Source organism: Nicotiana tomentosiformis, chromosome 7, assembly GCF_000390325.3.
Source record: "Nicotiana tomentosiformis chromosome 7, ASM39032v3, whole genome shotgun sequence".
NCBI lineage: Eukaryota > Viridiplantae > Streptophyta > Magnoliopsida > Solanales > Solanaceae > Nicotiana > Nicotiana tomentosiformis.
The window spans coordinates 109,476,805-109,537,752 of record NC_090818.1 but is presented as its reverse complement, the minus strand read 5'-3'; the positions used below and the strand labels follow the sequence as shown (position 1 = coordinate 109,537,752).

At 40.5% G+C, this 60,948-nt stretch overlaps 3 protein-coding genes across 3 annotated transcripts; 1 reads left to right on the top strand and 2 right to left on the bottom strand.

Annotated features, from left to right (window-relative positions):
* Positions 1 to 5,895: 5,895 nt before the first annotated feature.
* Positions 5,896 to 6,984, bottom strand: LOC138896187 (uncharacterized). Its single transcript, XM_070180975.1, has 2 exons — positions 6,654 to 6,984; positions 5,896 to 6,527 (listed from the first exon to the last, which is right to left on the bottom strand). The coding sequence occupies exons 1-2, from the start codon at positions 6,982 to 6,984 to the stop codon at positions 5,896 to 5,898; spliced, it is 963 nt and encodes a 320-aa protein (XP_070037076.1).
* A 10,647-nt stretch (positions 6,985 to 17,631) lies between these two features.
* Positions 17,632 to 23,751, bottom strand: LOC138896186 (uncharacterized). Its single transcript, XM_070180974.1, has 7 exons — positions 23,734 to 23,751; positions 22,129 to 23,457; positions 20,691 to 21,152; positions 20,528 to 20,594; positions 18,749 to 18,890; positions 18,230 to 18,524; positions 17,632 to 17,757 (listed from the first exon to the last, which is right to left on the bottom strand). The coding sequence occupies exons 1-7, from the start codon at positions 23,749 to 23,751 to the stop codon at positions 17,632 to 17,634; spliced, it is 2,439 nt and encodes an 812-aa protein (XP_070037075.1).
* Positions 23,752 to 38,009: 14,258 nt separating this feature from the next.
* LOC138896185 (uncharacterized) lies at positions 38,010 to 40,462 on the top strand. The gene is made up of 5 exons (XM_070180972.1): positions 38,010 to 38,555; positions 38,957 to 39,222; positions 39,383 to 39,511; positions 39,606 to 40,129; positions 40,233 to 40,462. The coding sequence occupies exons 1-5, from the start codon at positions 38,010 to 38,012 to the stop codon at positions 40,460 to 40,462; spliced, it is 1,695 nt and encodes a 564-aa protein (XP_070037073.1).
* Positions 40,463 to 60,948: the final 20,486 nt, after the last annotated feature.

Genomic DNA, 60,948 nt, shown 5'->3' with positions numbered 1-60,948 from the left:
CTATACAGCTTCCACATCCTCAAAACTGGCATATTTGTTCAAGGTGTTACCATCAAACCGTATCTTCAAGTTCCGTACCTTTGTCACAGTGGTGCCCTTTTTTATGTGGGCAACATTTGCGTAGAACTCCTTGACAAGGTACTCATTGGCATCCGGGATCTTACTGGTGAAGTACTTTCACCCTTTTCTCTCCTCAAACTGTCTTTTGACATTTGGATTGTGAGGAAGGAGATCTCTATCTATAAACTGTCGCTCAAGGATGAGCAACCTTTGGGGCCACCATTACCGGAATTTGAGGTATGCTTTCTCGCTCACGAATCTATCCGCCCACACCTAGGGTTTCATTGATCTATCAAGACCACCCACATTGGTATTACCCCCTCTCCTGTCATCCGGGACCTCATCATTCTCATCTACATTGATAGGAGCAGCTGTTGAGGCGGGAGTTACAGCAGGTGGGGGAGATGGCTCCGATGACTTACTACCTCCCTCTGAGCCATCAGACGATCCAGAAGAGGAGGTAGCTTCATCGATTAGGCGAAAGGGTTGTGATTGGGCCTCTTGTCGAGGTTGTGTATATTCCCCCTAAAACATCTCCTGGGATGAGAGATATTCACTTGTGTCTGATGAATCGGCAGGAGATATAGTGAGGGTTTTCTTTTTTGCTTATGATTCTTTGAGCTGGGTACTGCAGGCGTATCGAGGTTGAGGAGGTCGCGGGAGCTATGCGTAAGATGAGTAGGGTCAAAGCGACCGGGCCAAATGAGATTCCGGTGGAATTTTGGAAGTGTATGGGGGAGAGCAGGTTTGGAGTGGTTGACTAGGTTGTTTAATATTATTTTTAAGGGGAAAAGGATGCCAGATGAGTGGAGGTGGAGTACGGTGGTTCCATTTATAAGAACAAAGGTGATATCCAGAGTTTAACAATTATAGGGGTACCAAATTACTGAGTCATACCATGAAAGTGTGGGAGAGGGTGGTTGAAGCGAGGGTGAGGATGATAGTGTCTGTATCCGACAACCAGTTCGGGTTCATGCCGGGTCGTTCGACTACAGAAGCTATACTCCTTGTTAGAAGGTTGGTGGAACTATACAGAGTGAGGAAGAAGGATCTGCACATGGTGGTTTTTGACCTAGAGCAAGCATATGACAAGGTTCCTAGAGAAATTCTCTGGAGATGCCTGGAGGCAAAAGGTGTGTCGGTTCCCTACATTATGGCGATTAAGGACATGTATGATGGGGCTAAGACTCGGGTTAGGAAAGTAGGAGGCGACTCTGAGTATTTTCCGGTTGTAATGGGGTTACACCAAGGTTCTGCGCTCAGTCTGTTCTTATTCGCCTTGGTGATGGACGCATTAACACACTATATTTAAGGGGATGTGCCATGGTGCATGCTATTTGCCGATGACATAGTTCTGATTGATGAGTCATGAGCCTGTGTTAACGAGAGGCTGGAGGTTTGGAGACAGGCTCTTGAGTCTAAAGGTTTCAAGCTGAGCAGCACCAAGACAGAATACCTGGAGTGTAAGTTCAGCGTTGAGCCAGGGGAAGAGGGCGTGGATGTGAGGCTTGATTCGCAGGTCATCCTGAGTAGAGGCAGCTTCAAGTACCTTGGTTCGGTTATCCAGGGGGGAGGGGAGATCGACGAGGATGTCACACACCATATTGGAGTAGGATGGATGAAGTGGAGGTTAGCATCTGGAGTCCTGTGTGACAAGAGAGTGCCACCGATACTCAAAGTTAAGTTTTATAAAGCGGTGGTTAGACCGGCCATGATGTATGGGGCTGAGTGTTGGCCCGTTAAGAACTCACATATCCAGAAGATGAAAGTAGCAGAAATGAAGATGTTGCGGTAGATGTGCGGGCATACTAGGATAGATAAGATTAGGAATGATGATATTCGGGAGAAGGTGCATGTGGCTCCCATTGATGACAAGATGTGGGAAGCGAGGCTTAGATGGTTCGGACATGTTCAGAGGAGAAGCCCAGATGCTCCGGTACAGAGGTGTGAGCAGCTGGTTGTGGAGGGCACGAGAAGAGGTAGAGGGCGGCCTAATATTGGTACTAAGAACACTGATAACTAGGGTTTTCACTAAGTGTGCAAAAATTAGTTTAATTAATCATGCAAAGGTACTAACCCCATCCCCATTAGGCATATAAACACTACTCACATGTATTTAAGTATCAATTAAGCATTAATTTGAGATCATGGCATGCATCTAACCCTAACTAACAAAGAAAAATTATAACAAAGAGAAAAGAAAAGAAAAAAATAAAATCACATCATGGAATGAACATACCAGTTGTAAAATTGTAGTGGGAAATGAACTCTTAATGTGAATGAGATGAAAATTGAGAGCAGGATGAGATGAACATTTTGTACGGTGAAATGTTAGGGTTTGAAAAGTGTAAACTGTTTAAGGAACTCTTATTTATACTAATCAACTGTGGAACTCACCGCCTTACCTGAGCGCGGTCATGAAATTCTATCGCGGTTCGCGCTATGTTACCTTATGTAGACCAGCTTCAAGCACATAGGCCCGGTCCACGGAATATTGGCTGCGGTCATGAAATTTAACGCGGTCCGCGAAAATTGGAGCGCGGCCGCGATATCTGAAGGATTTTTGACAGTCCAACTTCAAAGAGTTGGCATTTTGCTCTTTTCAATTACACGTGCGCGGACAAAAATGTGCTGCCGCAAAATGCTCACGCGGACCGCGAAATTTTGGGCGTGGTCTGCGAACTTCCAACACTTAGCCAAATATTTCCCTGTCAAAACCCTGCACTGCACAACCAGTTCCTACATACACTTCACAACCAATTAATCCAAAACAATGCCTAATCTAAGAAGAAAATCAAAAGAAAGAAAAACACATGGGTTGCCTCCCAAGAAGCGCCTGATTTAACGCCGCGGCACGACGCATGTTACCATCATCATTTGAAATAGATCAAGTCCACTACGTGGCTATCATCAATCTTGCCAAGGTAATGCTTCACTCGGTGCCCATTAACTCTAAATATTTCACCATTTTTGTTTTTCAAATCGAGAGCACCAAACGGAGTTACATGCACCACTTCAAAAGGGCCACTCCACTTTGACTTGAGCTTTCCCAGAAACATCTGTAACCGATAGTTGAATAGAAGAATCAAGTCACCCTTCTTGAATTCTTTATTCTCAGATATATTTGTCAAGTAAGTACTTCATCTTGTCCTTATATAAGGACGAGCTGGAATAAGCATGGAACCATAACTCATCAAGTTCATTTAGTTGCTCTACCCGGAGATTGGCAACTACATCCCATTCAAGGTTCAACTTCTTCAGCGCCCACATGGACTTGTGCTCTAATTCAACCGAAAGATGGCATTATTTCCCAAATACCAACCGGTACGGAGACATACCAATTGGAGTCTTGTAAGTTGTACGATAGGCCCATAAAGCATCGTCAAATTTCCTTGACCAATCAGTCTAGTTTGCATTGACATTCTTGAATAATATGCTCTTGATCTCCCTGTTGGAGACCTCAACTTGTCCACTAGACTGTGGGTGATAAGGGGTTGACACCTTATGATTAACACCATACTTAGAAAGTAAAGTGTCGAAGGATTTATTGCAAAAATGAGAACCCCCATCATTAATGATAGCCCTTGGGGTGCCGAGCCTTGTGAAGATATTTTTCTTTAAGAAAGCCACCACACTTCGTGCCTCATTGTTGGGCAAATCCACAGCTTTAACCCATTTGGAGACATAATCAATAGCAACCAGAATGTAAGTGTTCCCATATGAACTCACAAATGGCCCCATAAAGTCGATGCCCCACACATCGAAAATATCAATCTCGAGAATAGTGGTGAGGGGCATTTCATTCTTCTTGAAAATTCCACCAGCTCTTTGGCACTCATCACAACACCTAACAAGCTCGCTAGCGTATTTGTACAAGGTGGGCCAATAGAATCCACAGCTTAGGACCTTTGTAGAATTTCTCGCCTCACCATGGTGACCACCATAGGGAGAGGAATGGCAAGCTTCAAGAATACTCAATTCCTCTTCTTCCGGAACACATCTCCAGATAACACCATCATTGCAAATTTTGAAAAGATATGGCTCGCCCCAATAATAATCCAAGAAGTCCTATTTGAGCTTCTTCCTTTTGTTTGAAGAGAGCTCATTCGGGACAATTTCGGTCACAAGAAAGTTAGCCACATCGGCGAACCAAGGTATCCCAGTCACAGACATGGAGATGATTTGTTTATCCGAAAATGAATCATTAATCTCGAGGCCATCATGGGGCCTCCCCTCCTCTTCCAAGCGGGACAAATAGTCCGCCACTTGATTTTCACTCCCTTTTTGGTCTATGATTTCAAGGTCAAATTCTTGTAGAATAAGAACCCATATCATCAACCTAGCCTTAGAGTCCTTTTTACTCATCAAATAACGAAGTGCCGCATGATCGGTGTGCACAATTACTTTGGTACCCATGAGGTACGGGCGAAACTTTTCCATGGCGAAGACAACGACTAATAGCTCTTTCCCGGTCACTGTATAGTTGACTTGGGCATCGTTCATTGTTATTCTTGCATAATAGACCGGATGAAATATCTTGTTGATTCTTTGCCCCAATATTGTTCCTACCGCAACGTCGCTAGCATCGCACATGAGCTCAAATGGTAAGCTCCAATTGGGTACGGTAATGATGGGAGTGGTAGTCAACCTATACTTGAGTAGCTCAAAAGCTTTCATCAATCATCAATGAACACAAACTTGGCATCTTTTTCCAACAGCTTGCACAAGGGGTTCACCACTTTTGAGAAATCCTTGATGAACCTACGGTAAAACCCTGCGTGACCAAGAAAGCTCCTCACTCCCTTGACGGAAGTCAGAGAAGGGAGTTTTGATATCACTTCAATTTTTGCCTTGTCCACTTCAATACCGTTCTTGGAGATCTTATGGCCGAGGACAATTCCCTCCTCGACCATAAAGTGGCACTTTTCCCAATTAAACACTAAGTTGGTCTCTTCACATCGGGCCAACACTTTGTCAAAATTATCCAAATATTCTTCAAAGGAATCCCCCACAACACTGAAATCATCCATGAACACCTCGAGGGAGGCCTCCACCATATCCGTAAATATTGCCATCATACACCGCTGCAAGGTAGCCGGTGCATTACATAAACCAAATGGCATCCGTGAGAATGCAAATATGCCATACAGACAGGTGAAAGTGGTTTTCTCTTGGTCTTCAGGTGCAATAAGAATCTGGTTGTACCCGGAGTACCTATCCAAAAAGCAATAATAAGTACGCCCAGCAAGTCTATCTAACATTTGGTCGAGAAATGGCAATGGAAAATGGTCTTTGCAGGTCACTTTGTTCTACTTTCTATAATCCATGCATACCCTCCAACCGCTGACAGTGCTTGTGGGGATCAATTCATTTCTATGATTTGTGATCACAGTCATGCCCCCCTTCTTTGGGACACATTGTACCGGCGAAGTCCATGAACTATCAGAAATGGGGTACACAACCCCTGCATCTAGCCACTTGATGATCTCTTTCTTGACTACCTCTTGCATAGCCTCGTTTAACCTCCTTTGATGTTCCACAGAGGGTTTGGCATCTTCCTCCAATATGATTCTATGCATGCAGAAGGCGGGGCTTAAACCCCTAATATCCGCCAATGTCCAACCTATTGCCTTCTTCCTTCTTTGAAGCACCGCAAGGGTGGAATCTACCTGCACGTTAGTTAAGCACGAAGAAATAATAACAGGTAATTCTGAATAAGGGCCTAAGAACTCATATATGAGGTGTGAAGGCAAGGGCTTTAACTCCAATGTTGGTGGCTCCTCGATTGAGGGATTTGTTGGCGGAGTCATCCGGTTCTCAAGGTCCAAGGAAAGTTTACGGGGGTCCATATGTGTAGGATCCCATTCCTTGCAAAGCATTTGCACATTCTATCAAGTCTGCATTCTCATCATCCTCATGATTCAACAACACAGCTTCCAGAGGGTCTTCCACATTGATCATAGCACTCGTGTCATAAACAATCACCTCCGTCACAAGATCCACAAAAGAGCATACTTCGTTGCTATTAGGTTGCCTCATTGACTTGCACACGTGGAACACACCGTTTTCATCTCCCACACGGAAGGTGAGCTCCCTAGCTTCCACATCAACCAATGCCTTTCCTGTTGCTAGGAAAGGTCTCCCCAATATTATTGGCACCTCATAGTGAACCTCACAGTCGAGTATCACAAAATCTGCGGGAAGTATGAACTTGTCGACCCGAACTAGCACATCATCAATTATCCCCAATGGCATCTTCATTGTTCGGTCTGCCATTTGCAACCTCACGGAAGTAGGTCTTGGTTGCCTAATCGTTAATGTATTAAACACAGAATATGGCATCAAATTAATGCTTGCTCCCAAATCGCACAAGGCTTTGGCAAAATTGGCACTACTGATAGTGCATGGAATTGTAAAGGCACCGGGATCTTCTAGCTTTGGAGCCATGGAATGCACAATGGCACTCACTTGATGTGTCATTTTGATCGTCTCACAGTTCATTGACCTCTTCTTTGTTACCAAGTCCTTCATGAACTTGGCATATCCCGACATCTGTTCTAGAGCTTCAACCAAAGGTACATTTATGGACAAACTTTTCATCATATCAATGAATTTCTTGAATTGGTTCTCATTTTTTTGCTTTGCAAGCCTTTGAGGATACGGTGGAGGAGGTCTTTGCAAAGGGGCATTGGCTTTGGGCAATACCGTTTCTAGTATGTCTATCACGTGTTCCCTAGACGGGTTCACGTCATTTTGTGTATCCTCTACGTTGTCATCAATGTCTATCCTCACTTCATCATTCACATTCACATCATTGGCTTGGATCTCATCATCTTCTTGCACAACCAAATCATCATTCACAATCTTTCTTGGATTGGAGATACTGGCATCTCTACCTCTACCACTTCTTGTGGTCACCGCCATAGCATGGCCTGTATTGTTCCCACCGTATCACTTGGTAGTGCCCCCTTAGGGCGGGTCTTCAATGCTTGTGAAATTTGACCCATTTGTACTACCAAGTTGCAGATAGAAGTATTGCGGGAGGCTATTTGGTCATCAGAGTCGGCGTTTCTTTCCATCATTTACTTGAACATACCTTCTATCCGTCCCATCTTATTGTTGGAAGAACTTTGCCCTTGTGACAGATATGGAGGCGGGTTGTTGGGTTATTGATACATCGGGGGCCTTTGAGGGCCCGACCCCCGATTCCCTTGATTATTGTTGTTCCAACCGCCTTGGTTTCCATTGCCTCCCCAATTACTATTATTGGTGCCACCCCGATTGCCTTGGTTATTTCCTTGATTCCCCCAATTTTGATTGTTGTTCCCCCAATTGTTCGGATTGTTGTTGTAGCCACTATTCCAATTCCCTTGGCCTTGGTTGCCCCAATTTTGATTGTTTCTCTATGATCTCCATTGTTGTTGATTTGGAGCATTGCTCTTTTGACCTTGGTAATTGTTCACATATTGAACCTCTTCACATAAGAGTCATCTTGGTTGTACCCACTACCATTTTGCTCAAATTGATCCTGATCGTGTTTAACTTGTTGACCTCTTTGTCTCCTATTGTTAACCATTACATTCACCCCTTCCATGGCATTTACTTGCTTTTGCCCCTGAACCTGCTGAAATTGTGCCTTGGCTAACTGATTCATGGTAGTTGTCAACTCTGCTATGGCTTGTCCGTGATTATGGAGTTCCTTGTGAAAATGGATAACATTAGGGTCACCCTGAGGAACGTTGGCCCGACTTTTCCAAGCTGAAGAGGTGTCTGCCATCTCATCTAATATTTCACATGCTTCTAAATATGGAGTGTTCATGAAGTTACCCCCCTGCGAGCTGATTCACCATACATTGGTTAGTTGTGTTGATACCCCTATAAAAGGTTTGCTGGATCATTGCTTCAGTCATATCATTGTTGGGGCACTCTTTGACCGTTGTTCGGTACCGTTCCCAAATCTCATGTAACAGTTCATTTGGCTCTTGTTTAAAAGCAAGGATTTCATCTCTCAATGTTACCATATGTCCCGGAGAAAAGAACTTCGTTATGAACTTCTCGGCCAACTCATCCCATGTGGAGATGGAATAGTTGGGTAGCCTCTCAAGCCAATCTAAAGCCTTCCCTCTAAGTGAGAAAGGGAAAAGCCTTAACCTAAAAGCGTCCTCAGATACATTCGTCTGATTTCTCCCCCAGCATGTGTCTACAAAACCTTTGAGATGCTTATATGCGTTCTGATGTGGAGCTCCGGTGAAGAAACCCCTTTGTTCTAATAGAGTAAGCATGGCATTGGTTATTTGAAAATTGCCCTCCCGAATCCAGGGTGGGACAATTGCACTTGCGTAGCTTTCATTGGGCAACATCCGGTGTGCTGCCCTTGGAGGAGGTGGGGGAGGGTTTGGAACGTTGTCATGAGACGGGCGGCCTCTTCTTTGTACTTGAGGTTCAAGGTGAACCTCATCCACTTCATTCTTATCTACCTCTTCCCCCTGAGGAATATATCTGAGGACCTCGTTAAGAGACATTTGGTACCTAAAAGCAATTGACACACAAAAATTAGAAAAACGGAAGGAAAGAAAAACAAAACACACAAATAGTTAGATATATAGCTAATACTGTCTAAATCACCGGCAACGGCACCAAAAATTGATCGGGTCCAAACCTACACCACTATTGAGTAGCGAGGATGGTCGATGCAGTTTTACCCAACAAGGTCGAGATCGATTTCCACAGAGAGTTAATTGATTTGGAATTAGGTTTATATCTAAGTCTAGATGTGTGTGTTGTTCCTAATTGCATTTCCAAACATGATGGTGTTGATTCTACTTCTAATTCTATTCTATTATATGCAATGATTAAAGCTAAGTACAATATTTTTGATGTTGGTTTTCAAGTGTTTAAAAGGACTAGGGTAGTGACTTTCGACTAGATGGACATCTAACGGGTAGTAAGAATCTAGGGCAAGCTTGATTAATTTGGGATCGTAATATAGCCATCACACCCAAGAACTCACTCTATATCTCTCGATAGTTTGAGTGATTTTGCCCAATTTGGCTTTCTCAAGTCCAACTGGGTATTCATGCAAGTCATGTGATATTAGCTCAAGTCGGGTATTACTATCTCTAGATTTGACCCTTTAATTGAGGCTATCAATTTCTTGAGTTCACTCCAATTCCTTGTTAGCCTAGTTTTCCTAGACTTAATCCCTCTTTCTCAAGAAGAGACCAAATCATAAAGGCATGAATCAGTATTTGTAACCACTAATTCTATAATTCTAGATAGAACTGGGCTAAATATCACTAACCCATAAATATTCAAGCCCTAAAATTCAAGACCCATTAAATACCCACACTAGGGTTGAGTCACAACCCTAGCTACGGGTCTAGCTACTCATAATAATAGTAGAAATCAAAGATAAAGAGAAGATATAATCCATAATACTAAATTAAAAGATGAAAATCTAATGTTACAAAGTAATCTTGTACAAAATTCCCCAAAAAGGAAAACCTAGTCGTCTCACGTACTCAGCAAAAACATAACATAACCTAAGATTGACAAAAAGATCTATTTATACTAAGCTGAAATTTTCGGACAAAAATGCCCATGCGAAAGTTTCGCGGCCGTGTAATTCTGACCGCGGCCGCACACTTGCTTTCGCGACTGCGTAATTCTGATCGCGGTCCGCGTTTCTTCACATCTGGACCTGGGTTGAACTTTATTTTACGGACCGCGTAAATTCCACCGCGTCTGCGTGAGAGACTTCCGCGGCTGCATAACTTTGACTTGGGTTGCCCTTCTCATTTTTGCTTGAATTATGCACTTTCTGAAACTTAGCAACCGCGGTCCGCGAAATTTGCATCACGGCCGTGCTGGTACTTTCACGGCCGCATGTTCTTGTCGCGGTCCACGTTTATATTTGTGCACAAAAAAACATCTCTCTGATTCTTCATATCGAGGACCGCGAAATAATGGCCGCGTCCGCATTGATACTTTCACGGCCGCATATTTTTGTCGCGGTCCACGTTCCACACCTCTTGGCCCAGTCTTGGTTTTTGTTCAAGTTTTAACTCCTTATGAGTTGATTATGGCTCCTTTGGCTCATTTTGAAATATCTCTGCAAGCAAGCATATTAAGTTAGTTTTCGGGAATACCTTCATGCATTTTTGGGCCACAACACAAGTAAAAGAGAGCAATTAATAGGCTAAAATTCCTACTTATCAGTCCTCAAGTGAAAGAAATAGGTTTCTTGCTTCTTGTCATATGCTTTGAGCACCCACTATCCATGTACCATATTTGGCTGCTCTCCTTCACTTGGACCTGCAAAAGGAAATCAGGGGTTAGTCTTAGGAATCCAAATGAGTTTGGGTCCCTTTCTATAAGCAAAAGGATGGATCAAATTCTTTTTAGCCCAACTTGGTAGCCTATTCTTCCCTTGAACGAATTCTTTGTTCTTTTGACTTGCCTTTTCTTCTGCAGTTCATTCACTTATATAGTGACCTGTTTTACCACAGTGTGTGCAAATCTTGTTCTCAGGAAGTGTGAGGTATTTGCTTTTGGGATCCCACTTAGGTGCCAGGTTCCCAAAGCCAAGTCCTCTTTTGGTTCTACTGCGGTGTTCTTGTAGCTATGAAAGTGCATCGGAGGATCTGTTCCATTTACAAGTTTTGTCTAGCTCTTGCTTGACCTTTCTTAGATCTTCCTTTAGGATTCTTACCTGCTCATCCCTTTTATACAACTCATCTTTCATTTTTCCTACGTTTTCTTCTAGAGTGAGTTGTGTGTCATCAACTATCTTTTTACTTGTTCCTAATTTCAGTATTAGATTTTCAGTTCTAAGCTCTAGAACAGTTGAGTCAAGTGCATGAACCTAGTCCTTAAACATAGTGTTTTCACTTATAGTTTTACTAACCCTAAGTTCCAGGTTTTTTGCACTTAGCCTTCAAAATCACATATTCTTTAGACAACTGTTCATTTTCATTATTTATATCCTCAGATTCATCAATTAGTTCTAGAAGTAACCCAGACAACCTTTCTTTAGACAACAATTTAATTTTTTCTTTGAGATGAATTACACTTATCTCAGTTTCTTCATCAGATTCTCCAATTGCCAAAAGTGCATGTTCATCCTCATCATCGTCTGAGTTTTAATCTAAGCTTTCTCCCCAAGCAGTGACCATAGCCTTGGTTGATCCTTTGTTGTTTCTTTCCTTGGGTTGAACCTGTTCCTTCTTCCTGTTCATTCGTTTAGCTTTTCCTTCTTCCATTCAATTTCACATAAAGGACAATTCTTGATGTGGTGATCATACTTTCCACACTTGTAGAAGCCATCATTGGTTTGCTTCTCGGGAGCTTTTGACTTGCTATAGCTTCCACTTATTGAAGAACCCTTTCCTCTCCTCAGGTACTTCTTGAAGTCCTTGGTGATCATAGCCATTTCGTCATCTTCCAAATCAGAACCTTCAGTGATTTTGAGTGCCACGCTTCTTTCATTCTTAGGTACATCCATTTTCATGATTTGTCTCCTAAATTCATAGGCAGTAAGATTTTCAATTAATTCATCAAGTGGGAGAGTGGCAATGTTCTTTGATTCCTGAATGGCAGTGATATTGCTTTCCCAAGTGATAGGCAAAACCCTTGTCAATATCTTCTCGACTCTATTTTCTTCAAGAATAATCCTTCCAAGAGACTATAGCTCATTTGTCAAAGTAGTAAACCTTGTGTACATCTCTTGGATGGTTTCTCCTTCCTTCATAATAAAGTTCTCATATTGAGAATATAGTAGAGTTGCTCTGGATCTCTTCACCTGAGGTGTTCCTTCATGAGCCACTTGCAGAGTATCCCAAATTTGCTTAGCAGTGGTACAACTTTGGATTCTTTTGTACTCATCTGGACCCAGTTCACAAACAAGTCATTTCTTGGCTTTAGTATTCTTTTTCCATTTCTTCAAGTCCTTAGCAGTGCAATCTGCTCTTGTCTTTGGCACCTCTACTCCTTTAGCATTTATCTTCAGGGTAGCTAGTGGACCATCGGTGACAATGTCCCATAGCTCACAGTCCTCTCCTATAATGTGATCTCTCATCCTGTTTTTCCACCAAGAATATTACTGGCTAGTAAAGAGTGGCGGCCTAGCAGTGGATTGCCCTTCCCAATTTCCAGGTGGTGCACTTATCTCGATCTTCTCCTAAGGCGTTAGCCTATTCAAGGATAACCTGCTCTGATACCAATTATTGTTTTGTACTTCAATGCCACACAAGAAGGGGGAGGGGGAAGGGGGGAGGGTGATTTGTGTGGTATCCAATTTTTGCGTGCACTGATTATAGAAGGATCTGGTTGTTTTAAGTGTTCCTTATACTACTGTTGCAGAAATAGTAAATGCGAAAAGTAAAGAACACACGTATTTTTACGCGTAAAACACCAGGCTCAAAAGGTAAAAAAACCATGACCTACTACTCAGTAGGATTTTCCCTAATACTTCACTAAATCACTGAGTCAAAACAACATTTACAAAACTCTTTTTAAACCTAAGGATTAACTCTAATCCCGTTGTGGCAACCATCCTCTAACTGTTGCGACAACTTCAACTTAACTCTAACTTAAATACTCAGAGTACCTAATACAATTGCTTCTAGATAAAGCTGAAAGGTACAACTTGAAAATACCTACTACAATTGAACTAGAATAAAAGACAGACGCTTGGAACTGGTTCTTCTATCTGGTTCATGTAGCTTTAGGCTCAAACTTGAATCACACAAGAATTGTTTGCAAAATGCCTTGCTATTTTTCTCTCAACTCACGCTTAACTTCAGCGTTTGTGCGTACCTGTAGAATGAGAACATCATGCAATTTATAGAGTTAGTAGAATAAGAAATAACTAGAGTTCTAATGCTACTCTTCCTTGGTGGAAGAGTTCTAGTTATCTTCAACTTTTAACTCCTCCCTTATCTTGGATGAAGTTCTCTTCGAGGAAGGAGTCATTTTCCTTATCATTTATGCAACATTTTCGATCAGGAGATATCAGATATAGCAACTTAAGCTTATCTCCTTCACGGGTATCTCTTATGCTCGAATATGTCCGTATCTGTGTACATTGTGTATGAACCTGGTTCATACTGGAGTTCCTTTGTCAATCATCAAAACAAACTTCACTTGGGCCAACAGTAATCTTTCAGGCTAATTACTACGTTAATGAAAGCACGTTTTCAGATCATACTTAGACGTGCCGATTATTTCATCATCATTTTGTACATTTATCAATCACGCTAAGTTAAACGCTATCTTTGTTCCGAAGGAGATTGTAAGAGTTTACAGAATGACTGAAACATATAAGGGAAAATAGCATTTTAGTCCCTCAAGTATTAACAAATTTTGATTTTGGTTCTTGTTATTTTCAATTAAAAGTCAAACTTAATCGACCTGTATTTTACATTCTATCATTTAGTGTGAGTAAACATAGTCAAAATAAAGGAAGAATTTGATTTATTTTTCTTTTAGATTTTTATTACACATATAGGAGAGGAATGAGATTACAAAGTGAGGAATCAAATATCTTTCAACAAGGTGATAGTTCATGCAAGTAACCAGAAAGACTATCATGATTCTCCAAGAATTTGAGTTTATTGTGTACATCCGTACAATTCTTTCCTTTCCATAAGTTTTATATTATACTATTTTTAGCATAAAATTTTGTAAAATTTACTACGTAAAGTTTTTTTTAAAAAAAGTGCATGATGTATTTTATAGAGAGTTCAGAACCTTAAAAATCACACAAATTTACATTGTCAAATATATAGTTTGACATTGGTAAATTCGACATGGACTAAAAGTTTATGGGTGAAAAAGATTAGATACGCGTTCTCTAGGGTGCAAAATATTTGAGGTAATAAAAGGAAATCGTCAGAGTATTATTGTGCTATTAAGGGGAATACTAGCAAAACCCCGGTTCGCACCGCTCGGGTCCTTTAGAGTTTAGAAGTTGAAAAACAAAAACCGGTGGTTCAGCACAAGTTCCAACTTCCAACTTCCAACTTCCAAGCGGTCCCAGATAAAAATTAGGCAAAGATCATTTCCAACCCATTACAGAAACTATTTATATTCGATAGTCGTAACAGTATATAAAATTATATATATTATATATATAATATAAAAATATATATATTTTTCGGTTATTATTTTAAAAGCGAGTATACAACGTTATTTTCTCATAAATATTACCATAATTCTACCGGTTCTTCTTCTCTGTTTCATCGTGTACCTATGTACTTACTTCCTCCTCTCTCTCACTTGATCATGGGTTGTCATAAATTCTCAAAACTTTCCTAAAATTTTAGGATCAGTATTGATGAAATATTAGATTTTTGAAGATCAATGTGCATTTCGCTGAACGATACGTAACAATATCTAATCGTTTTTCTATTTTACGTGCATTATGCGATTTAGTGCTCATATAATACGCTTAAGGTGAAATTTGATTAGTTATTTGATCACGTCCAACTATGTCTCATAAAAAGGATTAAGCGGTCGTTGCAAATATATTCCGGTTAACAAGTCCGGAGTCGAATCCCACGGGGAATTAACCTATTAAGCACAACTACTAGACTCGCACAAATTCACGCAATCAATATTCAGAAATATTAAAATGACAAGTTGGATGTTTACTAACTAAACATCACATAATGAAAATGCAGTAATTAATAACTAACTACGAACATGTTGTAGGCAAGAATTGGAATGGTCTAAGGTTCTGATTTCCCCTATTATCGGAATCCTTTCCGCTACGTTTCCTATAAATTTTCCTAAGTTTTCTCTACCGATTATAGGCTCTCTGAGTGTCGTAATTCTCTCCCGAGTAACTATCATAATTTACTAGACATATTCTTCCAAATTACGCTAGCTGGCACTAAGTTACGGCTCACTCGGATCGCACCAAGGTTTCGTTATTCCTAATCCCACCTTCAAACCCTCCGTATTGATCCCTCATATACGTTAGGAGTGATGTTATTCAACAACTACCTAAATATGTACTCTATTCAGAGTAATACACACTAAATAGGCACGGTCGATAGAGAGTTCTTCAACCAACCACAATATAAACGTAGTTGAATAAATAGAAAACAACTACAGCAAATCTATATTAATGTAACAGGAAAATCATCCTCCAATAGGTTCCATCAAAATCCTAGATTAGGAGTTTAGCTACTCATACTCATAGTAATAATATCCCAAATATTTTGCATAACTAAATTACAAAGTAAAGATGAAAGAATGTAGAAATCGATGATTCTATCTCCCAACTAGTGTTCCACGAGCTATTCTTGCCTCTAGTCGCAAAACCTGCTTCAAAAGTGGTGTTATATATCTATTTATATGTGTAGGAAACGACCTAAACGACATAGGTCAAGTCCTAGTCAAATCAGGAGACGAAATAAGCCTTCAAAAACTGGAGTAAGCGTGCCTCAGACCATACCTCGCGAGGCTCCACGCAAGATGAACCTCGCCTAACACTGTGCGGCGCCAGCTCCCACGCGAGCTGGAGCTCGCCTCACCCTTCGCGACGCCTGCTCCTACGCAAGCTCAGAGGCTCACGTTGCCAGCTTCCACGCCAAATCAAAGGGTCGCCTCGCGAGCTTCTTCATCTTTTCACTGCTTAATGCATTCTTTCTTCTTTCCATAGTTTTCAAGCACACCTTATTCTTTAAATTTTTCTTTTACTCTAATTTCATGTCCAATTCATCTACACATAAAATAGACTCTATTACGCCCAAATAAAGTGTAATTTAATATTAAAGTACATAAAATGCAAGGTAATTAATGTACTAAAATATGGAATTATAGCCACACATCAATACCCTACACTTAAACATTGCTCGTCCTCGAGCAATCAAACTACACTTATAGACACGACCTTTTTAAGCAATTTCCTTAACTCATCACACCATGAATCTTTCAAATAGACTAAGTACAAAGGTGTAACATCTTCACCTCAAGATTTGACTCACAAATCCTACATCTTATTCACAATTCATTTACTTACTCTAACATGGAGGTCAATAACATTACCTTTAAATTATGAATTACGTGCCCTCACCAAACAAAGAGCTTAGTTCCACACACAATGAGTTTTAAGAACGTAGGAACTCAAGATAGGAAAAATTCACTTTCTCTCAGAAATAACATTCATATACCACAAATAATGCACCATAGGCTTGCCCGTAGTGTAATACTCTACTAATCGAGCTCATTCAGTCTAGGATCAAGTAGGACTTTAATAGGTTGTACTGTAGGTTGTGGGTCGGGTAGGATACCTTTGGATATAAGAGTGACTACACCTCCCTATGCACTTTAATACATATACTTTAACATTCAAGCCCATACTTATGTCAAACCATAACTCCACCTTCACATCAATGTATATTACCCCATACTTCTTTAAGCATAATTGCATCAAATGCCACCACTATCAAGGAATATTTTTAACAACAATACAACTATTTTTTTTCTTTCTTTATCAATTCAAGTGGCTTTTATTTTTTCAAAACAGTGCACCTTTCTCCTTATTTTATTAGTTCCACTCAAAAGCCAAGTCACCACCCCACACTTTAACTTTTACACAATTCATAACAATTCAAGTATTTATGAGAGGCGAAAAGGTCCCAATAGATGGTTAATTCAAACAAAGGGGTAAGGCTTATAATGTGGTTACCAAAGAAGCAGGATTATAGGCTCAAAGGGGTTGAATACGTTACATAACATTTAGGCGGGTAAACTATATATATTTGGCTCAACAAAGAAATGCCTATATCACTTCCTAGACTGAATAAGACTACTATTTCACTTTGCACACACACGGGGCAAGTTCTAGACATCAAATGCAATGCATAGAATACATACAAATCTCACACGCACATGTCACATAACTCACTCATGATTGGTTTTATCACGACACTCCAGTCAAAGCAGTTAAGCAAATTTAAGAATCTACTATTTAAAGTACTTATACTAGAGTCAAAAACTTAGCCTAAGCGTCACAACCACAATACTCACTATTCTCAAGGCATAACACAGTCAAGAGATATCACTGCAATTCAATTCATAGCCCAGTGGTTTCTACTCCTAAAAATTAAAACTAACTACACCTGGTTCAACTAAAAACCATTGGAAAAGAACTGCGGCCCAAAGAAAAACCAAGGGGGAATTACTACACTACCTATAAGAAAATCTTTTTTTTTCTTTAGACTTAATTCCCTCAAGAAAACTATCTAAGAGATCCATCGTCGGGAAGAGTCCAATTTTTTTCTACATAGCAAGACGACACTACACATTTTTATCATTTTTTTTAAAAAAAAAGGCTAAGGTGACACTAACTAAAACATAATTAGTACATTATAACAACAAAAATAAAATTTAACTAAAACAAGACTAATATTTACAAGTTACCACCCCACACTTATTTTTCATGTAATGTCCTCAGTGCATACACAAACTGACAAAATAAGAAAAAAATGAGTAGGGTGTAGGAAAACTCCCTGATCAAGCCGCGTCATCGCCTTCCTCCTCTGAGGCTACCCACTCCTCATCTTATGCTTCCTCCTCCTCATCATCATTATCCTTATCATCTGACTGCTCCTGCTCGGCCTCGGACTGCTCAGGTGTGTTGACATCCTCATCGTCTGGGAGTCTGTATCCATCACCAAGCCCAACCAGCTGCTGAGCATGAGCTTTGAGCGGGAATCCTTGCTCTAATATGGCCTTCTCCTCTATAGTGACCCGGCCGTCCCCCGATCCGAAGTTGCAAGTCCATCATCCCATATAAATGGGCCATAAAGCTGTCATCGCGAGCATTGTGCTTGGCACCTGTCAGTGCTGGCATCACAGTCTCCTCTTTAACCCGGATACTTGTAATGTCCATTAGTCATAGGGGCTGATCAATGATATGATCGAAAGCTTTCTCCTCCTCAACCTCTTCGTGTCACAAGAACTGAGTTAACATATTTGCAAATGGCATTCGATCGATCCTCTTACTAGTTCTTACTAGAGACATCTGGTAGCGGATCAAATGACCCATATTCTCCCTCTGACCCGTCATGAGGAAATATTACACACACGTCCTCTCACGGCTAATACGCGTGTCATGATTGCAAAGTAGGAGCCGTGTGTTAATCAGTTTTAGCCATACTTGAGCCTCTGCCCTCATCTTCTTCTTGGAGAATATCCTGTGCCGATTTGTTTTATTATCCCGAACCCAAGCTGCCACAGAATTGACACCACAAAGAGTGTGTCTCAGCTCTCGATATGTAGGACGAGCAATGAAGTAGTCCAATGGCTCCTGAGGAACATCCGGAGCACCTAAGAAATTACATATTGCCGTGGCTGAAAAATCTATCAACCATCCGCGAATCGGCACCAGCTGTTCAGGATCCTTTGGATCAAACCGACATAGAATTCCCGAACCAGATTGAGATTTATATCCCCTGTATTTTTGAACACATAACTCAACCCCAACTCATAGATGCCCCTCCAAATTGCTTGGTACTTGGCTTGCAGGCGACGCTCATGAATAGCAGCTTCTGGATGTACATGTTTTGGCCTACAATGCCTGTACCAATCCTTAGTGTGTGGGGGTATTCTTTTGAGTCCAAACTCTCGCTGTCCTTGAGGTTGTGGACGAGTGGCTGCTATAGCTGCCATGACTTACAGTCCTTCACCTTGACTGGAAGTAGCTTCCCCCCTACCCCTTCTCTTCTTCGGGGGAGGTACGGAGGTAGCCTTAGCTTTAGACGGAGCAGTGGATGTGGCTTTGACTTTACCAGTGTCTTTTCTTGGAGGCATATTCATACCTACACAAGTGAGCATGAATCAGTTTAAGCTGCATTGCAACATGTCAAAACATGGTCTTGCAACCCCACACTTAAGAGTTTAACACATGATTTTCAACAATTTATGAGGTTACTCAGACTTCACCTCATATTTTCTTAGCGTGAGAATCAAGCAATGACACATGGGTGCTTCCTCCAGTTTTGAAGCATCGAGCTACCGGTGAGCCACCCCACACTTAAGATTTTAAAGTGGTGCACAACTACATAACACTAGTCTGATAATCCCGGAGACTCATGCTCCAATAGGGACAAAGAATGCCTTTGAGGCATTATAACAAATACTTAGCATGCACTAGTGCAATGGGAGTGCTTGTAGGGGTGAGGGATTTCCTCACCCTCCTAAATTGGCTTGGGAGTTCCGCACTACCACTTGTTCACACAATAGCAACTCAATTCCTATGGGGTTCATGGGGTGGGACACACAAACACGTTGTTACAATAAAGAACAACCCCAAATTTTGTGTCTATTGCCATGCGTTCACCCAACTCGAAATTGCCCAAAGAAAGGAGATAGAAATCATACCTTAGATGTTTAAGAGGAGGGATTTGCCTTTGAATTGTTGTTCCAAGTGAAGGAAATAGCAGAAGATTGCTTGTCTTCAATGGGGTTGTTAGGGAAGGGGTTTGGCAGAGTTCTTGAGTATGTTTTGTGAGCAATGAGGTTTGGGAGTTTAGGTTTGATTTTTAAGGGAGGGGGTTAAAAGAAATAAGGGAAAAAATTAATTAAAATAACCAAAAAATGCACTTACCTGACGACGCGAGGTTGATGCATTGCCTTACCCCTCGCGAGGTGAGCTCCTTCGCGAGCTCTTGGGCGTGTGGCGCGAGTCCTAGCGCGAGAAGAACCTCTAATTTTCCCTTGCGAGGCGATCTCCCACGCAAGCTTGCCATCAGGCGACACGAGGCTTAACGCCTGGCCCAGCTCGTTGGGGACCAGGCGATGTGCAGTGGACTGTACGTGTTGCCAAAATTACTTGCAAGCATGTTAGTACCTAAAAAATAAAAAGAAAAATTCTAACTACACTAAAAATCAACTACGAATACAACATTACAATGGGTTGCCTCCCATGAAGCGCATGATTTAACATCGCGGCACGATGCATGCAATCGACCTAAGGCTTGCTCAACTTTGGTGGCTCTAGAAAATGAGTCACCTACACTACTTTCGTGTCATCCATGCCCAAATAATGTTTCAACTTGTGCCCATGGACTCTGAACTTGCGAGAGCCATCTTCTGAAGCAATCTCTACGGCTCCGGTGGGATGAATCTCTAGCACACGAAATGGTCCTGACCATCTTGACTTCAATTTGCCTGGAAACAACCTCAATCTCGAATTGAATAATAATACCCTATCTCTCGGCTTAAAATTTCATTCAAGAATGTTTATTTCGTGCACCAGTTTCATTCTTTCCTTGTATAACCTCATACTCTCAAAAGTATGGTACCGAAACTAGTCAAGTTCATGTAGCTCTGACTCTACTAGTTCAAGCGGCCTCCACGTCCAGATTTAATTATCGCAATGCCCAAAAGGCTTTATGCTCTAACTCCACTGGCAAGTGACATGCCTTTCCAAACACCAATTTATACGGCGACATACCAATTGGAGTTTTGAAGACAGTGCGGTAAGCCCATAGCGCATCATCCAATTTTCTCGCCCAATCAGTCTGAGTAGCATTTACAGTTTTGGTCAAAACACTCTTGATTTCTCTGTTTCACACCTCGACTTGCCCACTTCTTTGTAAGTGATACGAAGTAGCAACTTTTTGGCGAATACCATATTTCTCCAACAACTTTGCAAAGGCTCGGTTGCAGAAGTGGGTGCCCCCATCACTGATGATAGCTCTTGGAGTGCCAAATCGGGTGAAGATGTTCTTTCTCAGAAAACCAATAACTGCCTTCGCGTCATTTGTTAGAAGTGCCACAGCTTCTACCCATTTTGAGACATAGTCCACTGCTACAAGTATGTAATTGTTATTATATGAGTTGAAAAATGGTCCCATAAAGTCGATTCCCCATACATCGAATACTTCCACCTCTTGAATTGGGTTCATGGGCATCTCATGTCGACGGGAAATATTCCCCGTCCGTTGGCACTCATCACAACTTTTCACCAAGAAGTGTGCATCTTTAAACAGTGTCGGCCAATAAAAACCTGACTCCAACACTTTAGCCGATGTCCTTACACCTCCAAAATGTCCTCCAAACGGTGAAGCATGACATGCCTACAAAACAGAAGATTGATCTATCTCGAGAATGCATCTCCAGATCATGTTATCAAGACAAATCCTGAACAAATATGGTTCATCCCAGAAATACATGCGACAATCATGAAAAAATGTTTTCTTTTGCACGGAAGACAAGTCATAGGGAACAATACCGCTTGCCAGGTAATTTGCAATATCTGCATACCATGGTGTAGCCTAGAGGCTCGTTGCTAAGAGTTGTTCATCTGGGAAAGTCTCCATGATCTCCTCCACCTCAACCTTCTTTTCCGCTCCTTCAAGCCTGGACAAATGATCAACAACTTGATTTTCTGTTACCTTTCGGTCCCGGATTTCCAAGTCGAACTATTGTAGCAGTAGCACCCATCGAATTAGATGTGACTTTGACTCCCTTTTCTCAATTAGGCACCTGAGGGCAGCATGGTCAGTGTAAATAATTACCTTTGAGCCTATCAGGTATGACCTGAATTTATCAAATGCGAACACCACAGCTAGCATTTCTTTCTCTGTCACTGTGTAGTTCAGTTGGGCGCCACTCAAGGTTCTACTTGCATAGTAGATCAGATACATGACTTTATTTTTTCGCTTCCCAAGAACTGCTCCTACAACATAGTCGCTTGCATCGCACATCAGCTCAAAAGGTTGCCCCAGTCGGGGGCCACTATGATTAGTGTATTCACCAGTTTCTTCTTCAACTCCTCAAATGCTACCTTGCAGTCATCAGAAAACACAAAAGGGTGATATTTTTCAAGCAGTTTACACAAGGGGTCAGCAATTTTGGAGAAATATTTTATAAACCGTCTGTAGAAACCGGCGTGGCCAAGGAAACTTCTTATTGCCTTAACGGAAGTGGGGGTGGTAGATTTTCAATCACATCAACCTTTGCACGATCCATCTCAATGCCTTTGCTTGACACTAGGTGCCCCAAGACTATACCTTCCTGTACCATGAAGTGGCACTTTTCTCAATTGAGCACCAGATTAGTCTCCACACATCTTTTCAGCACTCTTTTCAAATTCTTTAGGCAATCATCGAATGAATCTCCCACCACTGAGAAATCATCCATGAAGACCCCCATTATGTCTTCTACCATATCTGTGAATATGGCCATCATGCACCTTTGAAATGTGGCGGGTGCGTTGCATAGGCCGAACAACATTCTCTGGAAAGCATAGACACCATATGGACAAGTGAATGGCATTTTCTCTCTATCTTCCGGGGCAATGGAGATCTGATTATACCCCGAGTATCCATCCAGAAAGCAGAAGTGGGACCTTCCAGCCAATCTATCTAGCATCTGATCAATGAACGGTAAGGGAAAGTGGTCTTTTTGGGTGGCCGTGTTCAATCTTCTATAGTCCATGCAAATTTGACATCGCGTGACTATTCTTTTTGAGATCAGCTCGTTGTTCTCATTTTGCACAACAATCATTCCACCTTTCTTTGGCACACATTGAAATGGACTAATCCAGTTGCTGTCGGAGATGGGAAAAATGATTCCCGCATCTAACCACTTTATCACTTCCTTTTTCACGACTTCTTTCATGTTTCTTCTTTCCAGTAAAATCTTATGCATGCAGAAGGCCAGGCTGATACCCTTAATGTCTGCAATGGTCCAACCAATTGCAGTTTTGCACTCTATCAATACCTGCAAAAGCTGTTCTTCATGCACATCTAACAAACCAGATGAGATAATAGCAGGTAAAGTAGAGTTGGGTCCCAAGAAATCATACCTGAGATGAGGTGGTAGCGGTTTCAGTTCCAACTGTGGTGGCTCTTCGATCGATGGCTTAGCTGGAGGAGTCTTTCTTTCTTCTAAGTGGAAAGACTCAATTTCAAGCTCTCTTTTCCAGAACCATTGGCCTTCAAGAGCCAGCACCCAATTCGCCAAGTCCTCTCCATTTACTTCTTCTAAGTTCGTGAGACAGTCTGCTAGAGGGTCTTTAGCGTTCAGAATCTCATCTTCCTCCTCCAAAATTACATCCACAGCTTCTATTAGAGAGCAGTTAGTAAATACACTTGGTCGCCGCATAGACTTCTGCACATTGATTGTTATCTCTTCATCATTCAGTCTCATTTTTAGCTCTCCAGTTTCACAATCAATCAATGCTCTCCCAGTGGCCAAGAATGGTCTTCCCAAAATTATGAGAATCTCCTCGTCAACCCGGCAGTCCAGAATGACAAAATCTGCTGGAAACACAAACTTTCCAACTTGCACTAGTACATCATCAAGATACCTAATGGCCTCTTCACTGTCCGGTCGGCTAGCTGTAGTAACATGGATGTAGGTCTTGCTTTCCAATGCCTAACCTTTTGTAGATAGCCAAGGGCATCAAGTTTATGCTTGGCCCCAAATCACACAATGCTTTAGGAAAAGCATAGCTGCCTATTGTGCATGGGATTGTGAAACTCCCTGGGTCTGACAACTACTCAGCTATGGGTCTCGTCATGACAACACTACAGGTTTGGGTTAGGGTAACAGTGGCTAAGTCTTGGAAGTCGAACTTGCAAGACATTAATCCTTCATCATTTTGGCATACCCAGGCATCTCCCTCAAGGCGTCAATCAGTGGAATGTTTACCTGGATTTGTTTCAACATCTCTATGAATTTCTTATACTATTCATCCTTCTGATATTTGGCCAATCTCTGTGGGAATGGTGCTGGAGGTCGCTTCCTTCCTGTGATTTGAGTCTTATCCTGCTCAGGCACTGCTTCTACTGTCGTTTCTTGTACTATCTCAGTCTCCTTCGCAACCTCTTTTTCTTTACTTGTGCTCTCTTGTGCATGTTGTATTGTCACCTCAGTTAACCTTGTTGAATCATCTACCTCAATGAGTACTGGAACAAGTATTTCAGTTGGTCGGCTTTCACGAGCAATTTCTTGCTCTAGATCTAGGTCTCTACCATTTCTTAGACTCATTGTAATCAGCTGTTTTGGGCCCTATTCTTTTAGATTGACGTGTGTATCTGCCGGTAACGTCCCTTGGGGGCGATTATTCAGAGCCATTGATATCTGTCCTAATTGAATCTCAATGCCTTTTATCGCTGATTCATGTGCATCCACTCTCTCTTGCATTTTACCATTAGATCCAATCAGTTGTTGCAGCATTCCTTTAATTTCAGACAACCCATCTTCTTGTCTCACTATTTGTTGTTGTTGAGGCTGTTGATAGGCTAGCTGCTGATTTTGCTGGTTGTATCCCTGTTGCCTTTGGCACGGCACAACTTGACCCTGTGGTCGCATAGCTCCAGGATTGCTGCTATTATTGTACTGCTGATGTGCTGGTCTATATTGCTAATTCTATTGCCCCTAATTCTGACCTTGCCTCTATCCTCCATAATTGGCCACATAGTTCATATCTTCCTGATAGTGCTGGTTGTCACTTTCCGCACTTCAGGAGCATGCATATCGTTGGTTAATGCATGGTGTACATAAGCCCCTATTAGTCGTATCAACTATGTGTACCTGCTGCTTCTAGCCTGATTCATCGATCTTTTTGGTGAGGATACTCATTTGTGTCATCAGAGTGGCCATATTTTCGGCTATGGAGTTTTTTGGGTCCAAAGCCACAGAGTGAACTACAAGAGTGATCGTAGAGTCTCTTGTCATCCATCCTGAGTTTTAAGTCATTTTATCAAGTAGGATCTTGCATTCTCTGAATGATTTGCTCAAAAATGCTCCACCCGCTGAAGCATCAACATTGGCCTTTAAGCCGTCTTCCAATCCCATGTAGAACCTCTGCCCCAACATCTGATCTGGAATGTCATGATGTTGAAACTTAACCATCATACCCTTGAACCTCTCCCACGTTTCTTGTAGTATTTCTGGTGGTCTCTGTTTGTAGCTTAATATCTTATCAATTTGTTTGCAGTCTTATTGGGTGGGTAGAACTTGTTCACAAATTACTTAACTAATTCCTCCCAAGTAGTGATGGATTTTATGGGGAGTTAATTAAGCCAAGTCTGAGCCTCTCCCATCACCAAGAATGGGAACAGTAACAATTTTATTGCTTCCGGTGTCACATTAGGTTGCCTTTGTGTGACACATATCGACATGAAATTTTTCAGATGCTGCTGAGGATCTTTAACGTAAGACCCTGAGAATAGTCCCTTGTTCTGCAAAAAATATAGCATGTTATTTGTGATTTGAAAAGATTCTGCTTGTATCTGAGGGACTGCAATTGCGGTTGCCAGATTTTCAGTGGTGGGTTTTGCCCAATCATACAATGCTGCTTCTGGCACAAAAGGCACCACACCCTGATTGTTCGGGTCATTCGCATTGTTTTTGTTGTTTAGATTTTCTATTCCGTCATTCATGTCTGGTTCGATTTGTTCTGTTGAGTTATGTTGCTGTTTTCCCTTCTTGTTTACACGATTCAGTGCCTTGAAAACTTTCTCAAGATCTGATAATGCTTCGAACAATTCACCAGTTCTTGAGGAGTTTTTAGGCATGCACCTGTAACACCCAAGATTACAAACGTTATAACTTCAATGTATTTAGTTTTAAAATGAAGAAAATTTACTACACTAAGAATTCTAGAACTTATTTTAGCTGCAATTAATAACACCGTTAATTCTCCGGCAACGGCACCAAAATTTGATCATGCCCAACTACGCCTTGTAAAAAGGACTAAGTGGTCGTTGCAAATATATTTCGGTTAACAAGTCAGGAGTCGAATCCCATATGGAATTAACCTATTAAGCACAGCTACTAGACTCGCACAAATTCACGCAATCAATATTCAGAAATATTAAAATAAGAAGTTGGATGTTTACTAACTAAATATCATGTAATAAAAATGCAGTAATTAATAACTAACTACGAACAAGTTGTAGACAAGAATTGAAATGGTCTAAGGTTCTGATTTCCCCGATTGCCGGAATCTTTTCTGCTACGTTTACTATAAATTTGCCAAAGTTTTCTCTACTAATCATGAGCTCTCTGAGTGTCGTAATTCTTTCCCGAGTAACTACCATAATTTACTAGATATATTCTTCCGAATTACGCTAGTTGGCACTAAGTTACGGCTCACTCGGATCGCACCAAGGTTTCGTTATTCCTAATCCCACCTTTAAGCCCTCCGTATCGATCCCTCATATACGTTAGGAGTGATATTGTTCAACAACTACCTAAATATGCACTCTCTTCCAAGTAATACACACTAAATAGGCACAGTCGATTGAGAGCTCTTCAACCAACCACAATATAAACATAGTTGAACAAATAAAGAAAAACTACGGCAAAACTATATTAACGTAACAGGAAAGTCATCCTCCAATAGGTTCCATCAAAATCCTAGATTAGGAGTTTAGCCACTCATACTCATAGTAATAATATTCCAAATATTTTGCATAACTAAATTACAAAGTAAAGATGAAAGAATGTAGAAATCGATGATTTTATCTTCCAACTGGCGTTCCACGAGCTATTCTTGCCTCTGGTCGCAAAATCTGCTTCAAAAGTGGTGTTATATGTCTATTTATATGTGTAGGACAATACCTAAACGACATAGGTCAAGTACTAGTCAAATCAGGAGACGAAATAAGCCTTCAAAAACCGGAGTAAGCGCGCTTCAGACCATGCCTCGCGAGGCTCCACGCGAGATGAACCTCGCCTAACACTGTGCGGCGCCAGCTCCCACATGAGCTCGAGCTCGCCTCACCCTTCGCGATGCCTGCTCCTACGCGAGCTCAGAGGCTCATGTCGCCAGCTTCCACGCGAGATCAAAGGGTCGCCTCGCGAGCTTCTTCATCTTTTCATTGCTTAATGCATTCTTTCTTCTTTCCATAGTTTTCGAGCACACTTTATTATTTAAATCTTCCTGTTGCTCTAATTTCATCTCCAATTCACCTACACATAAAATAGACTCCATTACGCGCAAATAAAGTGTAGTTTAACATTAAAGCACATAAAATGTAAGGTAATTAATGTACTAAAATTTGAAATTATAGCCACACATCATTATTCATGTGTATATACATTTATCAGCATAAATTCGTTAAATTATTTGAAAGTCACTTGTTTTTGCGGGGCAGTATTTTGTTTTTCCTCTTTTCGACATAGAGAATTCATATAGTCGATTCTAACTATTGTTACAGCCAACTCCATAATTCGGGATTGAAGAATATTTGATAGATCGGCGGTTTCTATTCCTACAGTGATTTAAACTTTAAAAGGAAAATTACTTTTATTTTTAGTCACAGCTTATCACTCCTTCAGATTCCAAGCGATTCAGAATTCAGAATTGGGACTAGAAATGAATGTGATTCTAGAGTTATTGTTATTATCTGTCACAGTCTCCTGCGTCTTTTGCAACACTTCTATTTCATTTTTCTGAAATGGCGCATTAGTCCATGGTGTTGGTACCTTAATGCTGCAAGTAGAATAAATAAGAGGAGAGAACATCGGTTCAATTGCTTTATCATTTATCCAGAAGATTATAGTCAATTGAATTTGTTAAAAGCAATTATACAACTGTAATTATAATTTTATTTTAAAGTGCATGAAGATTTATCAATAAAGATTTGATTTTGGATGTTGTTTATTAATTGACTTATAGCGTAAAAAGTGATTGATCCTGGTTATTCCAAGAAAACAGGGACAAAATATTTTCGCAGCTCCCGTTCGTAGCAATATAACTATATAAGTAAGATTTTCTATTCCAAACTCACAATTTTCAATTTTACCTCATCTTAGTTTCTTAGGAGAAGACAGGTTAAGATGGTTCTATCACTTGGATCGTGTTAGTATGCTGTCTATAGATGCATACAAGGGCGGAGGGAGAGTAGAACCTACGGGTTCGGCGAACCCAATAGCTTTAATCCAAACTATGTATTTGTCTTAAAATTTATTGAATATGTAGAAATTATTAATTTAGAACCCAATAACTTACGAGAATTAAAATTCCGAACCCATAAGTTTTAAATTTTATCTCCGCCTATGCATATATATGTCCTAGGTGCTTCTTGATTTCTGCTCAAATTGATAAGTAATCATGACATGCCTTGGCTTGTGCACTGATTGTTAGGTACAGTTATTATGCGTTGAACTCTCTAGTTCAGGCATAATTTATTAAAATTCGATAAGTTATGCTATTATGGGTTTTGATGATTTGACAAACTTCGTTATGGAATCAGATAGGAAGCTGATGTGATCAGTTCCTTTGTGCTTGATGTGATATATTTTGATGACTGGTCAAATGCTCTTGAGAAACCAGATAAGGGAACATATATGATAAGTTCTTCAACTGTCGTACATTCAACCTTACAGTTGTAAAAGTTATTTCACTGTACCGACTGAAAACAGTACAGCGGCACAGTCTCTGCTACTAGAGGCCAAACCAAAAGTTGTATTGGCTCTATCTATTCTTACATGCACTTTCATATATATAGAACATGATACAAGGTTTGACCTAATACTTGACAATCTGAAAAACCTATTATCTCAAGTGCCAGTCGACATTGTTTCCTCCAGGTGCACTCAAGAACAAAGCTGCTACAAACCAAGGACCAGATCCCAACACTGAAGATATCTTGAGTCCTTAAGTTTATTGAGTCTTTGTCTTTTATTCTTTAGTAGTATACCTACACGGCCTTTTAGAAGTATTCTGTAAGATATTATTCGGCCATTATTGTTTTGGTTATTTGACTAGAGTTAGTCAAGAGTGTTGCTTTGTAATATAGTTATTGCAAAGGGCTTGCAATAGAGTAATTGTAAGGGGTGAGAGATTAATAGTTTAATTTCTAGATTACAATAGGTTATAATATGAAGTTTGCTAAGTTTAGTGGAGTTGAAATCCTACTGTGGTAGGTCGTGTTTCTAATCCCTTGAACAAGGATTTTTTCATGTAAATATCGCGTGTCCATTACCTACTGCTTGTTTACTATGGGAACTGATAGAGAACCAGATTCTCTATACTATTTGGTAGACCCCTAGTTTCTATCAATTGGTATTAGAGCAAGTTCTTTCTAAAAGATTAACACCTAGAAAGGATCTTAATCATGGCTGCTCCACCAACCCTCGAGGAAGGACAATCAATCACATGACCCTAAGATTCAACGGCAAGTACTATGGATGGTCGAAAACAAGAATGCATGACTTCATCAAAGCTGAGGACTCAGAGCTGTGGGATGTAATTTATGATGGTCCTTTTGTTCCTATGAAAGTTGTTGGAGAGGGAACAAGGACTGTCCCAAAGATGAGAAAAGAATACAATGATGCTGATAGAAAGGTTGTTGAAAAGAACTTCAAGGCAAAGAAAATTCTTATTTGTGGTATTGGACCAGATGAATACAATCACGTCTCAGCATGTGAGTCTGCAAAGGAGATATGAGAAGCTCTCAAACTGCCCATGAAGGAACTACTCAGGTTAAGAAGTCCAAAATAGATATGCTTACCACTGAGTATGAGCTTTTCAAAATGAAGGAAGATGAGTCCATTCAGGATATGCACACACACTTCACCTTCATTATCAATGAGCTACACTCTCTTGGAGAAGTCATCCCAACAAACAAGCTGGTGTCATGACCCAAATCCTAACCTGTCGTGATGGCGCTTATTGATGGTACTAGGCAAGCCGTTATTTCCAAATACTCCAAATATTTAACAAAAAAATAATTCAAGACATTTGAAATAGGCAAAGTATTCATAAACAAGGGGTAAAACCCATAACACAAGTGCGGAAATAGCTCCCAATATCGGGATGTCACTAAGCCATGAGCATCTATACATAATCAGTCTAAAATGAAACGACTATAATAATTTGGATCCAAATATGACGAAAGAAAGGATAAGGAAGGAGAAAAAAGGACTGCGAATGCCAGGCAGCTACCTCGATATCTCCAACGGTCAGCTACACAAAATATCAACACTCTCCGCGTCCAAAAACTCCTGGATCTGCACACGAAGTGCAGGGTGTAGCGTGAGTACACCCAACTCAGTAAGTAACAATAATAAATAAGGAACTGAAAGATAGTGACGAGTTACACAGTTATAATTCATTTTCAGTAGTCTCAACAAGAAAAGTAGACATGCTTTCAAATCCGGCAAATTAAGTCAAATCAGTTTATTCGTGCCAAATTCAAGTAAAAACCAGATAAACGTATCCTTCAGAAGTTTGCCAAAATCAGTTATATATGGCAACTATGTGCAACAACAATGAAATCAAATACAGCCTCTCAGGGCATCAATCACTCAGTCCTCCCATTCACTCCAACCGCACAATCACTCATTCCTCACAGTCACTCATTCCTCATAGTCTCTCAGCACTCGGCACTCGCACTCAGTAGGTACCTGCGCTCATTGGGGGTGTGTACAGACTCCGAAGGGGCTCCTTTAGCCCAAGCGGTATATCAAGCCAAATCATGGCATAAATCAATGAAAACATGCTACGGCGTACAACCCGATCCCATAAATATCCTCACAATCAGGCGCTCGGCCTCACTTAGTCAGCAATCTCTTCAGTCTCTCGGGCTCTCAGAAATCAGGAAAACCAGCCCAAATAACAATAATATGATGTATCAACAAGAATAATAGAGGCTGAGATATGATATGCTAATAACACTGAGACTGAGTACAAATAGCGTTTAGCAGATAATCTAACATGTAACACGGCCTCTGTGGGTCCCAACAGTACCAACACATAGCCTAATTATGGTCTTTAACATGATTCACAATCCAATTTCTATAACACATGAAGAGCAAATAGTTAACAACAAGTTTATTCAACTTCTCAGTTTTACAGAATGGACCAAGTCACAATTCCCACAGTGCACACCCACACGCCCGTCACCTAGCAGGTGCGTCACCTCCAAAACAATCATATAATACCAAAATCCAGGATTTCATACCCTCAGGACCAGATTTAAAACTGCTACTTACCTCAATTCGAGCAAAACTCTACTCTAATATGCCTTTGCCTCGTGAATCGGCCTTCAAACGCCTCGAATATAGCCACAAGCAGTACAATACAATCAATACGGACTAAAGGAATCAATTCCACAAGAAAAATACGAAATTATAAGCCAAAATCCGAAATTGGTCAAAAGTCGACCCCGGGCCCACGTGTCAAAATCCGACAAAAGTCACAAAATCCGAAAGATCATTCACTCACGAGTCTAACCATATCAAATTTATAAAAATCCGACATCAAATGGCAATTCAATTCCCCAAAATTAACTCTCCAAATCCCTAGTCTCAAACTCCCAAATTTCACCTCAACATCACACAATCTAAGTGGGAACAACAATGGGGAACCAGATTATTGATCAAAAATGAGTACAAGAAGCTTACCTCAAAAATCCCCTCGAAAATCCTCTCCAAAATCGCTCAAGTTCGAGTTCAAAATGTTGAAATGAGACTAAAATCGCGAACCCTTATTTTTAGACATTCTGCCCAGGCTTTTCGCACCTGCGGCCACTTATCCGCACCTGCGGGACCGCTTCTGTGGTTATTACTCCACTTCTGCGGGAACCACTTAAGTCACTGGGCTCGCACCTGCGCTCCAAGTTTCGCACATGCGGAGGCGCTTCTGCGGCCCTTTGTCCGCTTCTGCGGAAACAACCAAACCTTCAAACTTCGTACCTAAGCCCCTTCTCACTGCATCTGCGTCCTCGCAGGTGCGGAAGGAACATCGCACCTGCGACTACTGCCTTCGCTACCTAGCTCGCTTCTGCGTCTCTCTCTTCCCACTTCTGCGGGCTCGCACCTGCGGTGCCCACTCCGCAGGTGCGGTTACACCAGTAGCAGCAATACTACAACTGCTTCACCAACTCGAAACCAAGTCTGTTGACCACCCGAAATCAACCCAAGACCCTCGGGACATCACCCAAACATACCAACAAGTCCTATATCACGATACGAACTTAGTCGAATCCTCAATTCACCTCAAACAACATCAAAAACATGGATTATACACGGATTCAAGCTTAATGAACTTCAAAATTTCCAAAATTTAAAAACGACGTCGAAACCTATCAAATCACGTCCGATTGATCATAAATTTTGCACACAAGTCACAAATGACCCCACAAACCTACTACGACTTCCAGAACCGAAATCCAAGCCCGATATTAAAAAGTCAACTCCCCGGTCAAACTTCTCAAAAATTCGAATTTCGACATTTTAAGACTAATTCTACTCCCGACCTCCAAATCACAATCCGAACATGCCCTAAGTCCATAATCACCCAACGGAGCTAACAAAACCATCAAAATTCCAATCCGAGGTTATTTACATATAAGTCGATATCCGGTCGTCTTTTCCAGCTTAAGATTTCAATTAAGAGACTAAGTGTCTCAATTCACTCTAAACTCTCCCCGGCCCGAACCAGCCAACCCGATAAGTCATAAAACAACAGTGAGGCACAAGAATGAGCAGAAAAGGGGAACGGGGCTACAACTCTCGAAACGATCGGCCAGGTCGTTACATCCTCCCCCTCTTAAACAAATGTTTGTCCTCAAACGAGTATAGAGACATACCTGAAGTGGTGAAAAGATGAGGATAACTGCTGCGCATATATTGCTCGGTCTCCCAAGTCGCCTCCTCGACCGGCTGACCCCTCCACTGAACCTTTATAGAAGCAATATTCTTCGACCTCAGCTTTTGAACCTGCCTATCCAAGATCGCCACCGGCTCCTCAACATAAGATAAATTCTTGTCCAACTGGACTGAGCTGAAATCCAACACGTGAGACGGATCGCCGTGATACTTCTGGAGCATAGAAACATGGAATACTGGATGAACTTCTGCTAGACTGGGAGGCAATGCAAGCTCATAGGCAACCTCCCCAACACGTCGCAACACCTCAAATGGGCCGATAGACCTCAGACTCAGCTTGCCATTCTTTTCGAACCTCATAACACCCTTCATAGGTGACACCCGGAGCAGGACCCGCTCTCCAATCATGAATGCAACATCGCGAACTTTCCGATCCGCATAGCTCTTATGTCTGGAGTGGCTGTGCGCAGTCTATCCTGAATCACCTTAACCTTATCCAGAGTATCCTGAACCAAGTCTGTACCCAATAATCTAGCCTCGCCCGGCTAGAACCAACTCACTGGAGACCTACACTGCCTACCATACAGAGCCTCATACGATGCCATCTGGATGCTCGACTGGTAACTGTTGTTGTAGGCAAACTCCGCTAGTGGTAAGAACTGATCCCACGAACCCCCAAACTCCATTATGCACACACGGAGCATATCCTCTAATATCTGAATAGTGCGCTCGGACTGTCCGTCCGTCTGAGGGTGAAATATTGTGCTCAACTCCACTCGAGTACCCAACTCATGTTGTACGGCCCTCCAGAACCGTGCTGTAAACTGCGTGCCACGGTCAGAGATGATAGATACCGGTACGCCATGAAGCTTGACGATCTCGCGGATATACACTCGAGCCAACTGCTCGGAAGAATAGGTAGTCATCACAGGAATGAAATGAGCTGACTTGGTCAGCCTATCCACAATCACCCAAACTGCATCAAACTTTTGCTGAGTCCGTGGAAGCCCAACAACGAAATCCATAGTGATCCGCTCTCATTTCCACTCTGGAATCTCTAACTTCTGAAGCAACCCGCCTGGCCGCTGATGCTTATACTTCACCTGCTGAAAATTTTTACATACTCCACTATGTCCTTCTTCATCCTCCTCCACCAATAATGCTTCCTCAAGTCCTGATACATCTTTGCGGCACCCGGATAAATGGAATACCGCGAGCTATGAGCCTCCTGAAGAATCAACTCTCGCAACCCATCTACATTGGGTACACATAACCTGCCCTGCATCCTCAATGCACCATCATCCCCAATAGTGACCTCCTTAGCATCACTGTGCTGGATCGTGTCCGTAAGGACAAGCAGATGTGGGTCATCATACTGACGCTCCCTGATACGATCATAAAGAGAAGACCGAGAGACCACACAAGCCAATACTCGACTCGACTCAGAAATATCCAGCCTAACAAACTGGCTGGCTAAGGCCTGAACATCCAACGCCAATGGCCTCTCTGCTGCTGGAAGATATGCTAAGTTCCCAAACTCTCCGCCCGATGACTCAAGGCATCGGCCACCATATTAGCCTTCCCGGGATGGTACAAAATGGTGATATCATAGTCTTTAAGAAGCTCCAACCATATCTGCTGACGCAAGTTAAGATCCTTCTGTTTGAACATATGCTGCAAACTCCAGTGATCAGTGTAAATCTCATAATCGACACCGTACAAATAATGCCGCCAGTTCTTCAAGGCATGAACAATGGATGCTAACTCAAGGTCGTAGACAGGATAGTTCTTTTCATGGGGCTTCAACTGGCGCGAAGCATAAGCAATCACTCTGCCCTCTTGCATCATAGCACACCCAATACCGATCCGAGAAGTATCACAATACACTGTGTAAGAACCAGAAGCTAATGGTAGAACTAGAACTTGAGCCGTGGTCAAAGCAGTCTGGAGCATCTGAAAGCTCTCCTCGCACTCATCCGTCCACCTGAAAGGAGCACCCTTTTGGTTCAATTTGGTTAAGGGTGATACGATAGATGAGAAACCCTCTACAAAATGACGGTAATAACCAGCCAAAACAAGAAAACTTCGAATCTCTATGACTGAGGACGGTCTGGGCCAACTTTGAACCGCCTCTATCTTCTTCGGATCTACCTGAATACCCTTACTGGACACCACGTACCCCAAGAACGCCACTGAACTGAGCCAAAACTCACACTTGGAGAACTTTGCATAAAGCTTCTCCTCCAACCGCTGCAACACGATCCGCAAATACTGGGCATGCTCTTCCTGGCTACGAGAGTGCACCAGGATATCATCAATAAATACAATAACGAACGAGTCAAGATAAGGCTGAAACACACTGTTCATCAGATGTATGAACGATGTTGGGGCGTTGGTCAGCCCAAAAGATATCACAAGGAACTCATAATGACCATAACGGGTCCTGAAAGCTGTCTTAAGAATATCCTAGTCCTGAATCTTCAACTGGTAATATCCTGACCTCAAATCAATCTTGGAGAACACCCTCGCTCCCTGAAGCTGGTCAAGTAAATCATCAATACGCGGCAAAGGATACTTGTTCTTGATTGTGACCTTGTACAACTGCCTATAATCAATGCACATTCTCATAGTACCATCTTTTTTCTTCAAAAATAGAACTGGTGCACCCCAAGGTGACACGCTAGGCTGAATAAACCCCTTAGCAAGGAGTTCCTGTAGCTGCTCCTTCAATTCCTTCAACTCTACCGGTGCCTTACGATACGGTGGAATAAAAATGGGCTGAGTGCCCAGGACCAAATAAATACCGAAGTCAATATCCCTGTCAGGCGGCATGCCCGGCAGGTCTACAGGAAACACATCTGAAAACTCTCGCACCAGCGGAACAGAATCGATAGCAGGGGTCTCTGCAATAACATCCCTCACAAAGGCCAGATAAGATAGAAAACCCTTCTCAACCATCCGCCGAGCCTTCAAGTATGAAATTACTCTACTGGGAACATAGTCTATAGAGCCACTCCACTCAACCCTCGGCCCCGGCATCGCCAATGTCACGGTCTTGGCGTGAGAATCCAGAATAGCATGACATGAAGACAACCAGTCCATACCCAAGATCATATCAAAATCAACCATACTAAGTAACAAGAGGTCAACTTTGGTCTCCAAACCCCCAATAGTCACTACACACGACCGGTATACCTGGTCCACAATAATAGTATCGTCCATCGGCGTAGATACATAAAAAGATGAAACTAGAGACTCAAGGGGCATATCCAGATAATGAGCAAAAGTAATGTCATCTGGTCTGGCAGGAAGAGCATAGAATCGGGCTTGACCGCCACCTGATCGGCCTCCCCCTCTAGGGCGACCTCTAGCTGACTGGGCCCTACCCCGAGTTGGCTGAGCAGGTGGTGACGTGAATCCACTGTATGAGGTAATTATATTGTATTCTTTCATGTGCTTATGGTTATCTTGATGTTGATTAAGTTAAATGGATGGGCTAGACATGAACTAGTGAATAAAGTTGCTAATTGAGGATAGTTTGAGTTGTGGATTATTTTCTTTATTATAAATATATGGTATAAGGCTGGAATAATTGATGAATAACTTCATTATCATGTTGAGGATACTGTTAAGTTAAATTAAGAAGTCTATAAGGGGTGATATGGGGTATACAGGTTTCAATCGGAGCTTGCCGCTCGTCTTGAAGTAGTTATGACTTGTTGTTGTTATATGGTGTCTTGTTATTGATAATTATGTATTGCTAGATTGCTTTGGTCATTGTTGTTTTTATATGGTATTGGAGGAGTCTCTTTTTACAGGGGAGATACTGCCCAAATTTACATAAGCGAGCTACTAGTTTAAGTTGCGAACTTAGCGTTTACTCAACACTAATTTTGAATCTCTTTATGATATGGTAGATTGAGTTGAGTTGTTTGAAGAATTGCTTGGAAGGTATTAAGGACTCAATGGAGTTAAGGTATGTTAAGGCTATCCCTTCTTTCCTTTTGGCATGATCCATATGATGGAAAGAAACGAGCAAGCACGCAACTTTCATAAATGATTCTATTCCTAGAAGTACTAGAGTTGCCTATGTTCTTGATTCCCCACATGTCCTACTATCATATCGTCTGTTCATGGGTCTTATGATATTCTGAGAGATCTTATTGACTTACTTCATTATGCATTGTATTCATTTCCACCCATGACCAGATGGCTTTATATACGCGTATAGTATATGCATATGGGGTATGGGGAAAGGTTATGGCGTTATATACGCACCACCACCTGATCAGCTGGTCTACGATGATGATTTCGCCCACAAAGGTCAAGATGATATGATGGGATGTCCTCATAGGCTTAATAATGTTATCTACGCACATACCTATGCATGATGTAACATTTATACGCATATGCATGACATTATAAATGTTTCATGATTCACAGAGCTATTCAGACTTACAGATTGAGTTATTTACTCTATGTTTCTTTCATGTCTTTTATATACTGCTTTCATGCCTTACATACTCGGTACATTATTTGTACTGATGTCCCTTTTGCCTGGGGACTCTGCGTTTCATGTCTGCAGGTCCCGATATATAGGTTGAGAGTCCTCCTAGTAGGCTATCAGCTCAGCGGAAGGTGTTGGTGCACTCCACTAGCTTCGAAGTTGCCTATTTGATCAGTATGATTTGGACATGTATTGATGGACATATATTGATTGGTATGGCGGGGCCCTGTCCCAACCTTTATGATGTTTATGCACTCTTAGAGGCTTGTAGACATATCTCATGTATATGGATACTTGTATGGCCTTGTCGGCCTATATTTTGAGTGTATAAATGATCATGTCGGCCTTATAGGCCCGTATGTCACATGTATAAGTTTGTATTCCATGTTAGGTCGTCCTATGTCGAGTATTCCCTTATGTTTTATTCTGGTTATATCATGACGGTCCTTCTGGTCCATTTACCTATGATGGTATGATAAGAAAGATACGTATCATTGGTGCTTGGTTAGGTAAGGCACCGGGTGCCCGTCGCGACCCATCGGTTTGGGTCGTGACAAAAAACATGGTCCTCAAGGCCGCCAATAGTTACTCAAGCATTGATGAGTCCGACATGGCTTATCTCACTCGAAGATTCCAAAAGATGATTCGAAGAAATGGTGGAATTCCCAAGAGAAGAAGTTCAAGCAAGAATTTCAAGGAAATTTATTGTTGTCATAAGTGTGGAAAGCCTGGACACTTTTTTAAGTAATGTCCACTTCATAAGAAGGATCGCTATAAAAACAACACTGACAAAGTGGTTAAGAGGCACTCGGTCCCTAACAAGAGATTTAAAAGAAGAGATATTGCTGAAAACATGGTAAAGCAAGCACTGGCTGCTTGGAGAGATTCCTATAGTGAATCTGAAAGTGAAGATGACCAAGGAGATACATCCGTGATGGCTATTGAAAATGAATCCTCAGAATATGATTCTATCTTTGCACTCATGGCAAAATCTGATAATGATGAAGACAAGGAGGAAGATGAGGTAAATTTTTTTAATATTCAAAGAAATTTGAAAATTTACTCTCAAAAGAAATTGATGTCATTAGCAAATGTATTGATTGATGCCTATCATAGCCTTATTAATGAGAAAAAATCCTTAACTGAAGAAATTAGTGATGTAAAACAAGAGAGGGATGATATGGTGGTCACAATTTTAAATTTGAAGGAACAAGTAGAAGAAGTAACTAGAGAAAATATCTTGTTGAAAAATCAAATGGAAAAATGGATGAACAATCCTAAGGGAAAAGAAGCGGCTAGTGAGGCTCAACTTGATCTTGACAATGAGCTTAAGAAAGTTAAAACAAGTCTTGCTACTGAGCTTGAAAAGAATAGAGAACTTCAGGAAGATCTAAAAAAGGTTTAAAATAATCTTGATAAGACACTTAAATGGACCTGTTCCTCTGATGTAATAACGTCTGTGTACAAGAGTAATGGTGGAAACATGCAAGGAATTGGGTTCCAAAATGCTAAAACCCCCTATAATCCCCATAGTAAGTATGTAATTGTGATTGATAATTGAATGTGTACTCATTGTGGTCAAACTGGCCATTACAAGGATTCTTGTAAAGCTAAAATTCAGTCTCTGCAGAAAAATAAAGTTTTGCTGAAAATAAGCCTACTATTAAGGCACCTGGTTCTCTGAAAATAAAATATGTGTTGCCTACATGGGCAAAAAGAAATTTGATTCACCCTTTCTATCATTACAAGAGACCCGAGCTGGCTTGGGTTCTTAAGTCTAATTAGTGATCTTGTATGAAGGCTGGAGTGAGAGGAAACAATCATAGATGGTACATGGATAATGGCTGCTCGAAATATATGACTAGAAGAATGGATGATTTCCTCTCACTTACGGCCTTCCAAGGTGGGAGTGTGTCCTTTAAAAATGGCAAGAAGGGTTATATTCTTGGTGTTGAGAAAATTGACAAAATACTCTTCCATACAATTAAAAATGTGTACTATGTGAATGGTTTAAAATATAGCGTGTTCAGTGTGTCCCAAATCTATGAAAAGGGAAATGAAGCAAAGTTCTTGTCCAAATATTGCACTCACCAATCTCAAAAGTGGTGAACTGGTATTGATAGACAAACGGTTCAAGAACATCTATGTTATAGACTTTGACTCACTGAATGGTGGTGATTTAACATGCCTGAGTGCTATTGATGATGATGCTGAGCTATGACACAGACGACTGGGGCATGCAAACTTTACCTTGCTGAATAAGTTGATCAAGAAGGACCTGGTTCATGGGCTGCCCAAGTCAAAGTTCAAGGATCACAAGGTGTGTGATACCTGTGCAAAAGGGAAGCAGGTCAGGTCCTCGTTTAAGCCAAAGAAGGAAGTGAGCACCTCAAGGCCACTTGATCTTTTTCATATGGATCTTTGTGGACCTATGAGGATTCCAAAATAGAGGAGAAAAGAAGTACATCTTTGTGATTGTGGATGACTATTCAAGATTCACGTGGACATTATTTCTAAGGACCAAGGATGAGATATTTCCAGTATTTGTTGCATTTGTGAGGCAGATTCAAGTAAATCTGGGAAATCATGTTGTGAGTATTAGATCTAATCATGGTACTGAATTTGACAATGCCAAGTTTGATAAATTTTATGCTGAAAACGGTATAAGTCACATTTTTTCTGCTCCTAGAACGCCTCAGCAAAATGGTGTTGTGGAGATGAAAAATAAGACTCTTGAATATATGGCTAGAACAATGTTGATCGATAGTGATGTACCTAAGTATTTTTGGGCTGAAGTAGTAAACACTGCCTATTACTTGATTAACAGGTGCATGATCAGGTCCCTGCTTGAGAAGACTCCCTATGAACTGATTAATGGAAGAAAACCCAAGCTAACTTACCTAAGAGCTTTTGGATACAAATTCTTTGTTCTCAACCATGGTAAGAAAGTTTTGGGAAAAATGTATGCAAAAGGTGATAAGGGAATCTTTGTTTGTTACTCCTCTCAAAGTAAGGCATACAAAGTCTCCAAAAAAGAACTCAATGTATAGAAGAAAGTGTGCATGTGATCTTTGAGAATCCCACGAATCAAGTGGGAAAGGGTTGCATAAAAAGAAAGATAAAGATGGAGATTTTTCAAAAGTTCCTGGAGAAGCCATAGATATTTCCAATGAAAAGATTGATTTGATGAGTCAAGTCAAGAAAACCGATGAAGAAGATGCAGCAGAATCTCCAGCAGAGATAGAGGAACCTAGTCCCTCTATCACCTCAACTGAAGCTGAGCATAGGGTTACTGATGGTGTATGAGGTACTCCTGATGCAGGACAAATGAATGGAAGTCATACTTCTTTTGATGCCAATGATGGTTCAAATATGGAGGTACCTGGTCCTTCAAATTCTGAAGTTCAAGTATCCAACTAGAAGTACAAGAGTTCACATCCGCTTCAAAATGTGATCATACCTTTAGGTTTTGGTATTCAAACTAGATCTAAGGCAAGAAACATGTTTGCCTTCTAAGACTTCCTGTCACAAATCGAACCTAAAAACATCAAGGAAGCATTGAAAGATGTTGAATGGATAGCTGCTATACAAGAAGAACTCCATCAGTTTGAAAGAAACAAAGTATGACACCTGGTTCCTCGACCTTCAGACAGAACAGTGATTGGATTCAGGTGGGTATTCAGAAACAAGCTTCATGAATTTGGTAATACAACAAGAAATAAAGCAAGACTGTGGTGCATGGATATAATCAAGAAAAAGAGATTGATTATGATGAGACCTTTGCTCATGTTGCTCGGATGGAATCCATTAGAATTCTTATAGCATTTGCATCTCAAATGGAATTCAAATTGTTCCAAATGGATGTTAAAAGTTCCTTTTTGAATGGATATTTGAAGTAGGAAGTATTTGTCAAGCAACCTCCACGCGTTGAATGTTATGAGCATCATGAACATGTCTTCAAGCTTGACAAGGCTCTATATGATTTGAAGCAGGCCCCTCGATCATGGTATGAGAGATTGTCAAAATTCCTTCTTGAAAATGGCTTCACTAGAGGGAGAAATCTATTGATAGTTCAAGTTTATGTGGATGATATCATTTTTGATGCAACAAATGGTTCCCTTTGTTAGGAGTTTGAAAAGCTCATGGGAAGTGAATTCGAGATGAGTATGATGGATCAGCTAAATTTCTTCCTTGGGTTGCAACTGAAGCAAACTTCAAAAGGGACCATGATCAGTCAACAGAAGTACATCAAGGAGCTGCTGAAAAGATTTGAGATGGAAAATTCTAAGACCATTGATACTCCCATTGTCACTGTTACTCGATTAGACGTGGACGAACATGGTTTCCTTGTCCGTAAAACTATGTATAGGGGTATTATTGGATCTCTTTTGTACTTAACTACTAGCAGACCTGATATTGTCTTCAGCGTTGGGTTGTGTTCTAGGTTTCAATCAAGCCCAAGAGAAGCTCATTTGAAGGCTGCCAAAAGAATTTTTAGGTATCTCAAGGAAACGCAGGACCTGGTCCTCTTCTATCCCTCAGGAGATAATTTTGACTTGATTGAATATGCTGAAGCTAATTTTGCTAGATATTTGGTAGATATGGAGTGTATATCTAGAATGAAATATTTTTTGGGGTCATGCTTGATCTCACGGGGTACAAAGAAATAAAACTATGTGGCTCTTTCTACCGTTGAAGCTGAGTATGCAGTTGCTACCTATTATTCTGCACAACTGCTTTGGATCACATAACAAATTGAAGATTTTGGTGTGTATACAGATTGTGTGCCCTTATTGTGTGATAACACAAGTGCTCTCAACATGGAAAAGAACTCGGTGCAGCACACGACAAAGCACATTGGTGTGAGACATTACTTCTTGAGGGACTGTTAAAAATAGTCTTATCTGTATAAAGTTTTGCAAGACGGAGGACCAGGTAGCAGATATCTTTACCAAGGCACTAAGTGAAGAACACTTTGAAAGAAATCGTCTGGAGTTGGGGTTGATCAAGCTCAACTAAGGACCTGATCCCTCGATGATTGGCTATGTGAAGAAGGAAAAATACAATGCTAAAAAGTATTTTCTGGCGACATCTAACTCAAATCTATACTGTTACAAGTAAAAACGCATGGCAGACTCAGGACAAAATAAGTGGCAAATGGTATTGCACATCTAGAAGTTTTTGCTCACATTTTCAAAAACCTGTCTAGGAACCTGGTTCCTATGACTCTGATTAGTAGTTCCTTCAACATTTTTATGCATTTTAAACTGCGAAGATGCCATTTCACTATTTGTTTCCCGCATGTTCTAACTTCTTTTAAGCCCAAACGTCACATTCTTTCTAAACCGACCCGTTGACCCATTTTTCTCTCACACCCATTTGTAACTGATTCCTTTTCCTTTTTATAAACCTAAATTTTGTCTCTTTCTTTACCTCAAACTCAAAACACTCCTTTCTCTTTCTCTTCGAACCCTCTTCTTTTTGTCTCTTCCTAAAACAATCTAACAGTGTCTCTATAAGAAACTCATTCTCCCAAAATGTTTAAAAATAACACATCCTTGTTTTCTTCTAACGTATTATCCCAATTTAGATTTGAGCCAAATGCTTTACCCACAAAAGCCCCAATTTCCATCGAAACCAACCCCACTGTCACCCCTCCTAAACCTTCTGGTCCTGGTGCCAAACTCTCAATAAGTTTATTTCATCCCCTTCTCCTTTTATCCCTACTGAAAATCCAGACTTAGAGCAAATAGTGTCCACCCCTCGATTGTTTCAAAACACAGAGCAAATGGAAGAAGACGATGATGGTATTGAAATAAACAGTGATACAACCACAATAGATGAAGTAAGGTTGGAGGAATATGAAGGTTTTGGTACTGCTGTGGAACTGCATGTGTCTGAGGAAGATGAAAATCAAACTGCTGAAGGAAATGTTCAGAATACTCCTACTAAAACAGGCAATTTATCCTCTCTTCCTACTGATAAAGGGATAGAGATTGTGGGAGGTTTTGTTGAGTCCTTAAGGGCGAGTAGTAGTGGTGAAAGGACTTAGGGGGAATTGATTCAAGGTGATCTACAGCGTCAGGGAGAACATATTATTCATGAGGAATAGGTGACTATGTGTACTACAGGGGAACCAACAGAGGGACCTCATTACTCTATTCTAGGGGAGTCTATTGCTCATACTTGGGATGAGACACCAGGTCCTACAAGGCCTAACCTGGGCAGTACGAACACACCCCTGTTCGATTCCTCCATTCCTATTCCTTTAGACATTGTGTATCTTGAAATGAGACCTGATTCTGTTTGTCATTCTCATGGAAGTGAAGGAGTTGGTTTTGATAACTAAGCTGTATTAAGCTTTTTAGCTGCAAGGGGTAGGGCCAAGAAAAAGAAGAGCATTGCATACAAACCCACCACCACAAGGCAGCAGAGGACAACTGAGCTTGATAATGCTCTGAAAGCAAGTAAGGAAAAGAATAAGAAAACGAGTAGTAAAAAACAAGTTAGTTGATTAGAAGGAGGTGCCACTGACAGATGTGGTGGAAGCTGATGTTAAGGAGGCGGTAAAGGAAGTACCTTCTCTTGTTTAGGAAGAGTTCAAAGAAAAGTGATATCAGTAAGTGAAAGGGATAAATGTCTGAAAAAGAAATTTTGACTGAAGATGCAGATGAAGTGGAGAAAAAGAAGAAGTGGAGAAACAAAAAGAGGAAAAGAAGCCTTTCAGAAAGAGGAAGATTACAAGCCAAAAGGTGTTGTGGGGTCGAGTGTTTGACCCTGAGATTGTTGAACAGGCAGGGATAAGAGAACTAATGGAAATTATGGAGTTTCAAAAGTGAAGCCATCTTTTTACACTCCAAAGTCCAAAGGTTTATGAAGATGAAGTCACAAGTTTTTATGCTGGTTTGTTTGTGGTGGATGAGGCCACATTATGTCTGACTGTTAATGGGAAAGATTTTTTCTTGGATGAGGATACGCTTGGGGACATTCTTGAAGTGCCCACATATGGGATAAGAACATTGGAGGGAGCTTCTTGCTCTGCTTTTAAAATGTTGATCGTAAAGAGGGAGGACACTGTATTAGGGGAGAGTGTGTACAAGAAAGAATTTAAGCCAGAATTCCAGTTATTGTTCGAGAAGTTGAACAAAGTGTTGTTGCCTCGGGCTGAAAGAAGATCTATAGCCTCCATTGCGGACCTGGTTTCTTATCGAGGCATTGGCTTCTTTCACTTCTATCAATCTTCTTGGGCTCATGATTGAGAACATGCTGAAGGTGGCATGCTTTAAGGATGGAAAACATGGTCTTCCATAGGGTTCCTCCTTACAAAGGACTTAGAGCATTTTGATGTTCCATTGGGAAGAGCCACTATGGGAACCAGGAAGAAAATGTTCACCATGAGCATACTGGAAGAACGTGAGTGCGTGCTGAAGAAGGGAGGCGTAGGCAGCAACTCAACCATCTCCCAACTAATTGATGCTCAAGAGTCAGCCACTGCAGAGATCAAATGACTTCAGGCTGAGAATACTATCTTGCAATCCAAACTCAATAAGAATAGCATGGAACCTGGTTCCAATGGTTCCCTAGTAGAAGAGAATAGCCAGTTGAGGGCTGAGAATACACAGTTGAGGAAACATAACGAGGACCTGAAGGAGCAGATAATCATTGATCAAAGAATTACAAATGAAAAAGTGGACAGACTCCTCAAGACTTTTGCTCCTTAGTATCTGTTATCTCCTGCTCAGTGCTTCCCATTTTAACCCTTTTCCAGTCCTATCCAAATCCTGTCCTTCTTTTGGTGTTATTAATTAATGACTATGGCATGTTGGCTGTTTAAATTTTAATATTTATGTTGATTGGTACTGATGTTTCTCTATTTCCCAATCTTTAATGAGCAATTACTGTCTATTTTATGCAATATTAATCTCTTGTGTTCTGTTTTTGATAATGTTGTATGCACACAAGTGGCATGAGTTAATATTTCTGGACTTCTTTTTTGCTTGTGCTAATTCTATCGTTCTCCTCAATGATGTCAAAAGGGGGAAGATAATTGAGGGAGGTAAGTTGAATCAATTCTGGGTAAGTTGAACTCTGGAGAACATGTTGGGAATATGGTTCTCAGTGGGAATATCAATTCTAGGTTTGTCATCATCAAAAAGGGAGAAATTGATAAGTTGTGCTATTATGGATTTTGATTATTTGACAAACTTTATTATTGAACCAGATAGGAACCTGATGCGATCAGTTTCTTTGCGCCTGTTGTGATATGTTTTGATGACTGGTCAAAAGCTCTCGAGGAACCAGATAAAGGAACAGATATGATCAGTTCCCCAACTGTCGTACAGTCAACCTTACAGTTGTAAAAGCTATTTCACTGTACCTACTGGTAGCAGTGCAGCAGCACAGCCGCTGCTGCTAGAGGCCAAACCAAAAATTATATTGTATCTATCTATTCTCACATGCTATCTCATATATATAGAATATGATACAAGGTTTGACCTAACATTTGACAATCTAAAAAACTATCATCTCAAGTGCCAGCTGCCACTGTTTCCTCTAAATGCACTCAAGAACGAAGATGCTACAAACTAAGGACCCGATCCTAACACTGAAGATACCTTGAGTCCTTAAGTTTGTTGAGTGTTTGTCTTTTGTTATTTACTTGTATACCTATATGACTTTTTAGAAGTATACTGTAGGATATAATTTAGCCATTATTGTTTTGGTTATTTGACTAGAGTTAGTCAAAAGTGTTACTGTTACTGATAGCTATAGGAAGTAAATGTTCAATAGGGTTATGGAGGAAAAGATGAAAGTTAGAAAGGGGAAGCAGAACTCTTCGTATCATAAAGAACACTTAGTCAAATATGACCAAGTCGAAATAGCTAATTATACCGCAAGAAGTGTTTCACCATAAGTTAAACTGAAGTCTTATTTAACATTTAGATGCAGATGATTATATTTTTATGATTTAAAATGTTACTAGTTCCCATTTTCTCCTCTTTATCTTGTTTTTCATCCATAATGCTACAAACTACAATATTATTCACTTTTGATGTTTATAAATAGAGATTTTGTCTACTCTTGTCCACACAGTTATGAATATTATGGCGCACTTCTTTTTCTTCATTTATTCTTGGCTACACAGTAATGAATAGTTCATTTTTCTTAATTTTTCTTTTCTTCCAGGGGTTATTATTCTTCTTCGTGCTAATCCTAGTGATTTCTCTTTGAATGTATGATCATTTTTAATCTTAGATATACTGTTTGGCCAAAATATACTTGACAACTGTGACTGTCATGTCTTTGGCTTTAGAAGTTGGTCCAATTAGCTGGCCTCCTTTAATAATATTTTTGGCAGCAAGGTTAGTGTATTCTGAGTTCATTGTTGGAAAGTGCAGTAAAATGAATTGGATTGAAATTTTGTAAATAAATAATTTTCATATTAAATTTTGTGGGTAAGAGAAAATAAAACACTAAATTCTTGTATTGACGTAAGCCCCCTGACTCAAAGTAACAGATGTATGACCCAAAAAATAAATTTTGGTTTTATACAATTAGATTAATAGAAAAATAGGGTTAATGATAGTCAATATCAATTTTCAAGGATAGATCCAGTATTTTACGATAAATACTTTAATTGTAACACTAAAGAAAACAGCCTGAGATAATAATAGAGCAATAAAGACCTAGGAGTATAAAGGAAAGAAATAAATGATAATAAATGACTTTCAAATAATAAATGAGACAAAGATAACCCGACAAGGATAAGATCCTCAAATATATTTTCTCACAATGATGGAGGTTGATATCGATCATATATTCTAATTCTTCTTGGATCAGGAGAGAAGGATAAAATAAGGGAAGTGTAAAGTCAAGCTTTGTTTCTATTCAATAAAGTGAGAATCTTGTACAGAGAATGATGAAATTCTTTACAAAAGGTCCAATCTCCCTTTTCTGGTCTACATCTCTTCCTATTTATAAGGGTACATGGGCCACAAAATCCTAGATAGCACAACAGATAGGAATATCCATTAGAATATTCTCTAGGGAATCTAAATCCTAAGACTGGTCATCACTTCGTACAGAGGATGGATGCTCGTCCTCGTCCTAGTCCTCTGCCAATCCATTTCGACCTCAACACCACTTTATCTTTAACATCTAATCTCAACCTTTTGTAGTCATATCGACATGTCACAACCATCAAAGGCTTTATTACCGTTGACTAGGTGAAACACATAAAATTAAATTTTTGCTAATACAGTTAGTCCCTCCGCTTGTCGAGCTCGTTCTTAGGGATGGGCTAGATAAGTGGATATTGATGGACGTGGTCGTCATCAAAGGCGGACGACATGGCATTATGAGAGCCACATACTTCAAATTTGTGTCGTCTTGATTTTCCTGGGTAACTTATGGAGAGAACCTGATGTGGCTGAGACGTGACGTCAGGCATCATGATGACGTCTGTTCCCGATGAGTCACGTCAGAACATGCATAGCTTGCCGATTGGCTCTGCCGTTTTGACTGTGGCTGCAATTATGATTAGTCTCTTCAAATCCCAAGGTCCCTCATTTAAAAGGGGCGGATGATCACCGTTATTTGTATCCCTTATTCATTTTCACTGCCAGAATTTTCACCTTCTCCAAATTTTCTTACCTCGCCCATCATTCTCTAAAGTTCTCTTCCATTCTCTCAACTTACTTCCTTCCTTAATTCCATATCTTTACAAGCATGTCTAGTTCTCCTTCTAGTTTTCGTGGTGGAGATGTTCCTAGTGTAAATAAGGGGCTTCCGTCCACCTCCCTGACTGTTACAGCCTCTATCTACAGGGGAGACGCCACTGCCGCCCTTGTGAGTGATGAATGTAGTTTTCTCATGGTCGTCCTTCTCCATAAGTATTTAGCCCGAGTATGCATCTAGAAAACTTAGCAACTCATGCCCCACTGTAGCGTCGATGAGCTGGTCGATATGCAGCAATGAGAACGAGTCCTTCGGACAAGATTTGTTCATATCGGTGAAGTCCACACACATCCTACACTCCCCGTTATTCTTTTTGACCATTACTACATTAGTGATCCACTTGGGGTACTTCGACTCCCTAATAGAGCCGTTTTCTATGAGTTTCTCCACTTCCTCGTTGATGGTGGGATTGAACTTTCATCGGACCTGCCTCACTAGAGGGTACTAGGGGCCGATGTTCAGCTTGTGCGTGGCTATTTCTTTGGAGATGCCTAGCATATCTGCATGGCTAACAACAAACAAGTTTGCGTTAGTTATTAAGAATTGACTGAACTTATCTAGATCCTTGAGCTTTCTTCTTATGTAGGCCTATTTGTTGAGGTCGCTTGGGTCTAGCTGGATGGGATCGAGGTCCTCTATGGTCTAACCTGTAGCTTCGACTGTTTCTGGATCCGTAATAGTGTCTTTGGCTTCGACATGAAGGGACCCTAATCTTGCTGATTGCTATGCTTCCTTTTCTTTCTCTTTATTTTGTTGAGTGGTGGTACTATCTAGGGCGATCCGATAGCATTCCTTGGATGTGCGTTGTTCCCTTTGTATGCTTAATATTCCCTAGGGGGTTGGGAACTAGATCACTTAGTACAGGCTGGAAGGGATTGCCCTCATGGGGTGTTTCCACGGACGACCCATGATGGCATTGTACGTCATGTCCTGGTCCATGATATGGAATGTGGTCTCCAGCATCACCCCGACGGCGAGGATAGGAAGTGTGATCTAGCCTGAAGTTCGTTCAACTGCATTGTTAAAATCAGTTTGTGTGATGCAACGTGGGACTAGCTTGTCCTCGAGTTGCATCTGTACGAGGACTCGAAGATGAATAATGAATGCCCCGCTTACATCATCAACCATAATCTTCCTAAAGTCAGTATCAATAATGCGTAAAGTAATAATAAGTGCATCATTGTGAGGGAAGGTCAAACCGTCGGTATCCGACTCATCGAAGATGATACTTTCTTCGAGGCCGTCATACCGTTCGTGAGTGATCGATCTCTTGTATTTGTGGGTGGCGGTGAACCAGATGTTGTTGATAAAGGTGTCAACACTCTCTCCTATAATCATGTGATGGTGCGAGCGGCAGACTGCGACTTTGGCAGTCCTGGGCGTTCTCTCCCTTTTGCTAAGGTGTTCTTGCCTTTGTCACTGAGAAACTCCTTAAGGTGTCCTTGTTGCAGCAGAGTCACCACTTCTTATCTTAGAGTGTGGCAATCCTCGGTCTTGTGTCCTCGATCTTGGTGGAACTCATAGAAGGCATCCGACTTCCCTTTGTTTGGGACGGACCTCATCTTCGTTGGCCATTTCACCTTTGGTCTGAGCTTTTCGAGTGCATAGACCACATCTGTAAGTGACATACAGAAGTTATAAGCATATAGTAAAGGAACCACACCTCGGTTGCTTATGGGGATGTCTGATCTTTGCCTAGAGGGACCCTCTTCGCGGTGGAAGTTGGGGATGGGTGGCTTTTTATAAGGTTGATGCCAATCTCTGCCCGGTTGCAGCATTGGAGGGCCTATCCTCATATTATCCCTACGTTCCCTTCTTTGGTTCGGATTGCACTAAGATGTGTCGTCGGGTTGGCCCATTGAGGTCTTCGTCGCCTGCTCTGATCTCAGGACAATAGGCATTATGGATCTCGTCCCAGGTGGCCGGTGGGTATTTCATTAATCGGCTCAGCAACTTTCTGGTCGCCCTCAAACCTTCTCTGTTTATCCCATACTGGAAGGCTGCTACGGCCATTCTTTCAGAAACATTTGGTAAGGTCAAACTTACTCTGTTGAAACGCGCTAAGAAGTCCCTCAGTTTTTCCCATGGGGATTGCCTGATGGAGAAGATGTTGTTTACCCTGGTTTCGTCCGTTTTGGACCTAGCATGTTCCGTTACGAACCTGTCCTCCATTTTCTCGAATGTTTCTATGGAGTAGGCCGGCAGCTACGAATACCGTTTCAACTCTCCCCCTGTAAGGATTTCGCCGAACTTTTTCAACAAGATGGAGGACACCTATTCTTTGGTGAAGTCATTGCCCTTTACTGCGGTGACGTAATGGGTAACATGGTCCTCGGGATTAGTCGTCCCGTCGTAGATTCTAAGGTACGGGGGCATCTTGAAAGTTTTTCGTATGGCATGAGGAGCTGCTTCTTCCCTGTACGGCTGCTCTATAAACCTGCTGGCATCCTTTTTTGGTATTAGTTTGTGGGCGCCTGGTATCTTGTCTACCTGTTCTTGGTGCTCTTTCATCTGCTCCTTGAGTACCCTGTTCTCGTTCTCCATCTCTTCCATTCTTTTTAATACGGCGGCGAAGGCGTCGTCACCTGCACTATTAGCGGTCATGTAGGTATTACCTGAAGTTGGAGCGTTTAGTTGGTCATCATGTCCATTCCTTTGCTGGGATGCGAGGGTCTTTGGGGTTTCTGCAGTCGTGCACAGGACCTGCTTACTTATCACACTGACCAAAGTGTCAGTTAGCTAGGTCTCTAGAAGTTTTTTGATGGCGGGTGGTGCTCCTTCCTCGGAAGAAAAGGATAAAAGAAGGGAAGTGTAAAGTCAAGATTTGCTTCTATTCAATAAAGTGAGAATCTTGTACAAAGAATATTGATGAAATTCTTTACAAAAGGTCCAATCTCCCTTTTCTGATATACGTCTCTTCCGATTTATAAGGGCACATGGGCTATAAAACCCTAGATAGTACAACGGATTAGAATATTCATTAGAATATTCTCTAGGGAATCGAAATCCTAAATTGGTCATCACTTTGTACCGAGGATAGATGCTCGTCCTCGTCCTCGTTCCCGTCCTCTGCCAAGCCATTTTGACCTCAGACACCGCTTTATCTTTTACATCTAACCTCAACCTTTTGGAGTCATATCGACACGTCACAGCCATCGAAAACTTTATTACCGTTGACTAGGTCAAACACATCAAATGAAGTTTCTGCCCATACAACAGAATTAACCTATTTTTTGGTGGACAGAATTACCCCGTAGTTGTTTTAATGGGGAGAAAGCAGCTGGTTTCTAGTAATTTAGTGGAGGCACTTCAATTTACGTCAAACCCACTGTTTCTTAAAGAAAACTAGTAAAATATAATAGACGCAGGTAATGTCTAATGTCTACCTACAAAATCAAACATTGAGAAATGGTTTAGAAATAGTTTCCAAGTAAAAACATTTAACATGGTAACGGTTTACACTATCCGAACTCGACCACAACGTTTATGTGATTTACATATTCGATGGAAATAATTTCCTTGTATTAAAAATCATTGTTTTTCAAACTTCAGGTTAAAAAGCCAATAAAAGGATTGAATTTAGTTCGAGGGAACATAAAGGTCTTTACATGTACGTGCTATTTGGTTTCATTTCCATTGTTTTTTGAGCGAATGGTACGAAGTGAATCATTCATTAATCAAACCTTGATAAACCATTATAATAGACACTGGCAAATTTGCTAATAAGTACAGACAGCTGGGATATCAATCATTAATTTTTGTGCGACAAATTGCTATTCTTGCATTTCAATTTATGTGAACCCATTTGACTAGACACACAAAGTTTAAAAAAAAGACTTTTGACCTTGTTGTGTAAAATGAGGCATATATATTTTGTGTGGCTAAGGTAAATTATTTCCAAATAAAGAAAGGGTCATTCTTTTTTGCACGAACTAAAAAAAAAATAAGTTCAAATAAATTAAAACAAAGGGAGTAATATATACTGTCATTGTCATACACATGCCACCAAATCATTGATCAGACATGGTGCACAATGTGTCAATTTAATTTGTCACACACCATAGCTGGCTAATGCATATAGATGAGTTCATATTGATGGTCCATCCCATAAATTAAGGAAAATAACTTTCTTCCTTTGATAAAGACTTCTAAGTCTTTTTCTAAGTTGGCAGCCATCGTTTCTTTTGAATTGTCAACATTGTAGGCGTGGTCTTTGGAGTATTTTACTCGGACCTACAAAGTGTAAAATTCCTTGCTATAGTGATATCAGTTGATCATCTCAGAGTCGTGATTTTTTCTTTATTTAAAAGGGTTTTCCACGTAAAAATCTTCGTATCGTTGTCATTTTTTTTATTCTTGTTAATTACCATATCTAGGTGCTACGTTATTATTCTGCTTTTATTACAGTGAATATTATTTCTGTAGGGGGTTTATTCCGAACAACTGGTATCAGAGTACACGTTTTGCTCGTTCACAGAAATACTATTCATTGTCGGTAGTACTATACTCGGTGAAAAGTAAAAATGTCCGAAGTAAAGTAGAAGGTAGCAAAATTTAACGGAGATAGAGGTTTCTCAACATGGCAAAAAAGGATGAGGGATCTGCTCATCCAACAAGGATTACACAAGGTACTAGATGTTGATGCCAAAAAGCCTGATAATATGAAAGGTAAGGATTGGGCTGACATGGATGAAAGGGCTGCTAGTACAATCAAGCTGCACTTATCAGATGATGTGGTAAATAATATCATTGATGAAGATACCGCATGTGGCATTTGAACAAGGTTGGAAAGCCTATACATGTCTAAACCGCTGACAAATAAATTGTACCCGAAGAAGCAGCTATATGCCCTACACATGGGTGAAGGTACGAATCTTTTGTCACATTTAAATGTGTTTAACGGATTAATCACACAGCTTGCCAACCTTGGAGTGAAAATCGAGGAAGAAGATAAAGCCTTCTTGCTATTGAACTAGTTGCCATCTTCGTACAATAATTTGGCAACAACAATCTTGCACGGTAAGACCACCATTGAGTTGAAAGACGTCATATCGGCTCTTCTACTCAATGAGAAGATGAGAAAGAAGCCTGAAAATCAAGGACAGGCTCTCATCACAGAAGGTAGATGCAGGAGCTATCAAAGGAATTCGAGCAACTATGGTAGATCCGAAGCTCGTGGGAAGTCTAAGAACCGATCCAAATCAAGAGCTAGAAATTGCTACAATTGTGATCAACCAGGTCACTTCAAAAGAGATTGCCCAAATCCAAGGAAGGGCAAAGGTGAAACTAGTGGCCAGAAGAATGACGACAACACAGCCGCCATGGTGCAAAACAATGATAATATTGTCCTCTTTATAAATGAGGCAGAGGAATGCATGCACTTGTCAGGTCCAGAGTCGGAATCAGTGGTTGATACAACAGCATCTTACCATGCCACACCGGTAAGAGATCTTTTTTGCAGATATGTAGCAGGTGATTTTGGCACTGTAAGAATGGGTAACACAAGTTACTCAAAGATTGCGGGGATTGGTGATATTTGTATCAAGATAAATATCGGATGTACATTGGTTCTAAAGGACGTGCGGCATGTACCTAATTTGCAGATGAACTGGATCTCGGGAATTGCTTTAGACCGAGATGGATACGAGAATTATTTTACAAATCAAAAGTGGATATTCACCAAGGGATCATTGGTAATTGAAAAGGGAGTTGCTCGTAGCACGTTGTACAGGACGAATGCAAAAATATGCCAAGGTGAATTGAACGCGGCAGAAGATGAGATTTCTTCAGATTTGTGGCACAAAAGAATGGGTCATATGAGCGAGAAGGGATTGTAGATTCTTGCCAGGAAATCACTCATTTCTTGTGCTAAAGGTATAACGGTAAAACCTCGTGAATTCTATTTATTTGGTAAGCAACATAGAGTCTCATTTCAGACATCGCCTGAAAGAAAATTAAATATACTTGATTTAGCATATTCTGATATTTATGGTCCAATGGAAATTGAATCGATGGGTGGTAATAAATAATTTGTTACTTTTATTGATGATGCTTCACGAATATTATGGGTTTATATTTTGAAAACTAAAGATCAGGTGTTTCAAGTTTTCCAGAAATTTCATGCTATGGTGGAAAGGGAGACAGGACAAAAGTTAAAGCGTCTCCGAACTGACAATGGAGGTGAGTACACTTCAAGGGAATTTGAAGAGTACTGTTTGAGCCATGGGATCAGACATGAAAAGATAGTTCCTGGAACCCCATAACACAATGGCGTAGCCGAAAGGATGAACCGCACCATTGTGGAAAAAGTGCGAAGCATGCTTAGAATGGCTAAACTGCCTAAGTCATTCTGGGGTGAAGCAGTTCAGATAGCCTGTTACCTGATCAATAGGAGCCCATCAGTTCCGTTGGTCTTTGACATCCCAAAGAGAGTTGGACCAACAAGGAGGTGTCCTACTCGCATCTGAAGGTGTTCGGTTGCAGAGCTTTTGCACATGTACCAAAGGAGTAGAGAACAAAGCTGGATGATAAATCTGTTCCCTGCATATTCATCAGATATTGAGATGAAGAGTTCGGGTACAGATTGTGGGATTTTGTAAAGAAGAAAGTCATTAGAAGCAGAGATGTAGTCTTCCGAGAAAGTGAAGTTGGAACTGCAAATCATATGTCTGAGAAGGCCAAGAATGGTATAATTCCTAACCTTGTTACCATTCCTTCTCCTTCTAGCTATCCCACAAATGCAGAAAGTACGACCGACGAGGTTGCCGAGCAAGGGGGAAACCTGATAAGGTTATTGAGCAGGGGCAGCAACTTGATAATGATGTCGGGCAAGTGGAGCACCCCACTCAGGGAGAAGAACAACCTCAACCTCTAAGGAGATCAGAGAAGCTAAGGGTAGAGTCATGCAGGTACCCTTCCACAGAGTATGTGCTCATCAGTGATGAGAGAGATCTAGAAAGTCTTAAGGAGATGTTGTCCCATCCAGAAAAGTACCAGTGGATGAAATCCATGCAAGAAGAGATGGAATCTCTATAGAAAAATGGCACGTACAAGCTGGTTGAACTTCCAAAGGGTAAAAGACCACTCAAATACAAATGGGTCTTTAAACTCAAGAAAGATGGAAATGGCAAGCTGGTCAGATACAAAGCTCGATTGGTGGTTAAAGGCTTCGAACAGAAGAAAGGTATTGATTTTGACAAAATTTTCTTACCTATTGTCAAAATGACTTCTATTCGAACAATTTTGAGCTTAGCAACTAGCCTAGATCTTGAAGTGGAGCAGTTGGATGTGAAAGCTGCATTTCTTCATGGAGATTTGAAAGAGGAGATATATATGGAGCAACCAGAAGGATTTGAAGTAGCTGAAAGGAAACACATGGTGTGCAACTGAATAAAAGTTTTTATGGGTGAAGCAGGCACCAAGGCAGTGGTATAAGAAGTTTGACTCATTCATGAGAAGTCAAACTTACATAAAGACATATTCTGATCCATGTGTATACTTCAAAAGATTTTTTAATAATAACTTTATTATATTATTGTTATATATGGATGACATGTTGATTATAGAACAAGACAAGGAGCTGATCGCAAAGTTGAAGGGAGATCTGTCCAAGTCATTTGATTTGAAGGACTTGAGCCCAGCACAACAAATTCTGGGTATGAAGATAGTTCGAGAGCGAACAAGCAGAAAGTTGTGGCTGTCTCAGGAGAAGTACATTGAACGTATACTGGAACGCTTCAACATGAAGAATGCTAAGCCAGTCAGCACACTACTTCCTAGTCATCTAAAGTTGAACATGAAGATGTGTCCTACAACAATGGAGGAGAAAGGGAACATGACTAGAGTTCCTTGTTCTTCAGCAGTCGAAAGCTTGATGTATGCAATGGTATGCACCAGACCTGATATCGCTCATGCAATTGGTGTTGTTAGCAGATTCCTTAAAAATCCTGGAAAGGAACATTGAGAAGCAGTCAAGTGGATACTCAGGTACCTAAGAGGTACTGTAGGAGATTGCTTGTGTTTTGAAGGGTCTGATCCAATCTTGAAGTACTACACGGATGCTGATATGGCAGGTGATCTTGATAATTGTAAATCTACTACATGATACATGTTCACATTTTCAGGGGAAGCTATATCATGGCAGTCGAAGGTGCAGAAGTGTGTTTCACTCTCTACAACTGAAGCAGAGTATATTGCCGCTACTGAAGCTGGCAAGGAGATGGTTTGGCTGAAACGGTTCCTTCGAGAGCTTGGGCTACATCAAAATAAGTATGTCGTCTATTGTGACAACCAAAGTGCAATAGACCTGAGCAAAAACACCATGTATCATGCAAAGACGAAGCATATCGACATGAGATATCACTGGATTCGAGAAAGAATAGAGGATAGATCTATACATGTCAAGAAGATACATACAAGTAAGAATCCTTCGGATATGCTGACAAAGGTGGTACCAAGAGACAAGTTCGAGCCATGCAAAGAACTTGTCGGTATGCACTCAAACTAGAAACTCCGATGTTACCTCCTTCAGGTGAATGGGACTGGAGAGGGAGATTTGATGGGTCCATCCCATAAATTAAGGAAGATAACTTTCTTCCTTTGATAAAGACTTTTAAGTCTTTTTCTAAATTTGCAGCCACCGTTTCTTTTGAATTGTCAGCATTGTAGGCATGAGAAGAAAATGTCAAATATAGTAGGCGTGAGAGAGTGAGGCTCCACCTATAAAAGGAGAGCTTCGACTCTCATCTCAACACACCAACAAACAGAGAAAGAAAGAGTGAGGTTTCACCGACAGGGTATAAGAAAATAGTTTGTGAGAAAAATACAGAGTGAGCGATATTGTAGTGAGGTAGGAATTTTAAAAGAGGGGTATTTCTTTTGAGTATTGTAGTGATCTTTGGAGTATTTTACTCGGACCTACAAAGTATAAAATTCCTTACTATAGTGATATCAGTTGCTCGTCTAGGGGCCGTGGTTTTTCCCTAATTTAAAAGGGTCTTCCGCGTAAAAATCTTGGTGTTGTTGTCACTCTTTTATACTTGTTAATTACCGTATCTCGGTGCTACGTTATTATTCCACTTTTATTACAGTAAATATTATTTCTATAGGGGGTTTATTCCCAACACATTATATCCATGACTTCTTCACTATTGTATTTTCTTTTCACTATTGTCGGGATTTTACTTTCCTTGAGCCAAGGGTATATAAAAAACAGCCTATCTACCTTTACAAGATAGGGATAAGATATGTATATACACTACCCTTCCTAGATCCTACTTGTGAAATTACGGTGGTTATTGTTTTTGTTGTTGGATTGTAAAATGCACATAATCCGCAGCACAGTAATGTTTATGCTTTTGGCAACTAAACTTTAATAAGTTCAGAACAATTTTATTTATGATGCCACATTTGGTTTGATTTTAGAAATTAGAAAAGTTTCATTTTTTACTTTTCTTTCTTTACGGACAACAGATAATGTCTCTATGTCAAAATAATGGTTTTCGTCTCGAAGATAATTTTATGCACTTACGACAAATGATGTTGCCGGCATATTGCAAATTTTCGCACTAACTTAAAATTTCCCTAACTTTTATTTAATCTACAGAACTAATTGTCGGAGCTAGTTCTTTAGTTGTTTCTTGTTAATTGATTGTAAGTTAATACAAATACAAGTAAATAACACTCGATTTTACGTCGAAGACCACAACGCTATGCCTACAGAGAATAGGAACCAGTCAACTCACTCGGTCCAGCACACGTTCCAGCCCATTTACACAGTTCAACAAATTGGCCCAAAATCTCTCCTCATCCCCGTTTATGTGTGTGATGACCCAAAATATCATCTTTAAGTTTAATAAGTAATTCTGTATTCTAAGACCTCGAAAAGTACCATTTATCATTCCTCAACTTGCGTGCGCAGTCCGTACAATTTTCCGGAAAGTTTTCATGTGAAAAATGGATTAAAATATGAAATAGAGCCTTAAAACTCAACTGAGTTGACTTTGGTCAACATTTTTAGCAAACGGACCCTGATCAGTATTTTGACAGTTCCGATAGTTCCGTATCGTGATTTGGGACTTGGGCGTATGCCCGAAATTTAATTTGGAGGTCCCTAGCTCAAGTTATGACCATTTAACGGAACTAGCAATTTAAAGGCTATAGATTTCCAAATTTGACCACGGGGTTGACTTTTTGATATCGGAGCCGAAATCCGATTCTGGAAATTTAAACAGCTCTGTTATGTCATTTATGACTTGTGTGTCAAATTTGAAGTCATTCTGGATTCATTTAATATGTTTTGGCACGAGATTTGCAAATTAAAAGTTTAAAATTCAAAGTTCGAATCGGCGTGTGAATAGTAATTTTAATATTGTTTGACGTGATTTTAGACCCCGAGTTAGTCCGTATTATATTACGGGACTTGTTGGTATATTCGGACGGGGTCCCGAGTATCCCGAGTATGATTCGAATCGAAATCGGAACAAGAATTTGATTTAAGCAAAATCTGAAATTTTGGGTTCTGGTGTAATCGCACCTGCGGATTTTTGACCGCAGGTGCGAGCTCGCAGAAGTGAGACTTCCATCGCAGATGCGGGACTGGGCTGGCCTGGGTCTTCGCAGGTGTGGCCTTTTTGCGCAGATGCGGATGTCGCAGGTGCGACAGGGGTGTCTGCAGATGCGGAACTTCACCTGGTAGCCTCGCATCGCAAATGCGAGCTTTGTCTCGCAAATGCGGAACTTTTATCCGCAGATGCAAAAATGACTGGGGCAGAACCCGTAAATTCGGAAGTCACCATTTTTACTCATTTTTGAGTTTTAAGTCTCGGATTTGGGCGATTTCAAGGGGGATTTTCACGACTTTGAATTGGATAAGTGTTCTTTAACTAAAAGTGATTATATTTCACAAATCCATGTCTATATTTATCATTTAGCTCGGATTCAGATGGAAGAAATTGGAATTTTTGTAAAACTTTTCAAAAACGCAAAAATTAAGATTTGAAGGTCCATTTGATATCGGAATTGGACAAATTTTATATGGTTGAACTCGTATCGGAACGGGTGTTCGAATTTCGTGAGTTTTTCCGAAATTTGAAATGTGGGTCCCACTGCCGAATATTTAGATAAATTTCAGATTTTTATACGGAAAATTTATAAATTCATATGGAATTAATTCCTATGATTAGTATTGAATATATTGAATTGTTTGTGAATAGATTTGAAACTTTCAGAGGCAAATTTAAAAGGAAAAGTTGTGGTTGAATAATTAATTTGGAATTTGCAAAGCGAGGTAAGTGTCGAGGTTAACCTTGATTTGAGAGAATAGAACCCTTAAATTATTTGTTATGTGAAATGCATGTGAACGACGTATAAGCGAGGTGACTAGTGCCTATACGTCGTCAATTTGATTGTTTGCCTACTTACTTGAAAAATCATAAATTATTTTAAATCATGAATTAATTAGTATAATATTTATTTCTCTCCTATTCTTTGTCAAACATTAATCCTTGAATTCTTGCATTCATTGTTTCATGCTATTTGAATTATGTGTCTTAATTATTATTTGACATTTAGCATATTAAATATTAAACTGCCTATTTTCTCCCTGATTTCCATAATAATTTGCTATTTGTCATTGTTTGTTTCATAATTAAATCATAATTACTGTATGCTTGTTGCCTTATAGTTTTATATTAATTGTTGCAATTATGGGGAAAATTTCTTCTATAAGAATTGGTAAATGAATATGTTGGAGGAGAGAGTTGCACGCCGCAACAGAATTGATTGAAATGGATATATATATTGGAGGATCGGGTTGCACACCACAACAGACTTATTAAAATGTCAATATTGGAGGATCGGGTTACACACCGCAAAAGACCTATTAAAAGTCAATATTGCAGGATCGGGTTGCACGCCGCTACAGACTTATTAAAAAGTCCATATTGAAGGATCGGGTTGCACGCCGCAACAAACTTATATAAAAGTGTATATTAGAGGATCGGGTTGCACGCCGCAACAGACTTATTAAAAAGTCCATATTGGAGGATCGGGTTGCATGCCGCAACAGGCTTATTAAAAGATCAATATTGGGGGGTCGGATTACATGCCGCAACAGACTTATTTAAAAGTCTATATATATACTTGATTGAAATAAATACATGACAGATTTGATTAAAAGAAATATATTGGGAGAGTGGGTTGCACGCTGCAACAGAATTGAATGTGAATATATTGTGAGAGTGGGTTGCACGCTACAACAGAATTGATTAAAATAATAATAGATTATGACTGTTGAGTTGGCTTTAATTATTATAAATGAGTTACCTGATTTATTTTTATTATTTGTTGTTATTATTAATATTGCGTACAGGTTAATGTAAGTGAACCGCCTTAGCCTCGTCACTACTTCGTCGAGGTTAGGCTCAGCACTTACCAGTACACGAGGTCGGTTGTACTGATACTACGCTCTGCACTTCTTGTGTAGATTTTGGAGTTGGTCCCAGTGGCGTACCATAGACTTGCTCGGATTTCAGCTACCAGAGGAGACTTGAGGCATAACTGCATGGCGTCCGCAGTTCTGGAGTCCCCATCTATTTTACTTTAGCTGTGTGTTTATTTCCAGACAGCTTTATTTTATTCAGACCTTATTTATATTTATTCTAGAAGCTCGTGCACTTATGACACCAATTCTGGGATGGTATTTAGACACCGTTATTTTTATGGATTATTCACTATATTTCAAACTTGCTTCCGCATTTGTTCTTGGATTATTAATAATTTAAAAATTATATAAAAATTAGTTAATATTATTCTAACATTGGCTTGCCTAGCAAGTGAAATGTTAGGCGCCATCACGGTCCGAAGGTGGGAATTTTGGGTCGTGACAGTTGGTATCAGAGCACTAGGTTACATAGGTCTCACGAGTCACGAGCAAGCTTAGTAGAGTCTGAAGGATCGGTACGGAGACATCTGTACTTATCTCTCATAGGCTATGAAGTTTAGGAACAATATCACTTTCTTTTTATTTTACTCTTATTCTCTCGCAGATGGTGAGA

Excerpts from the sequence above, each read along its gene's own strand:
- LOC138896187 (XM_070180975.1), bottom strand. The coding sequence starts at position 6,984 with ATGGCGGTGACCACAAGAAGTGGTAGAGGTAGAGATGCCAGTATCTCC. Across the intron at positions 6,528-6,653 it reads ATTCATTGATATGATGAAAA|TGAGTGCCATTGTGCATTCC; the intron begins GTTTGTCCATAA and ends TGACACATCAAG.
- LOC138896185 (XM_070180972.1), top strand. The coding sequence starts at position 38,010 with ATGGTAAAGCAAGCACTGGCTGCTTGGAGAGATTCCTATAGTGAATCT. Across the intron at positions 39,512-39,605 it reads GCAAAAGGGAAGCAGGTCAG|AGGAGAAAAGAAGTACATCT; the intron begins GTCCTCGTTTAA and ends ATTCCAAAATAG. Across the intron at positions 40,130-40,232 it reads GGGAAAAATGTATGCAAAAG|AATCCCACGAATCAAGTGGG; the intron begins GTGATAAGGGAA and ends GTGATCTTTGAG.
- LOC138896186 (XM_070180974.1), bottom strand. Across the intron at positions 21,153-22,128 it reads GATGTGTGGAGACTAATCTG|GCATGTCATGCTTCACCGTT; the intron begins GTGCTCAATTGA and ends TCTGTTTTGTAG. Across the intron at positions 18,891-20,527 it reads TGTCTTCAAAACTCCAATTG|GTATGAATATGCCTCCAAGA; the intron begins GTATGTCGCCGT and ends TCACTTGTGTAG.